This window comes from Haemaphysalis longicornis, unplaced genomic scaffold (assembly GCF_048455015.1).
Source record: "Haemaphysalis longicornis isolate Haplotype H1 unplaced genomic scaffold, Haemaphysalis longicornis Haplotype H1 scaffold_6, whole genome shotgun sequence".
NCBI lineage: Eukaryota > Metazoa > Arthropoda > Arachnida > Ixodida > Ixodidae > Haemaphysalis > Haemaphysalis longicornis.
Window position 1 is genome coordinate 171,319,448 of NW_027526407.1, and position 72,089 is coordinate 171,391,536.

The 72,089-nt window shown below is 48.0% G+C and overlaps 1 protein-coding gene across 1 annotated transcript; it reads left to right on the forward strand.

Annotated features, from left to right (window-relative positions):
- Positions 1 to 10,521: 10,521 nt before the first annotated feature.
- LOC144141263 (uncharacterized) lies at positions 10,522 to 35,134 on the forward strand. The gene is made up of 4 exons (XM_077672829.1): positions 10,522 to 10,777; positions 13,536 to 13,670; positions 14,493 to 14,558; positions 28,819 to 35,134. The coding sequence occupies exons 2-4, from the start codon at positions 13,547 to 13,549 to the stop codon at positions 29,820 to 29,822; spliced, it is 1,194 nt and encodes a 397-aa protein (XP_077528955.1). The 5' UTR covers positions 10,522 to 10,777; positions 13,536 to 13,546; the 3' UTR covers positions 29,823 to 35,134.
- The last annotated feature ends 36,955 nt before the right edge of the window (positions 35,135 to 72,089 follow it).

The window sequence follows — 72,089 nt, forward strand, 5'->3', positions numbered from 1 at the left end:
GTGCGTTTTTGGGGTGATTTGCGCCTTGATCCCGAAAGTTTCGGCTTCGATATATGTGGTGGAAGTGCTGGGAACAAACGCGGAATGGCACCGGGCGCGAGCTCCCACTTTCCGCGTGCTATCAAAATTTCTTGTCCGGCAACAACATGATGATAGTGCTTTACAATGTCGTCATCTTCAAAATGAATGTCACAGACTTTGCATTTCGCAGTTAGCTTTTTATCTTTGCGATGTAAAGCTTAATCCCACCTTTTGAATTCCGTAGGGTCCTTTGGTGGCCCGAAGAAGCGGCGTAAAGTGGAGTAGCCGTTGCGGTAGCTGCTCTTGCATCCCGGCGCAAAGCAAGTCGGCATGCCGAACCGTGGATAAATCTCTTGCTCCTCCTACGCTTTGTACATGACGTACGTGTCTTCGTGCAAGCTCCTTCGCGTGGCCGAAAACAGTTCCGAAAATGACTGACGAGCAAAGCGTACACACTCGCTGCCAACGTTACTAGTAATGTTGGTCGCTGCACGCAATGAAAACCTTCTGGAGTGAAGGACGCCGACGCTCGCCAGGCAAAACAACACGTGTTTTGCTTGGCTTCAGGCAAAACATGCGAGGGTGGTCGTTCCGGCCCGCATGGCAGTACGACATTTTTTGTGAACCTCATCAGTGGCTGGTCCCGTTAACCAGCTTCCGGTGTAGAGTTCCTGTGCTGAATTTTTATGTGCGCCGGGCTGGTCTCACCTTCTACGGCCTTTCAATTAATTCCGGGTAAATAAAAATCATACACCCCTTTGTTGCTTCCACCGAGTACCTGACTTTTGGAATGTTTCAAGCGAATACGCATTACGCCCGCGAACGGCTGAATGCGTATTCGATCATATTCAATCGCGTACGGCTAATAAGGAATTGCTTAAACAACTGCCTTAAACAAACAAAGGTAGTAGGGTTGTTGTTTTTTGACACCCCTTTCCTTTTACGAAACCAAAAAATGCTTTCAGGTGGTTATGAGACATCTTGTGCGTGAGCAAATTCTGCAGCTTCCCTGTTTCCACAAGCCTGTCAAAAGTTGCCATGACACTGTTCATACGTATGGGGAGTCCTAAAAATACGGTTTGCTTGAGGCCCTCAATAGCTGTTTTTCCTTGTACATCCTGGAGTCCTGTTATGTACAATTCAGCCTTTAAAAAAGTCCTAATTGAATCCTCATTCGCCTTTCGCAGAGGGATTTCTTGAGTTCAAAACATCAAAAAGGCGGTCAAAGATCCTTATGAACTTAGGCGTAGAATCCGCGCCTTTAAATTGTGGATTAAACCTTTAACGTGATTTCGCAAAAGTCGAGTGCATCTGCGAGAGATGAACTAAGCGTCAGAACTGTAGGCGAACTTTCATCTTCGGTGATCTAATGTCTCGTATGCAGCACAAACAGCGCTGAGGCCAGAGGAGGTGAGGCGAGCCCGGCGCATATACAATTTGAGAATAAGAACTCTACATCGGAAGCTGGTTAACGGCACCTCGCACTGACGAGATTCACAAAAACTGCCGTGTTGCTGCACAGGCATAAAGGCGCGGCTTTTACAAACGTGTTGGGTCATTTTTCGTCGAGATAAGACAGCTCAGTACTTATCGAAACTACGCTGAAAATGCTCAGTCGCTAAGAAACTCCCGTATATGGAAGTTAAACGCAATCTACACAGCTCAAATATAGGCCCACCGTCGATTCTCAGCCACCAAATGAGCAACGCATGCAAGTCAATGCGCATACAGACGATCGTATGTATATCTACTCAAACAGTGCACAAATGGGATGCGGTAACGTCGACTGGAAGGATGAAGATGTTTAAGCTTGTCGACCGGGAAGATGATATATGTTTAAGTTTAGCAATAGCAGTACTAGAAAGCCGCCGCGGTACGTCGGGGCGGCGGTCCGCCGCGGACGGCTGCTGCGGCGGCCCGCCGCAGTAGCAGACGACGCGCCGAGAGTAGCGCAAGACTCGACTACAGCGCCACTAGTTCTCGCGCCCGCCACGCGGCCCGCCTCTCCGGCGGAGCCCAACGTTACTAGATAGGTTCAGTTGTAAAACTCTCCCCATGCGCCGTGCATCGCCGGCGTCTCCGTTTCTCGGCGTGCCGCGAGAGGGCGGGACCGCCGCATTTTGCTCTACCCGGCCGCTGCTCGTCGCGTGCAACGGCGCCTCTCCCAACACCTCTTCGGCCTTCTCATGACGTTAGCGCGCGATAATATTAAAGACTACCAGCTACCCGCCAAGTTGTCCGCGTCCAGACTACATCTAGGCCAGAGTACTTTCCAGTAGCTGCTCAGGATCGTTAATGTGGGGCGTAAAAGCCGTTCGTTACGCGTCTCATTGCTTTGATTTCTTCAACAGGTCAGCCGAAGCGCATCGTAGTTTACGCGCGCTTGCGTCGGCTGCTCGCTGGCAGTCAACCACGAGCGTGAACGGACTGCAGCGAGCTGGTAGCATAGAATAATCCTCCGTTGAAGCTTAGTTTGATTGACTCTTCCGAATTCTATAAAAAATCATGAAACCGCTCATTTTGTTTCCAGCCAAAGAAGCAAGGTCAGCATTGGAGCTACGTCACTTAGTGGCTCTAGTAATTCAGGCCACTCGAAGACGAAACTTCCTAATTTTCTCGACGTCCTTTTTAGAATAGTATCTTTTCCATGTTTTGCCCTGACAACAGTTAGCTATACCAAACGTCACTAAGAAGCGACATTTCTGCAAAAGGCGAAATATCTCTAACTGAAAGAATGATTTAGTCAATTAACTGACGAAGTTAAACCAGCTTACATGTCAATAAGCATAAAGTTCTTTTCAGCAATTCATTGGTTTTCACAGTACACACTTTACGGCAGACACAAAGAAGAAAAATATATCCAACGTTTTTTTTTATTTACAATCAACTCCACATCTTTTTTGCTTAAGGTGAACATGGCGACAATACACCAAAGCACGTTAAGAGAAACAAAGTGAGTAATGAATAGAAACATGCAAGCATTTTTATTTAGATATCAAATCCACATCTTTTTTTGCTTACGGTGAATATGGCTACAAAATACCAAAGCATGTCAACAGAAAAAAGTAATGAATATACATGTATGCAAGGTTTTTTTTTTTTTTTTTCATTTACAACAAACTCCAACTTTGCCAGCGTGCTTACAGTAGCTTAGCGCGTTTGCGCGCCGACTTAACCTGCACATTCAAGGGACGTTCTCACTGAAGGAATCTGGAACAGAAATGCATGCGCGTCACCAAATACGATTTGATGACACGCGCAGAGAATTCCTCAGAGTGAACGTCATTTTGTGTACGTACCATTTGTCGATGTCCTGTACGTGAAAATGGCAGTCGCACACTTTGGACTTTGTCGAAAGCTCCTTATCCGCACGCGGGATGGCCTTATGCCATAGCGAGCGAAGCGTCGCATCTTTGGGAGCCGAGAAGAAGTGCCTGTCCATGTTGCTCTTAATTGTTGCTGCTGGTACACCCGGGAACGAAGCAGGTCGGCATTGTCTGCCTCAGCCTCACATGGAGAGGCCCACATCAATGGAATACAGTCGCTGGCAAATCACTAAACGTGCCACTCGAACGGCATCGCGCATTCAACACTACGGAGAACGACCGCGCGAACAAGAAACGCCGGAGACCGGGACACTGAATGCGCCGGCTACTGCGAGTACTGCTCTTCGGCAAAAAAAGGACCCGGAAGAACCACACAAGGGGCGAAAAAAATGTCATTGTGTCTGCTGTTTATTGTAGCTATTTGCTTCCGAGAATGTAAATAATTACCAGATGTGTGCGCCCACCCACGCGCCCGCGCACGCACGAGAAAAGTATGCGCCGAGCGCTGAACTAGGAACGCGAAGGGAGAAGCATAAGCGAAACCGCCTGCGAGCGCCCCGTCTACCGAGCCGGTTGCGACTGCAGCGCCACAGAGAGAAGGATCGGTGGCGGTTCCGGGCAGCGCCGCCCAGTTTTACAACTGAAAATAATCTACCGGGAAGATGATATATGTTTAAGTTTAGCAATAGCAGTACTAGAAAGCCGCCGCGGTACGTCGGGGCGGCGGTCCGCCGCGGACGGCTGCTGCGGCGGCCCGCCGCAGTAGCAGACGACGCGCCGAGAGTAGCGCAAGACTCGACTACAGCGCCACTAGTTCTCGCGCCCGCCACGCGGCCCGCCTCTCCGGCGGAGCCAACGTTTTTAGATTAGGTCAGTTTGCAAACTGCGCCTCGAGAGGCGGTACCATTTTGTCGCCATTCCGACAGGTGGCGCTGGCGTTGCGTTGAGATCTAGTTTGAGGAGCGAGGCTCGCCCCGGCCATGTGTTTTCGCTGTGCTGTTGGCGCTCGCCTGCTCGTCACGTCTGTATTAACGTATTAGCTCTGTGCTGTCATCGTGCATACATATTTTAGTGGATCTCTGAAGTGTCGGTGCGGTTTGTTGACGTCCTGCGCGCCAGGCTGCCGTTCGGGGTATGCTTCGGAAGCGGCCAAGTCCGTGCAGCGGCATTTCTTCAAAGCGCCCAAGGGTCCTGACGGATTGAAGGCGTGGGAAATCGCGATTCCGCGGAAAAACTTCAAGGTTACGCCATAAACATACGTTTGTGACATTCATTGTGAGCCTTCAGACGTCGTCAACTGTTACGAACACGTCGTGAACGGTCAAACTGTAAGGATACCGTAAGGCAGGTGGACTCTGAGAGACCGCGCGGCGCCCCGTATTTTCCCTGACATACCTGAGCATCTTTCGCCACCAAAGACGTCAAAGTCATGCCGAAAACCATCCAAATGGATGACAGTGGTTCCCACCTATGTTGCGTCCTGCCAAAATGATGGGCTTTTGCGCGAGGAAACTGGCGTAAGTGGCGCGAGTGGTGTAGAAAGCGCCGATGTCAGCACGTACGTTGGGAACTGCATGAGTTGTGGTTCGCAGTTATGCAGGAATTCAGCAAATGTCCGACATTTCAATCGTAGAATGTGAAGGCTTCGTCTAGCCTGGTTATCTTCTACAAGCTCGAACATTCTGGGTGCAATTGTGCTGATTGAGAAGGGTGCAGTAGTCGGGCAAAACTTGTCGGATGAAGTTAATTCAAGAGGTTTACTTGTACCGCCGTGTAGCTACAGCGATAAAAATGGGAATATTCACCCTCAGCTGTCAAGGCAGGAGAATGTAGCAACATTTATTCGCTACATTGTTGCCTTAAAGATCAGCCCTTGGAACAAATGTTACCTGTTTCCAGACGTTTCATCCGCAACAACTGCCGTGAAAGGGCATGCAGTGTGTGTGGCACAACATATTCACGGTGCTGTCAGATCAGATCCCTACCCGGCGCGGTGGCTAAGGCGCCGTGCTGCTGGGCGCAAGGACTCGGGTTCGATTCCCGGCCACGGCGGCCGCTATTCTGATAGAGGCGGAAAGCGAGAACACCCGTGCGTTCGAGATTTCAGCGCATGTTAAAGATCCCCTACGTGGTCAAAATTAATCCGGAGCCTTCCACTACGGCACGCCTCATCACCTGTGAAGCGTCGGCGCGTTAAACCTCTTATAAATAAATTAATCTGACTAGTAAAAACTGAGAAGTGTTGCCTATCTGTAGATTGCAAAAAGAAACGAGCAGGAAAAATCAACGCAGAAGACAGCATAAGCGATGGCTCAGCGGAAAAACTACCAGGCTAAACGCTTTAAAAAATCGGCATAAGCAGGGCCACAAGAAGATAAGTGAAGGCTAACGCTTTAAAATATCGGCATATCAGGACTACAAGAAGATAAATGAAAGTGTCTGTGACCCTAACAGATAGTCCATCAGATTTACGAACCATCAAAAAAGAATAGCAGTACGACAAACATTATCATCCGAGGAAAAACGTTTATTTCTTTTAAGAAACCACATTTATACCTGTCAGGGAAATAAAAAAAAACATTGGTTTAATAATTGGTTCAATATTCTTTGTTAACAGCGAAGCTGTTTAACAAATCGTAATTTTTCGTGTCCGCAGTTAAAATACCAAGAATTTGCTCGAGCGCGTGCACGTGAGCGCGCACGTCAGCACTTGGTTTCCAATCGGCTCACTTGATCAGTTTTGTTGGGGTTGTAAATATGTTCTTGTGAAAACGTACCTACTGCATTTGCTTCCGCAGCTTAAATAAAAATGTCGAGGCGCCTTTTCATGGCTGACTATTGTAGGCTTTCCCGCAGTTTCAGAAGTGTAAGACGTGTTCGGGTATGCTTTAAACATTATTGAGCTATAAGGGATCCCGTACTGGGGAAAAATAAATGAAAAAATAAATAAATGGAACGGGAAGCAACCGAAGACAAGCGGACTGTGCAGTGTTTGCCTTGTCTTTTTTTTTTCTTAAGTACAGCTTGTTTCTCGTTATAATGTCGGTAAAATTGTAAACCCTCAGTCACTTAAGCATTAGAGTAGAGCGAATTTTTATTTCGCATGTCAAAGAAGAACATTAACGGTGTGCGGTGGTCGTTCACCGGCGCCTTTCCAAGCAAGGAGTAGCAGACGACGCGCCGAGACCGATCTCAACGCTACCGCAGCGCCACCGCCTGGTCGGCGACAGCACCGGCCCGCGCCGCGGTGCTTGGAAGGCCGCGCTCTTTGCCAACTGACCTAATCTAAAAACGTTGGGCGGAGCTTTCAAACTGAGTTTATTCTAGTAACGTTGTTCCGTAAGGGGAATTCTTCTGATGATGCCTTTGACTGCGTCGTACGGGGCCCTGCGGTGAGCGGCGACCTCGTGAATTTTGTAGAATACTTGTATTGCTTGTATTTTGGAGTTCTTCGCTGCGTTGGCTTCGCTGGGGTTGCTGATAACTATTACGTTCTGCAGACTGTTCGGGCAGATGGAGTCGTCTGCGCTTTCTTCCTGCGTGATGCCCGCGGCGCGCAATATGGCGTCCGCCATTTTGGTGGTGCCTTCAACCCTCCCCGGGGTCTTACGTCGACATCTCAGAAGAACATGGAAGGAAGAGAAAATGTGGCGCTGCAAAAAAAACGTAAACAACAAACACTGGCCCTCGATGATGCCGTTAAAACAGCAACACCCGACCCCGCCGCCATTGTTACGATTTCGACTTTATTCGCCAGACTGTTATCTATCTCCCTGGTGACAGGCATGGGAGCGACAGAAAATGACAGCGTTGGGGCAAACCTATAGATTTAATATATACGGTTGCGAAGTTTGAAATAATGCGTAATGGTTTTCTAACTTTGATGCTTGGTCGAGTTGGTGTTAGATATTCCTGAATTCACAGCGCACAAAAAAATAACAAGTACGTGAAGGAAAGCGGCACAAACAGGCGCTGTTAGGTTCAACGCCTGTGTGTCTGTGTCTCCCTTGTGTGCCTCGCTCTCCCGTTTGTAGTTGTTCTTTTTTATTTTTTGCGCTGTGAATTCAAGGATGCTTTTTTATTCCTAAACGTAAGCGGCCTTAAGTGTCTGTCTCAACAACCCGCAAACAATGTTTTAAAATAGTTACCAGTTGTTCTTGTATTCTGTTTTCTTTTGGGGTGAGGCTGCTTCTTCTCTTTCAGCGACTGTTTATCATATTTGATCAGTTATTTGAGCATTTATGAGTAGAGATGTTCTGAGTCCAACTGAGCAGAGAGTCATGATAAGAATCACACTCTGCATGCTCACCATAAGCATGGACAAGTTGCATTAAATGAACGAAGATAGCCCGGAAGATAGCACGATAGCATCTCATGTGGCAGAGAAATAATAGCAGTTGCCCTGCTATTTGGGGAACATACCACATTTCAAACTGAACGCCGATCAGGGTGTCGGAACTCTAGTCGGAACCGAACGAGAACCGGAACCGAAAAACGAAAAAAAAAACGATATTTTTGGCCGAAAATAAAACCTAACCGAAACATTGTTTACTACTTAGTTCAAGAATTAAACCGAAAAAAATCGCCTCGTTTTTCGGTTCGAGTAAAAAGTTCAGGTATTTTAGCATTCATTGCAACTTTTACGCCGCCATGTGGGAGATTCCCGCCGGTTCGCTTGCATATAAAATCGCCTTTCGCTTCTCTAGTGTCATCTTTCCTTCTGCAGACTTTCTGCTTGCTTTCCTAATCTTTATGCCTGTTACCGTGTCCCAGAACTCTCTCTAGAACACTGTACGCCTGTCTCGATGGTCAGTGCTTAGCTCTCCGCGTGATTGTCGCCCGCAATCGTCTGTGAAGGAGACGTCGTGGCCATGTTAATATTTATTTATTTATTTATTTATTTATTTATTTATTTATTTATTTATTTACATCCTCCAAAGGTATCGTTGTAAGGGGGCACTTTACTCAAATAAACATAAAAATTCAGAGACGCAATATAATAATAAAGGAGTAAAGGAAAATGCAATGTTTCGCGTGATTACAGCAGCATACACACATTACAGCGGCACACTAAATGAAAGCACCTACAAGTCATGCTGCGCTTGTAAGCAAGTGCCGCCAGGGCGCAACGGAAACTCAATTCTCATTTTTTCTTGCGGGCTACCACGACCCGTTACGTACCGTTCGAACCAGTATATTTTTAGTTCCGGAGCTGAACCGGAACACAACTTTTGTTTGTGTAACGAAACAGAAACCGGAACGAAAAAAATTTCGTTCCGACACCCTGAATTGCATATGCTCATTCATATATTTTTATTTCTGCTTACGCATGGCCCTTTTCCCGTAATTTCTAGTTTATAAATGTAACGTTGAATGCTTGAATGCAGTAGCTCTGATAAACTAGAAAATTACAAGAATGAGAAGATCGGCATTGCTTTCACGAATTGTAAAAATTCCTGACGTTCAATTACCGAGGTGAGCCTCTGGAGCTTGGTAAGAAACTGTTTCAATGCACAAAGCAAACCGTGATGGACAAACAAGGTTGCATCAGCTGCATATAGCCCGTGACATTATGGCGATGCGAAAATGCAAGATAAACAATCTACATATCGTCCTGCTTCCTTTACCTATGTCTACATATTGAATGTGCCTTTATTAAACAAAAAAAAAAAGGCGGGGAGGGGTGCAAAATGTTTAAAAATCGTATTGCAAGAAAATGTGCCTTACGCCCATTTAGCGTTTCTTAAACATGAGCGGCTTTACATAAGAGACGTTTCTTCGAGCATGTTTAGCCCTGTACGGCTTTCTTGCACAACTTAACCGTCATGCGGAAAAGCCAACTTCCTCTAACAGCCTTTACAAGCACGTATGTGTTGAGAGCGCAGGTGCGCCTTCTCCCGTTTGCACTCAAGAGCTGCCGTAGAGCATGCGTTTGTTCCCCGTTCATTGCTGCATAATCTGTTGTAAAACTTCGGTTTTGTGCGCCGCCGACGCCACTTCGCGATATGAGGCACGGGGCAGCGTAGTAGACATGTCACTTGAAGTAGTGTTAACGGAAACATAGGGTACACAAAGTAGTTTTTCTGCCTTTATGATAAATTCAACGCAGCCTCGGCTGCCGGGAATCGAACTCGAGACATTTTACGTCCCTGCAGCCATGAAAGACCATGCGAGACCTGAACAATCTGGCGTCTGAGAAATCTTATTAAGGCGACAAAGCCATCGTGGAATATTATTTAGAGCACTGGCGACACCCAGGGATACACAGCATGGGGGAGCTATATACATACTCGCCTACACAAAACTGAAAAGTTAAATAACAAGGAATGACGCGGGCGGCCTGGGCACGATATACGCGTGTTGATCAAAACCGTATATTGTGCCCCGGCCGCCCGCGTCATTAGTGTTCCTGGCTCAATTGGAAGCTCAAAAGCTTCCTCAAAAGCTCAAAAGCTCAAAAGCTGTAAATGGCCCTGTGGACAGCCTTAACCACGACCGGCTTTATCAATAGGTATTTACAAACCCGGTCGGGGCCATAACCTATTTCACGTCCAAGACTACAGCGCAAACTTTGCCCTGACGGAGACCCAGTACGCTGCCGTTCATGCGAAGGTCACGTGAACCGGCCACCAAGCTTGTGGCCACTGGCGTGAGACAATAACAACAACAACAAAAAAAAAATTCTGACAGCGCCTCCGTAGTACAGATAGCATCGTCCTTTCAGGAATTATTTTCAGTCCTTAAAGGCGTGCGGCCAACCAGCTGAGGAATGTGCATTAAATACCTCTAACAAATATATGAAAGCATCAAAATACCATTCCGTTGCCCATCGGTCTGAGAAGCGCATTCCACCTATTTAAACTGCCCGCGCTCAGAACCGAAACGAGAAGTTTGGGGCTTATATTTACCAGACAACTTGGTGCACGGCAGTCGGTTTGGATGAAGAGTGTCCTCTTTTTCCCTCTGCAGACAACGAGCCTACTTAATTTGTCATTTTGCTCTTCGAAGAACTGTTCCGAGCAGCGCCTTTGAGATTGCCATAGAGATGACATGAGATTGCCTTTTTTACCTGTCCGCGAACAACCAAGGACAGTTCCGGAGTAAAGTATCGAACAAATCAGTGCAGTGCAATGACGTCACGGTGTCACTTGTTTGGCTATTGGCTTGCGGTCAGCTCGAGACGCTTGCTTTTGTTCCTTCGGTAAATGGTTTGTGCGAGTCGTGGTGTCTTCTGTGTTGTGGTTGTGGTTCGTCGCGTCTTTATCCATTATTTTCGCTCAGAGGATCGAGAGTGGGCGATTTGAAGCTGTGCTCACGAAAGTGGTTGCTTCCAGGCTTCACGAAACCGTGAGTGAACCCGAAGTGTGGGATTATCAAGACGTTACAGCCGGAGCACTACATTTGTCGCTCTCACCGCTGCTTTGGAAAAGGTAACGCTGTGCACACATTTCTTCGACTTTTGCAAGGGGGCTGAGTTGTTGTCTGTCCGTGTCTTTTGGTGGATAATTACGGCGCGACAGACGGGAGTCAGCGGAGGGAGCAACACCAGCGCGAATAACGCTGAATTGACGAGTTGCCGGCCATCATCCGCGCGGTCGGTTGTGCCCAATTTTAACACCTTGCTAACGTTAACAGTGTAAGCACAAGTTTATCGAAGCTCTCCGCGGCTTGGCGCTGGCACGAAAACATAAAAGGATCCACAAAGCCCGACTCCGGCGGCTTTACCGCCGTTTAGTAGTGCATCGTCTCTACTTAAAGCGGAACTCATCTTGAAAACAGGCGCGGAAAGACGTTGACTGCGAAAAGAAATGCACAGGACGACGCGCTTTCAAACTTTCCGTCCTGTTAAAAAGCGTCGTGCTGTGTATTTCTTTTCTCAGTCAACGTCTTTCCGCGCCTGTTTTCAAGATGAGTCAACACCAACTCGCCCAACTTTTCATCCTGTCAAAGTGGAACTGTTTGCGAAATAGTTTATAAAATTCGTTATCGAGCGTAGTATGGCTTTATCGCATGGACGACTCTGGGCCGCGGGAGTAGTTGTGATGTCCTGTCGTCACCGTCAAGGAAAACCATATACATACGTTTCCCAAAGCGTTGTTGAGTTCTGCCCGAAATACCGTCGCAGAAGCTTCTCACCGAGGCCGCGTCGTCGGATTGGGGTCTTAGGATGAGAGTCCGCGACCCCATGGTCTAGTTGGGACCGCCGGGCGTCCAGCAAGTGCTACGTCGGGGTACAAGATACAAGAGTACAGGAAACTAGAATTGAACTACAACCCGATTATAATTCAAAGGAATATGGGCAACGGATCCCATAGCCTTCTATGCATGTTCTGCTATCTGCCTGCAGTGTTTAGAAAGTACGCGCACGTGTCGTATCCTCAGGCAGTTTGAAGAGAAACGGCCTACTGTTAAGCCAATTGCCTGCTCAATGGACTGACGCTGCATGTTTATTTAGACACGCCTTTTATCACTGTTGCACTGAAAAATGCTTACATTCTGCAGCATGCATCGCGTTGAACAGACCTCTTTCATTTTTGCACGTTTCTTCTGTTGTAGTGGGAGCACAAAGTACCATCAGCGTCCTTCAATGCCGTTCTGGTCATGAAACTTCGCCATCACGCTATGGGAGAGCTTCGTACGCTGCTGCGGCGCGGCGCTGGTGTTGATCGGAGGGCAGCCGGCGGCGTGGTCAGAGCGCATTTTGCAGGGAACGGACCACGGAGTAAGATAAAACAGACGCTTGCTGCAGTGCGCTTTCGACGTGTTGTGGGCCGCTCAAGTGGCGAAAAAATTTGGTGCGAATGGACATGCTGCTACTGCATTCCTCCCTGCTGGTCTGGCTACAGAGCAGCGGCGGCCGCCCGATGCCCTCCAATCTGCGGTGGCGCCACTCGCGGTAGCCTTTGTCCCCGTATGAAACTTGGCCGGGAGTTTCATGACCAGAGAAGCATTGAAGGACTCTGGTACCATCCATGACCTGGCACTTACCTTCGTACCCCACTTTTGAATGAACCGGTATCAGCAAGCAGCATCGATGCACGGCTCTTATTGACAACATTCCGCACAGGGCACCTTGTGTATTCGAGCTGATGGTATGCAACACCACAGATCCCGAGTCACCAACCGCGGTGATATGTGGAGGGTGGAAGCCTCGAACGGTGGCCGTGGGAGCCCTGGTCAAGCTCCGGCCGGTGAGCTCACTGTCTGTAGACGAGGCAGGGAGCTCCGGGAGCTACCGTCAGGGTAAAGTTAGCGATGAAAGTGTCCCGGTTTCCTGCTTTTTTTTCTGTAATGTAGGTTTTTCTTTTTGTACATTCCCTATACCGAATGATCTGTCCCTGAAAAGGGGCTGTACTCAAGTAACCTTCCCTCCTTTGCTCGTAATAAGTACCTTTCCCAATTCCTGACAATTTTCCCCAGTCCCTTATCACAGAATCCGATGACAAGAGCAATACAGTAACAACAAAACCTGTAATCCTGCTTAGTTCATTGAAAGTGTTATAGGCAAGAACTACAACGCAAAAAAAAACTGATCTCAGGAGAAATCCTTGTCGCAGTTATTAAAAAAGCACAATCAAAACAGCTCCTTGAGGAATACCTGGTTGGTGATCTATGAATCAAACTCCTGACGGAACCTTAACCCTTTACAATCTGTTGTTGGCGAACCATGTTTAGAGTTCAGAGAATGATAGCGCATTATAGCTTCTACCTGCCGCGTTGGCACAGTGGCTAAGGCGTGCTCCCGAGCCCGAATACACAGCTTAATCCCAGCCACGGTGGCTGCTTTTGTGATGGAGGCAGAAACCGAAAACATCTGTGTCAAGATTTCGGTGCACATTCAAGGTACCCAGGTGGCCAAAAATTAGTCTGTAGCCTTCTACCGTGGCGCGCCTCGTAGCCCTGGTGTAGCTATGTAGCGTTGATCCCCACAATCAAGCATCAATTCAGACAAGCTTCTGCAATCTTGTCTCATACACAAAGGACTCAACTGTGCATGCAGGGCCCATGAGTTGTTCCAGATAGCAACAACGCCACATTGAGAATTTCTCTGGTTTCAGAAGGCATGGGTGGTGGGCCTAATTGTTTACATCGTGTTCCTTGCAGGAAGTAAGACTTATTGCCAGTTTTCGTGGCGTTCAGTGTGATTGTGTGGATTTTGGCTTGTGTTTTTTTTTATTATTATTCCAGGAGACACTACAATGATGATAGTAAGACTGCGCCATGCTGCAACATTGTCAGGGACGAATGGCTGTGTCGTGGAGGTGTCTATGAACGTGTCCTCCAGCCAAGCAACACAGGCGACTAATACTACTGCTGCCACAGGTACCATCCCAATGTGCCTTACTGCTAGTCTGTATGCATTGCTGGAAATTTTCTCAACTGCTGCTACCCCAGGTTGCACAACGCACATTTTAAATGGTGGGAAGCGACCAGGAGAGATCTGGCACATATGCACTGGGCCTGCCCCGGCCCGCAAGGTCTCAAGTGACGGCATGACAACCTAATTCCCTCCTCATTAGGAATGAGGATGGGACAGAGTAATATAACGATACAAGGAGCAGTAAAGTCTCTTTTTATTTGCTAAAAATAACTACCGTAAACTTCCGAGAGAACACCTTCCCCCGAAATATAGCCCACCCCCCTTTAGGGGTCAAATATTCAATTTACTGAAAGGCCCCAAAGGTCACCCACCCCCTAATATTGATGGCTTTAATTCCGATGAGTGAACAAAAGAAACACGAATCATCTATTCATGTGTAGATGTGGTCACTTATTTGTCCTTTCCGCACTTAACCAGAAAGTTAGCCTATCTTGTATTTTTTATTGAAATCTCCACAGTTTTGGTCGGTAGTGCGGCCACTTTTTTTTTTGCACTTGACCCAGAAGTTTGCCCATACCGTATTTTTCACTTGATATCTTTGTACTTTGGGTCGGCGTTCTTTCGGAACTTTGCGGTAGTCCAATAAGTTGGAGTTAGAAGACCCCACTGCACAGTACAGAACCCCATCCCCTGAAGTGAACCAGCTGGTTGAAGGTGCTGCTGGGTGGGGCCCACAGGGTCCTGCCGCCACCTGAGCACAAGAAGGAGTTAAATCCTTCCTTTGAAGTGGATCCCAAATTATGTTGTTCTCTCTTTCTCTTCAGGTTCACAGTGCTGCCTCGTGTCACGCACCACCAGCACGGGCTCTCAAACTGAACACAAATTTCCAGGTCAGAGTTTAAAATTTTTTCTCCTATGAGCATTTGAGTAGGAAAAAGTCTGCACAGTTGTACTGACAAATTGTTGTCACATGCATTATGAATTGTTAAATTTTTGTCATGTAAACGATAAATCATAACAATCCTTGAATTTTCATCATATATCCAGGGGTGAGACAGCTGCGCATATTGTGCAGTTTTGGTACAATTCCATTTTGCTGTGCCAGACTTCTCCAAAAAGCAGGAAAATCTCGAAAGTTGCACCAAGCTGCTCTAAAACAGCATGAAAATACAGAATTTGAGCGCTCACGGCAGTTTCAGCATAGACATACCGTAAAATTCCGAGCAAGCGCCCCCCCTCAGCAAGGCGGAATTTACCGGCAAAGTGAAGGGGGGGGCGCTATCCCGGAACGGCACCAAAATTTAAGATGGCGGCGACAATTGTTTTTACGAAAAAAAAAACGCATGCGCGTGGTTTTAAACTTTCATTAGGAAGATGAACTTTATTACGCAAAAGATGTTACTGTTAGTTACTTTGGAAACCATTGGAAAACTTAGCAGCAAAAAAAAAAAGTTCGCAGCACTCTGCTGCCTCAGTCTTCGGGTGCCACGGCTTGATCTTACTGCTGTTCGTCACTTTCGAAACCATCGAAAGGCTCCTCAGAGTCTGTAGCCAAAAACAGTTCAGCGCACTCGTCTTCCAGTCCGCCCCGGTCTCCGACATCTGCCAGCCCGCCGTGCAGGTCGCCGTCCTCGGAGCCATTGATTGTTTTTGCAATGCCGCACCCCTTGAAGCAGCGCGCCACAAGGACCTGCTGCCGCGACGGCTTCTCAAAGTTGCCTTTTGACGTCATTTTGCCATCGCAGGAAGTTCGCGGAAGTCCGGAAGGCGCTTAATGCCTCCGCAGATTCCTCGGGCGTCCTCTGGCTCTCGTTCATGGCGTGGCACATTGCAACGCCGAACCGCTGCTTCCAAACCTGCTTATGTAGTGGCTGGAAGCTACAAAGTCACCTAACTGCATGCTGTTTTGCTATTTTCACAGCCTCTTGAGACAGCAGCCGGTTGCTAACGGCGTGTCCCGCGCTTCTTTCGCGCTCTAAGAACTCGAACAGCGTATCGTCCACGTACTCGCTGAACACTGGGGCGCCGTTGCTTAGCTTCCGTCGAAGTTTAGCTTTTCCTAAGTTTTGCTGCAAGAGAGTGCCGAAATTTTTCTCCCATTCCTGTATGCGCTTTCGGTCGAGCTTGGAACTGTTGAGAGGTCTGGTGCACGTTTTTCCCGTGCTCTTGGTGCCATCGGATCACCTCGATTTTCTTTGCAACTGTGTAGGAATGCATGACCTACCACCGCCAAAACAAAGAAACAAATGGCGTGTAGCATTCGGTTGAAGCAGATTGGATTGGATTCTTAGACTGGCTCCAGCAAGCCAGTGTTGCCTGCACGTGGTGCGTGATAACTGCGTGGAGGGAGGGGTGGGGGCGCTTTCCCGGAATGGCACGGAAATTTGAAATTAGCACTGAAGTGGTGGGGGGGCGCTTGCACGGGTGGGGGCGCTTGCTCGGAATTTTACGGTAGGCCTTTGACAGCATCGTTTTCAAAGCAGCTCGTCGGTGGTGCTGTTTTTAGCGCAGATTACACCTTGGTATTGTTAGATCAGCTGAGCTCACTCTCATCTGCTTTCTGGTTCTCTCCCTTGTAGTCACATGCTCAAAAACCCTCAAAAAACAAATAGACGTTTAAACTGAAATGAAGCAAACGATACCTTCTGAAGTGCGATTGGCTCTCCAGCTGGGCTCACTGAAACGACCTTACCGATTGGGCATCGTTATGGCAACAAAAAACATGGCTGCCGGCCAAAGCGGCTACTCTGTAGTTCAAGCGCTCGGGCACTTTGCCGATCTTTTCCGTGGTTTAGGTTACGTGGCCAGTTGAGTTCCCGTTTAGTCGTTTTATCTGTTGGGGTCCTGAACCAAGGTTACGTCTGTTCGGAACGGTGACGTTGACACGGGGACAATCCTTGAGAACATGTGCCAGATTATGGTCAGTTGCGCAGATCGAAAGAGTGAGTTCATTAAAAAAAAAAAACGGCCCCGGGACTTCGCTGTGGTTCGTCCCCGAGTATGAAACAAGTGGAATTTTCGACTCCATAAAATGCTGAGGTATTGCTGTGCTTGACAGAGAGCTCGCGAGCATAGAAACGCCAGAAGTAGCATCACGCGCAGCATTGCCGCATTTAGGCAGCGTTCGATAGGAGGCCTGGTTTACTGCGCGCGCGTAATAGTTATGTATCTGGAGAAAAATCATTATGAAATGAAGTGAACTGACTGGTTATCGTGTTCTCATAATAGTAATTGCGCATCTAAAGAGAAATTCAATAGCAACAGCAAAGTGGCTAGACATAGCAATGTTTCTCAAGGTAGAATAGGGGCGAACATGCACGTTCGGGCATTGACTCGAGAGGGGGTGGTGGGCTGTAATGACAGTCACTGCGCTCTGGCTTTACACGCGTTGGCACAATGGGCTATGGCATTATCAGTGATGCTACTGCTGCGTCAATTGCACCAAACTGTGCCCAAGTGCTGTTGCTGCTACATCTTGCTACATTTCCTCTAAATTTGGTGATTCTGTGCCCAGCCTGCGCCCAAGGGTGTACGCCGACTTTCAGAAATGAAACTAACTACTTGAGGTTCCCCATTGAAAGCAACATCGCGGTGCACCTGTTTACCGGACGCAATCCGAGCCAAGCCAAGACAAACTGACCCGTGTTGCGATAACGGCGATGGTGCGTTTTACGGCTGGCGCCTCGTAGGCGTTGTGAAATCTCCCCTCCTACCCGAGACTGTTGGCTGTTAATTCCGAGAAGTGAGCTTCGCACCTATTGGGCTCACGAGACCGGCTGCCTCCGTCGCGACCGTCCGCCTCGTGGCCTTCATGCCGCGATATGCGTCGTGATATGCGTGCCGTAGTCGTGAAGCTCGGCAAAAACGTCAGGCATCGTGACATTGCCGTACTCACTCGCCAACGCGCCCCAACAGCGTACGCGTCGACCGGGTGCTGGCGGACTTGTGCTGGAAGAAAAGTAGGCAAGAGATGAGGACGCAGGAATTGTAGTTACAGTGGAATCTGGGTGATACAAATGTCTGGATGATACGAATTTCTGATAAGTCCCGGCGAAATTGCATTGTTTGAAATGGGCAAAATTTCGGCTCTTACGAACGGACCTGCAGTGCCCGGCGGATGATACCAACGAGTCGGTGAGGCGCCCGGCTGCCGAGCGAGCAAGCTACGGCGACGTACGGGCTCTTGAACGGCCGGGCTGTTGTTTTCTGCTCGCGAAAACGCGCCGCGCATTTCACAGGCACGCTGACGCCGCCACGAAACCACCCGCACGCTGCGCGGTTGCGAAGTGGTGTGGGGCGCTCAATAGATCGCTTTAACCGCTCTTTAAAATGCCACTCAAAGCACACACAAAGTTTCTTGTGTGGTAAATTAGCTAATGTTACACAGTTCATGAGACAGCATTTGAAGAGTAACGTGATAAATCATCCAAACATGAGAAGTGCTGTGTGAGCACTTGCAACGGCCGTTGCAAGTGCCTATGTTACAAAAGCGATGGCTGATTTACCATTGATTATTGCTGCAGTGGCGGCGCACCAACATCACAGGCAATTTTTAATTCGGATTTTAATGGGCTACCTGGCATTAAGGAGGCGTTTTGGTTGCTTGCGGCAAACGTATCATGAAGGGGGAAGATTCAGCTTGGTGCTGCATGGTGGTTGGCAGAAATGGCTGCCCGTTGCCTTTGTAAACAATAGCGCTGCTATCGGTGGCTTGTCGTTTTAGACCCTTACGGTGGCAGTGCTCACGCTGATAAATAGTGATGCATGTGCAACACGGGGAGGAGCGTGGTGTTCAATTATGCAGTCATAGCCGTGGCGCTACTGATGTTATTGGTCAGCACTTCCACAATAGCCTTCCAATAGCGCTTGATGTTACATAGCATGTTCGTTGTGACGAGCAATTTTTAGCTTGTTTATAGTAAATCTGCTATTGTGTAAAAATGAAAAATGAGAGCTTGTTTTTTTTAGTTTTTGTTGTGCAGGCCGCTGCACAAAATTCAATGCAGACATTCTTCAGGAGACTGATGAATATGGGGACAAAATATCCATGTTCTGGGTTCCTTTAATTTTTTATTATTGTTGAAAGGCGTGCTTTTAGCAATTATCTATTAAGAATGCAATACGTTTCTTAAAATTGCTTGTATCAACACGTGCTCCGAAAGATGGATTTGCTGCTCCAAAACGCATTTTTGCCTGCTCCAAAAGCTGCTCCAAAGCGGCTAAGCCAGTAGCGCCACTGCATTATGAAAATTATTTTATGTAAACAAAACACCCGATTTCAAAGGAAAAAAACACCGTATGATTGCAGCATTTCTCAATTTAATATTTTTAACAGCACTATGCATACAGTGTCAACAATTTTTGAAACTTGCCAGAAGATAGTGCAGTTTGTACGTATGATACTCTGTTAAAGAATCTTTCTCGAAAGGCTGTTTCAGCGCTGTGTGCATTCCAAACGGATTTTGAGCACTGCGGCTGCGAGAATTGCGGTTAGCGTGACCGAACTGAGCTGGCCAAGGACGGTTAGCGGGGTGACCGCAGTTTCGTTTGTTGTGTAACGCAGCAAACTGCAGTTTCGTCTAACCGCGGTTTGCTTAACCGTGGTTAACTGGGTACAGTTAACCACGGTTAAGCAAACCGCGGTTAGACGAAACCACAGTTTGCTGCATTACACGACAGACGAAACTGCGGTTACCCCGCTAACCATGGTTAACGCAAACTGAGCTTGGCCAACTCAGTTCGGTCACGCTAACCGCAGTTCTCGCAGCCGCAGGGCTCAAAATCGCACAAGTCAGTTCGGACGCAAGTGGCGGCGCATCAGCGGAGGAAAAAAAAATCACCTGGCGTTCCTAGGAGACGAAGGTTCTTAAATAGCGGCGCCCCAAAGCTACCCCCGAGAGGCGCTTGGATTCTTTGCCTCGCTCTCGCAGTCAGCGCGACTGCCCGTCAGCAACGGCTCGTTTCCCGATCCACCCGATCAACTACGACAAAAGCCGTGCTAAATTTGTAAACTTCGCGCGTCGTTCGCCAAAAAAATTGTTAAAGTAGGCAATCATGAAACGTTTTCAGCACTCGAAAACGATCGGCGCACGCGTCGGCCGTGCCTGCAAACATGCCGGCGCGCCTGCCCGCACGGCACTGCAAGCGGCTTGAACCGGCCCAGACCACGGCAGCAACAGCTTATCGCCGCTCTTCGAAAGCAATCTGATCGCGGAAAAGAACTTGCACATACGAGAAAGTGGATGGTAATGTGGTGAAAAATTGTGCTATGGATTGTAATTTGCAGTTGTAGAGATAGCGGCGGTCAAATATCCACCACGATGCTGAGCCTAAAGTTCCCAACAACGAGCAGACCCAAGAAAACCAAGCCGGTTGCGAGCTGTTGGGGGAAGCCCCTCTCTTAAATCTCGCCGCGCGCGAGTGCGTTGCGTTTGGCTCTGAAGCGACTGTTTAAAGGATATTTCCTTTTGTCTACACTGCTTCTCTTGTTTTTTATCGTGAAGTTAAAAGTGTGTTCATTTATTTTTGTTACGCTCACAAACAAGTGACCGCGGTCACCACACTTAAAATTTCGCGTGTAACAGCCAAAACCGCAGTTTTTGATAACCGTGGTGAAGGTTTAGTAACAACGGTAAGACTTAACTGCGGTTACTTCCGCCGAGTCTCCATACAAACTCTAACTCCGTCAAACGGAACTCCAAGCCGCTACCTCGAGTTGACCACGCCCGCTTCACAACAAGTAGCGAGAGCAGTCTTTCTTGATATTTACCCAGCCGAATGAACCGCTTCCGCTCATTGACTAGCCAGAATAACCGTTAATTAGTGATCACCATTACGAACTACAGATGATCGGAGCTCTGGCGGTGGACACGTCGGCCTTGGCTCTAGTTAACGGTAGCGGAGCGGCTGGTTGAGAGCAAAATCAAGACCGACTGCTCTCACCGCGTCAATTGTAAAGTGGGCGCGAAGTTAGCTGTTACTAAACGCTGGCACAACCACGCAAAAAAAAACATGTCCCGGGGGAATCGAACGTGGTACAATAGCGCAATTATCTGAGGCGCAACCTCTACACCAAATCTTAGTCCCGTCCCTGCGCTGTTCAACTTCATACCAAATCTGAAGAGTGATCATGGCGTCTAATCAGCCGGTTTTGCTTTCGTCTGGGCAGAACTGTACAAATTTCACGGTGGCTCCGTCTGGACGGAACGCTAAGCTCTCAATTGTATTCCGTCTGGACGGAAGGATAACCTGCAGAGCTCCGTTCCGTCTGGACGGAACGCTAGACACAGCCATTTTTAATTTGTTATGCCCCACACGTTATGGCCAGTACAACAGCTCTGCTCCTAAAACGCTTTCCTTCCATCTCGCATTCTTGCACGGGCAAGCCATATTGCTCACGAATATAAGCTGCATGGCACACAGGTTGTCTGTATCTCTTCCTTTTTGGGGGCGCTGGCCGCTTTTCTGATGGAGGCGAAAAGCAAAAACGCCCGTTTGTACGAGATTTCGGCGCACGTTAAAGATCCCCAGGTGGTCAAAATTAATCCGGAGCCCTCCACTACGGCACGCCTCATCGCCTGCGTTGCGTCGGTGCGTTAAACCCTACAATCAATCAATGAATCAATTCCTTTTGGGAAGCGCTCGGCATTTTCTTGCTCTTTTTAATATATTACGTGTCACAGCATACACATTACGGCTGACTACGACAACTCCGCTTTTAATAATGCCGAGTACGAAGTTGCGGTGAGCCAGGGATGCAGAAGATAGTCTTGTATGTCTCTGTGTATCCACGGGATGGCTTTAACGTGGTGATTAAGCACGCTGCAGTCTGGCTAGCAGCGCCAGTGACTGGTGGCCCCCAAATGCACCTAAAGAGTGATGTCTGACGAAACGAAGAGTTAAAATTGAAACTACGTCTGACAGAACTTTAGCTTTCTTTGCATCTGAGGTAACGTCAGATGGAAATTTCAGTTCTGTCCAAGGAAGCCCAAAGTAAAATTGTGATGTTATGTCTGACGGAACTTTAACCCAATATTTTGAGTTCCATCTGACGTAACCCAAAGTGAAAAATATAAATTGCATCGAACTTAATTTTATCCGAATGCTCGGACTTACGTCCCACACAACCCGTAATCGAAACTGAAGTTATGGCGGATGTACTGCACAGTAAGAAATAAGAGTCAAATGAAACTTGCCATTAGAGGGAACTAGTTCACTACCGAAATGGAAAGTTATGCACAACTAACGTTAAGAAAAAAAGTTACATCTGACGTATAAAATTTTTTTAGATGTTTCTCTTAAGGAGAAACAAAAAGAGTTCCAAGGCATCCCTCTTACGACCCGTAATCAATTATTTATTGTATTTGTTAAAGGATTCCTGGCTTTGAGCCATGTCAACGTCATTGTGGACGAGCTGTGTGCACTACAAACTGGCATATTCACCCACAACGATGGGCTCTGCTGTGCTAATTGCTGTTTTTTTTTGTGTGTGTGTGTGTGATGTATATCGGAAGTGCATGTGCAGTTGTATAAAAAAATGGCAGCGTATCTCCTCAACTTGCTACAAATGTTGATAGAAGAGTCTTTTGCCGGCTCTGGCGCATAAGTGCCTTTATTTTTTCCCTCCCATCCTGCTCCTTCCACAATAATCATGGTGGAGGTTTGCTCAAACTAATTCAGCTTTGCTACATTCCACTGCTCATACACCATCTACTGGAAGTATTCGTTACTGTTGGACTTCTTGGAATGCTGCCATGAGGTCCAGGATGGGGTGCAACATCTTTCTATTTTTGGGCGAAAACATTGTTTTTAATGCAAGTTTATTTGCCATCACAAAGTTCAAGCAGCCAAGTATATTTTGAGCGCACTGCAAATACAACCTATGTCTTGATGTTTTGCCTCAAATATGCCAAATGTTTTCTTTTTGTTGAACAATGGTGATAAGTATGAAGTGTATTTCAAGAATTAGAGGTTTGTAAAGGATTTGCCTGTATAGACCTGTCATTCAGGTTATTCTTTCAATTTTTGGCTGGAAGGGTAAATCGAGAGACAGTCGTCTCTACAGTTTCAATAATTCGGTCTTAAAAAGAAAGCTATGCACCCAACAGGATTCGAACCCACAGTGGTGCAGCAGCCCTCTTGCGACACTCGATACTGCTCGACCAACACAACAGCAGGCACCGGTTTGAACTACTGTATTTTTTATGGAACCCCGTTCGTATGTTTTTCACCGAACCGGATAAAACGGAAGAACCAAGAAAACGCAGCAGTGAGGAAACCTTCGAAAATGAACGAAAACGGTGTAGCCTTACTTGCAAGCATGTATTTCTGCAACTTTGGCTTTCGAACTATAAAAAACTCGAGAAGGTAGGATTACCGTTTTTTGCAATTGCTGGAAAACACCCCGTGTGGCATTGTAAGGTCCCTAGCGATGTCTACTCTCTTCCGCTCTGGCTGCTTGTGTACTGCATCTACTACGTCAAGCTTTTCTTGAAAAGAAAGTGCCTCCCGTTTTTACGATGCCATCAAGGCACGACAAAGTTCACGGTTGCAAGTTTAACGGTGTTATTACAGCTTTAAGTGCACGATGGTGACTAGAGCGCTATTCACGCTCTTCCGGCATTTGGAAATGAAACTTCTGTTGTAAACGCAGTGATGATGGAGATAGCATTGAGTAACATAAGGCCATCTAGTGGTGACATATCGCACCCGGATGCGGCTTCATGCAGTCAGTTCCGTAGCCAAGCCTGGCCAAGGCTTGTCAAACTTTAAAATGGCGGTCTGCACATGTTGCCTGGGCAGGTTTAGAATGGCAGAGTGCGATGAATGAACCGGGAAGGTACTCTGAGCCACGACGTAACAGCGAGGATTTTAATACATGGGACTCTATGTGAGCTGCGCAGGGACTCAACAAAAACAACGTAGCAGCCGGGGAAACGCAGCACTGAGTAACGTAAGAGCGGGGTTCTACTGTATATGGCGTGATTTTCTCAATTTTTGGCGTGTGCGTCTGGTAGAATGGTGGGACTTGTATATAGAATAATCAAAAACTCAAGTAGTAAAAACTCAGAAAATTTTTTTTTAATTTCAACGTGAAGCTATTGTAACTTTAGAACCACACAAAGCAGTCGGGAGCCATGGCCACCCGTAATGGGGATAACTGAAATAGCACGGATATTTTTATGACGGTAGGGGTAATGACTCGCACATACCCTTCGGAAGATTTAACATCCCGCGCCCGCAACGTTTGTATCTGGCTTAATGTACAAGCACTGTACTGCACACCAAACAATAAATCCATAAATCTAACAATTTGTTTTCCGGTCCGTCAGGTCAATCCTGGAAAAGCTTTTGGGAAATGCCATCCTCTTTTGTCTCCAGCAATGCATGCAACATCATAGGTCTCCAGCAATGCATGCAACATCATCATACAGATTTTAGAACAGCCTGGCTTCACTAAGGTAAAGCTGCCGACAACCAAATGTTTGGTCCAGCTCGCAGAATTGCTTCAGTGGAGTAGGTTCAAAGAAATTGCACTCGACGCGGTGTCGGGCAACTTTCATATCTGTGGTGTTGCAGTAGCGCTGGTGCAGCGTGACGAGTGGTGTTCCCGAACCAGCCTTGCGCCTTCCTTGGGTTTGCTTTCCTGTAGTTTTCCATTATGACGAGCACATTTTCTTAATAGTTGTCAGTTCACAATTCGGTTATGCTTTTTGACCAGGCCTCGCTGTTTCCTTGCAATGACGAGAAGTGGTCTGCAAGGGTTGTTCAGGCTTTTTATAGCTTCAGGTAGATGGAAGGACTCTTATTTACATTTGGGTGCAACATCCCGGAGTGCTAAAATTGCTGGAAAGTGTGTCCTAGTTGGATAGTTTCTCGGCTTGCCCCACCGTACTTGTTAGTTGCGGTGAATGGCACGTTACATCAATTTTCATAGATTTATGCGCTGCTTCCGCCATAGTGCAGGGTACTCATCTTGGTGTTCAAACTGTTCTCAACACAGGGATGAAGAAATAGAGTAGACCAAGATGAACAGCTACCAACTAGCCCAGTGATCCGTTATACTGTAGGGTGCTCTGTGCGAGGGTGCAGTAAAAATAGGCCCAATCACTCCTTAGGGTACAGGTGGACTCCATTAGAAATTTCGCTTAAATTTCATTTACGAAGTAATGGTGCTGGCATTTGCTGGCATGGTGCTGGCCGGCTTTCAGAAAGGTCCGGTAACAGTTCACCCTTCATGAACTCAAGAACAAAGGTGTACTGAACCCATACGGTAAAGGCGCTACCTTTTCTTTCACATCTTTGACTTCATGTTTACCGTCGTCTGCTGAGATTGCTGGCACTGGCTAATCCTTGATTGTAACAGGCGTAACCTCGTGTTCATCACAGTTGTTGTTCATTCGGATGTCTCACACTACCTCATTGCTGGCTCCCACCTGCGTGTCTGTGCTCATCCTTGTCTTCAGCACTCTCATATTTCTTTAATTCTTTATTCCCATTTACCCTCAAGGCCAGAGGAATTAAAGAGGGGAGTGGATACTAGGATACAAAGCAAATGCAAATTCTATTAGATGAGTACAGGGCTTGTTAGGTTCCTGGGTATGCAATATTAGCTGGTGCGGTACAAAAACATTGGGGGTCGACAATAGTGGCTGTCGATCCAGTAAGGTGGTTCTATTCCTTTCAAGTGCATGTAATGAAGTACTGAAGGCAAGGGCTTGTTCTGCAGTGCTGAATGAAGAAGCCTGGGCCGTAATGATGGCTTGTTCCTTTCCAGAGACTTGAGAAACGTTGCCAGACGAATTGGTTTCCATCATCTTCTCTTTTCGGGGTAGGACCACGAGCACTTTCCCATGTTGCGCCTAGTGTTAAACGGAAAGGGTCCTTGCACCACTCTCCTGGGACAGTTCATCGAATAAGCTCCTGACCTTACATTATTCCCAGTCGAGGCTGCTGATGTGGTGCTGTGCGGAAAATGGTTCAATGCGTTCACGCTTTGTTTTGTTTACGTGATGGACATGAACTTCGAAGCCTCTGGCTGCTCTACGTCTAACAACTCTGTGGTCGCGGGTTGTCACCTCGAAATGGCTCCAAAGCCTCTGAAATTATTGGCTTATTGGCTTATTAAGCCAATGGCTTATTGTTAAATGTGCGAATCTGTAGCGTTGGTAGGATGACATGAGATGTCAATGTACGTGATTGGACATGAGAGAGGTTCCCTCGATGGATTTCCAAGTGAATGCCATTGGACATGGTGGTCAATGGTCGAAAGCAATTTAGCTTAACTGGCGACAAAATTGTGTGTGAGGCATGCAGCCTGCGTGGACACCTTATCATGGCCATGTTGTAAATAACGTGTATAAATCATCTTGTCTTGTAGATAGATCGCTTCATCATCAACCATTATGAGCCATCATCTGCTCTACCGCCTTGTTGTGACCGCTTTGCAAGGCACAGTGAGCAGGCTACAGCAGTGTTTGTTTTGCCACTCTGGAACGCACTCTGCCGAAGACTGTAATGCCGAACAACTGAGCCTTTCGTCCAAAAAGGAGATTTTCGCCAAAACAGGACGATGCTTCCGTTGCCTCAAGAAGGGCCACATGGCTAAACAGTGCAGAAGCCTGTCTAAATGTAACAAGTGCTTGAGGAGGCATGCAAAATCCGTGTGCGCCTCAGACAGTACTAAGAACGACGACGGCAACGTTACCTCGACCCCTGTCAACTTGGTCTCGAAACAAGCGGGCTCAGTCGTGCTGCTGCAGACTCTCACAGCCAAAATAGGAGGCACGAAAACGTCAGGGCGCTACCGAGTTTTGTTCGATGGGGGAAGCCAGCGGAGCTTCATTACTGCCAGTGCTTCTGAAAAACTCGGTTGCAAACTGCTGGGCGAGGAAACGTTAACCGTAGGCGTGTTCGGAGGTCACAATACGCGGAAAACGATGAAGAAGGTACGAGTCATCCTTTTCGCTGCAGACAACAAACGTCCAATCAGCATCGAAGCCCTGGAAGTGGACTTGATTTGCAGCGAAAACATCCCTGTACCAGAAGAAAGAGTTCTAAGGGAGATGAATAATATGCACATCGATACGAAGGCTATTTCGGTACGAGGAGTGGAGGGTAAACAGATTGCGGTCCTTATCGGGTCAGATTATTATTGGGAGCTAGTGACCGATACCGTCAGACCTGTGCAGGGAAAGCTGAATGCGGTGAAGACTAAATTAGGATGGACTGTACAAGGACCTTTGCCTGTTTTTTCCGACTTCGTCCAGTGTTCCAGTGCTGTTGTGCTTCGATCGTCCGTTGAAGGCCAAGTGGTCTCGAAACTTGTGACTCCTTTAAGGGATCATGAGAGCATCGGAGTCAAGGCTGAAGACAAACGAGCGACGGGCAGCGACTTGGCGCTGGATAAGTCAGTGCTCAACAAGTGGACATCTCCACAACCAGACCATCCACTACCCTACTTAGGCTCGTGGAAAATGACTAGGACGCCTTTTGGAGCTACTTCTAGTCCTGTCCTCTTGACGGCTACCTTGAAGCGCCACTTTCAACTCGCCGAAACTCACTACCCACTGGCACACCGACCACCGCAATACTTGATGGGTACGAACGATTCGCTCATAGGAGTCAACATTAATCAAGAAACGATGGAGAACAAGGAAACAGAGATCGTCCAAGAAGCTTCCACGAACTTTTGTGAATCGGCCAGTAATGACCCTGTTGTAGACGCCCCCCTAGAACAAGGAATGTCTCCGCCGGAAAAACCCCTCTGCTCGCATCCCGGAACCCTAAAAGTGCTGAGGCCTCGGTGCAACAAGCAGCTGGACACCTCTTCGTTCAAGAAACGGGACATCGGTCACGTCATCGTGGAGCACCAATGCACCATCGAGGCGTCAAAGCCTACTGTAAATCTGCGTGAACGAGTTTCTCCAACCTCATCCCAGTGGAGAAAACGTGCAGAAAAAAAGGTGAAAGCTCGAGGCAGAAGGTTTTATACTGAGCCGAAAGTGAAACGTCGAGTACAAATTTACGGGTGGCAGACAATGAACACAGAAGAAGAAACTAAAATGCCGGGACGTTTAGTGAGGAAAAGAAAAGAATGCAAAAACTTCCCTCCACCGAAGGATGGAGACTTGCAAACAAAGTTCACCCTGCTCAGCAGGTTCCCATGCCTCAGAAACCGTTACGACTCCTACCTTCATCGAGCGAGTGACTTCAAGGATCGAGTGGTTAGGCAGTGGAAACACCGATGGCGAAGAAAACGTTGTTTGGACGTTACGGAACTGTTGCCAGCTGCTGCACATCCGACCAAACTTAGGGAACAAGACAACACAGTGCTATTCGTTGGAAGACAGCACCCGACATAGCTCTGTCGTTGAGCAAAAACTCATCGGTGGATGCAATGTGCATCGTTAGGTTGTACTCAACTTTTGCCCAGCGACACCACAGTGAAGAGATCCATACAGCTACTCCACCCTTTGGAAGCCACCTAGCGTCATCTGTCGGCGGGGGAGACTGTTGTGACTTCCTCGTCTTCACCCCTTCCAGCAGACGACGCTGATCATCATCATTTTCATCATGCTCTTCACGAGCTGCCGCATGCTCTCGTGGCTGCGTCGGCTCGCTCCTCTTCTTCTTCTAGTTTTCCATTAAAGCCTCATCGGATCACGACGTGTCGCTCCCCTTCCTGAGCATCGCGACGCAGCTGGAGGACCCAGAGGTCCAACACGCCTTGTAATAATATACTCGACCGCCGCATAACAATAACTTTAGCTATATATTTAACAGCTTATATTTTTTTAAGGTTTTTTGTATTTTTTTGGCAAGGGCTTAACTAGTGTCTACTTTTTATGATAAAAAGGAGTAACACGACTTGCAGCATTATCAATGCGTGTACTGCCTACTGGACTGCATTTCATTTTAAATTTTTTGGTGATTTATAAAAATATTCAAATCACATATAAATCCTTAGGGAAAGTTAAAAATGCTCTAACCAAATATAAAAAGCCTTTATTCTTTTCTGCATGACAACTTCGGAAATGTCATCAACACTATAAAACAAGCAGTTGGCAGTTAGCTTGGTTTTTCTTCAATTTCTGTGAGTATTTGATTCTTTCTTGTATTTAAGTTTTGTATTTAATTCTTCCCACTTAGGTGTTTTCCCGAAGACAAGGGAATGCAGTTTGGAGGAGAGCTGTATTCCTGCTTTTGCTGTCAACAATGCAACCACCAGAACACGTGTGAAAGTGTGCACCAGCAAGCCCTACGTCTGCATGGTTTGCAAAGAAACCTTCCGTGAAAAATGCACCCTGGACGAGCATACAAGAATGCACAAGGAGAGACCCTTCATATGTACCATCTGTCACAAGGGCTTTGTTCAACAGGCGGGCTTGGTTAATCATAAAAGATTGCACTCTGGCGAGAGGCCCTATGTGTGCAACGTCTGCCAGAAGAGCTTTACTACAAGAGGTCAACTAATTGGTCATGAAAGAGTGCACTCTGGCGAGAGACCCTACGTGTGTAGCGTCTGCCAGAAGAGCTTTAGTCACAGAACCAGCCTGGTTAATCATGAAAGATTGCACTCTGGCGAGAGGCCTCATGTGTGTAGCACCTGTCAACGAAGCTTCATTCAAAGAACCAACCTTGTTGCTCATGAGAGAATGCATTCTGGCAAGAAGCCCTACGTGTGTAGCATTTGTGAGAAGAGGTTTGCTTACAGATCCAACCTGGTTACTCACGAAAAATTGCACTCTGGCGAAAGACTTTATGTGTGCAATGTTTGTCAAAAGGGCTTTCGTTGGAAGCAAGAGTTGGTATATCATGAGAGAGTGCACTCTGGCGAAAAGCCCTTCACTTGCAATGTCTGTGAGAAAACCTTTACATTAAAACAGTCACTTGTGAAACACGAGAGGGTGCACAGCGACGACAGGCCCTACATTTGTGGTGTGTGTCAGAAAGGCTATAAGCAGAAAACTTCCTTGGTGATTCACGAGAGAGTACACTCGGGCAAAAGGCCCTTTGCTTGCAACGTCTGTAAGAAAGCCTTTGCTCAAAAATGTACACTGGTCAGGCACAAGAGATTGCACGACAATGATAGGACTTCCATTTGTGTTGTGTCAGAAGGGCTTTACACAGAAAGCACTGTTGGTTTATCGTAGAGAGTGCCATCTGGCGAAACACCCCATGTGTGCAGTCTTTGTCAAAAAAGCTTCATTTTAAAAGCGCAGCCTACTAACAGTGAAACATCGCACTAATGAATGGTAGTATGCTTGTAGTGTCCGTCAGAAGTGGTTCTCTAAGAAAATGTCTGTTCTCAAGCACGAGAGTACGCACACTGGCAAAATGTCTGCTTTCTAATGTGCCAGAGGATCATTGTGCAGAGGAATTGCATGCTGACAAAATACAGTGGAATCTCGATGATACGATTCTTGGTGATACGAATTTCGGGATGATACGAATTTCTGAAAAGTCCCGGCGAAATTGCATTGTTAGCAATGGGAAAAATTTCGGCTGTTCCGAGCGGACCTGCACGGGCCGGCGGATGATACGAACGAGCCGGCGAGGCGCCCCACTGCCGAACGAGCAAGTGACGGCTCCCTCTCCCCTCTTTGTCTCTCATTCTCTAGAAACGGCTGGGCTGTCGTTTTGTGCTCGCGAAAACTAAAGCCCCTAGCGAAAACGCGCCGCGCACGCCATGCGCTGACACAGCCACGAAACCCCGCACGCTTCTCGCAGCGCGGGCGGCGGCGGCAACATGGCGTTGGCTGCGGCCGCGAAGTGGCGCGGCCGCTCGAGCGACCGCTCCTAACCGCTCTTTAAAATGCTGCTCAAGGCAGACGCTAAGTTGCTTGTGCGGTAAAGGAGCTGATTATGAATGCGAAAACGATACTATAAAACATCATCCACGGCGCTAGTGAAAGCGCCCATGAAATATCTGCCAGGGTGCTAAGCCTAACCATCTCCTTGTGGAGCCAAGCCGGCTGTCTTGAGCGCTTCGCAAGTCGTCAGGCTCCTCCATCCTGCCGCGCGCGTCGTGTGTCATTTTCTGGTTGAGGTAGGAGCTACCATGGGCGCGAAATCATCGATACGGGCGTGAAAATACAGTGCGCGCAAAGCCGAGGTGCGCGAATCGTGTGCAAAAACGCACCATGCGGTTCACGCTTGAATTGCGGCGTGTAGCGAGCTTGGGCACCGCGAGTGAGGTGACGAGCGCGAAGCGTTACGCGCTTCAGAAAGGACTGCTTTGCGACATGGGGGTAAAAAAATGCAGAAGAAAATCACGAATTTCTTCACACGAAAGTAAAAAAAATACACGAACACTTTTTTCAGCGCTACATTTTTTGGTCTATATTGGTTGATACGAATTTCGGATGATACGAATATTTTTCGCGGTCCCGCGAGATTCGTATCATTGAGATTTTACCGTTCGTCTGCAACATTTTTCAACTGAGTCTCAAAAAGGCGTACAGTTAAACCTGGATATAATGAAGTTGACAAAATCTCGCAATTATTTGTTTTTTGTTACATTCAGGCTTTCGTTACATGCAGGTTTTGCGTTGCAGGTTTTGGCCACGGTGGCATTTGCTTGATTGTGTTGAAATGAGAAAAGGTTTTGTTTTCTGGTAGCAGAAGTCATCACAGACAAACACTGCAGGTAGCAGTGGAGACGCACCACTACATGCCAACAGGCAGGCCTAGCACCTCAAAACTTGTGTCGAACTGACAGCACACTCAAGCGTAGAAATGCACGGTCGTTTGAGGTGCGGGCGAAGAAAGTCTAGTGTAGCAATTCTTCTTGCGACGTGGTGTCACGCTACACAAGTGAAACCTCAAGTGGGTGCTACGCTAGCTATCGGATGGCACTATGCGCTCTGTGTATCATCATCGTCATAGCGAATTTTGTTTTCAGCAATTCTAGGCATTTTTGTAGCTACTGGCTCCCTAAAGTAGTGCCAGTATTCGGTACATTACTGAGTTGCACAAGCCGATTTTAGGTGCGGAGTACCTTAGGACCGCACAATGTCCGTCCACGTCCGTGTGCTTACCATTTACAATCGCAAAAAATGGCACAGGCGCCGGCAGTACTCGAGCCTGTGTCTTGTAGGCCAGACAGAGTTGGTGACAGTCGTCTTACCTATTAGGCTACGACCGTGAGTCAGTACCCGAGAGTCAAACTTTTTACTCCCTCGCCTGTGACGGTGCGGAGTACCTTAGGACCTCCCAATGTCCGTCCGCGTCCATCCGTGCGCACACCACCATCAAGTGAAAATCGAGCGAAATTAGATTTCAGCCATGAGTTGCAGTTTCATTTAGGGAATAATCAAGATGCATCTCACGGCTCAAATCGAACGACGGTCGGGGCGCAACTTGGATGTCATTTCGAGTCCCCGTACTCTGTACTCTACACCCTCGCCATCATCCACGGAGTGGAGGTGCTGCCATTTTTCAGTAAAAGTTCAAACACAATGACTGATCAGCTTAGCGATTCATCTTCACAGTGCAAAAACAATGCCACAAAGGGGGGGAAAATCTGTACCAAATTGCCCGATTTTCTATGGTACTTGAGCTTGGCAAGTTTGTTATAAGCATCGCAATGCCTTCGTTACGTAGAGGTCATAAACACATGGGCTTCAATGGGGGTGGAAATGGGAAATTGAAAAACTTCGTTAAATCCAGGAGTTCGTTGCATAGAGGTTCGTTACATCCAGGTTTAACTGTAGCTCAAAAGAGTGCACATTAGCAAGAAGTTTTGCCTGCAATATATCTCGGAAGGGCTTCAACTTGAAACTTCACCTTAGTAGCCACATTTATAAAATGCCTGTTTTAAATGTTTCAGGAGATTGTTGTGCAAAAAGCAGCCTTGGTAAGCCCAAAAAAAATGCATGCTAACAGAACACTTCACATTGACAGCATTTGTCAAATCTTCACCATAAAATGAGTGCCTATCACAAAAAAATTTTACTGGCCTCAAGCCAACCTGTCAAAAGATTCACTCAAAGGTTTCACACTGGCAAGATCTTTTGTCCTTAGTATATCTCGGAAGGGCTTTAACTTAAAACTGCACCTGGTCAGGCACGAGATGCTGGCAACCAATATGTGTGTGGTATCATTGTTTGCATGTGTGCTATCGGTTGCTATCAGTATGTGTGTGCCTTATGTGTGTGCTATCAGTTGCAGAGGCATTGCAACTAAAGCTGTGGCTGATCTCAAACAACTGCCAACGCATAGTTTTCCTTTGCTCTGCAAAAGAAGTTAATAAAGTGTCAGTATAAAAGGTGGACATAGTTGTCTATAGCTGTGTGTACCCCATGTTACTACCCTAGAATAGGAATAGCTGCAGATTTATTTGACTTTTTTCTGACTTCAGATTAGAATGAGGATGGGATTAGGTGCTTTTTGCCTGTAATGGAATAAGAATGGTCCTAATTTTTATACTACGTGTATCAATCAAGTTGAAAACTACAGCCAAGCCAGCTCTTGGACCAGCATCAGTGCAGCACAAGCAGCCATTCGCTGTTTTAGTTCATTGGTGGCTCTTGTGAACTCAGATAAACGTGGCGGCTCCCAGTGAATTTGCCAAAAGAGAAGCTCTAGACAGGTAAAGTAATTCTGGCACGTAAGGTCTGCCAAAGGGACTGCTTGGCATGACTACCGTCTTGCTACGCAGCCTTACAATTGCCAGAACCTAGAGTAGCAATCACGGCCACTTTTCCCTGCCTTAGAGTTTCCAACCTCTGCTGCCATGGATCTCATTGTACTTGCTGGCATAAAGCAGCATTTTTGAATGGCAGTTCTCAGTTTCGGATAAATTGTAATGTGCCGAGCCAAAATACATTTTATCGAAATGGGAGCAATTATGACATGGTCACACTCAAATTCAAGTGCGGTCACATCATTCCACAACATTAACAAAACTGTGCCGTGGTGGTATTTGCCACCCCTTAACGCCCCAACATTGCAGTTTAGGCATTTGTTTTTAATTTTACGCTTACAAGTTTCACTTCGTGTACAGAACATGTACTATCATGTACTATCAGGTGTGTTACACGGACTGTTGGCAAGCAGTAGAGTTATAAGGGTGGCACACATGGACGCCTTTTTAGGGGTAAGCCTCGCTCAAGCATTATGTGGCCCAAATGGCAAAACCCACGCTGTTTCCAAGTAGCTTTGGTGCGGGTAGGCATAAGCTCCGAAAGCATGTATGGGTTGGCCTGCGTGTATGCATTGGTCTGACGTCTCCACTGGCTGGTATGCTAGATGTGGATGAACAAAAAAGGGTGGTATATTATAAATCTTTATTGGGCAAGGGGTGGCTACTGTATTAAGGGAAGATGTAAAAATGTCGAAATGTAGCCAACCGAATGGCTGTCGAAGAAGGGGGAGACGCGGGCATGCCATGGCACAGCATTAATCCTAACGTCACACTTTGAGGCTTAGCGCCTTCAACCAGTTCCTGCAGCTTCATGTACAAATTGGCATTACTTGGCACGTCGTTAAGCTGAACGATAACGTTGCCTAAAGTGAGGCCTGGTCGTAAGCATAGCAAAAACGATTGGAAAAGGCTCTTAGTCATACAAAAAGGGAAAAAATGTTAATGGTGAAAAGGGCGGAATATGGCCTTTTAGTGGAGTTGCATGTTTCGCAACACCATGCACTTACCAACATTAAACTCGGCATCGCAAAACTTAGCGATTGTAGAGTTAGCAACCTAACCCAGTAACATAACTCAACAAGCAGTGATGCTCACACATTCTCACACCACAAAGAAAGCGTAAGTGTCCTGATAGTTTTTTACATATGTTTTTCTGCACAAGATGTCATCAAGCTGCTGTGTTTCCTCGATTTTGGTGATGTGCCTGTGTATTTTTGCCAGTGTTATTTTGATTTGATAAGTGTCTCGATACAGCTAGCAAGAAGTAATTTCTATGTTGAAGAATTAGAGGAATGGAATTGAACTTCCTGGTCATTCCAGGAAGGGGGGACGGGAAAAATTCTGCACTACGTGGAATTGGAAGCAATGAAATTGTGAAAAGTTTTAATTCCTCAGAATTGAATTGGGATGGAATGTGGCTGCCCATTCCACCATACTGGTGGACAGTATCTGTCTTAAATGGGTAATGAAGAAGTCTGGTTAGGCATAAAATAGTCTGGTCTGGTTAGGTACCTAAATAGGCTGTTGATGATGATGACGATGGCTCACCCCCTTGTCCTCCTGACCATCCCTTTCTCCATGCTGATTTCTCTCCTGCTCATCTCGTGGTTCTCCGATCTGCTTTCTTTACTTCCCATGTTGCATCGCCCCACCAGTTGTTTCAGTACAACTGCTTGTCACTGTTCTGTACTATCAGTGCCTTCGGTAGTACTACATGTGCATATCATGCCACTTATATTGCCCTGTTCTTGCTTCTTTTCCGCTCTAGCCAGGTCGGCTTACACTGCTTTCTCAATAAATAAACTTGATTTAATTGAACATTTTTTGAGCAGAATTTTTCAACTGTAGAAGATGATATAGAGGCATGCTTACATTTGGCATAATACATCTTACATTTGTTTGACTGAACGTATGTGCAGGTACAGTCTTTAGGTCTTTGTATGTTTGTGGTTATCCTTATTTCTCTTCATTGTTCACAGCAGTGTGTGAACGTTTAGTTCTGCCGGTACTATTTTTATGTAAACCAGTTTTTTTTCCCCAATACCAAACAGGGATGTGCAGTCGTTACTATTCCCGTATAAGGTTTTTGAATCACTCATTGAAACAGGCAAAGTTGTTCAGACATGTACAGTAGTGTCATGTTTTGACACGGTATAGTGCCACCTACCAGACTTCAGAAAGTTTAGTGCCAAATTAAAATGATTTCTACCTGCTTATTTGGAAATTGCTTGCAGTTACTCCGCTATATGAAATGCTGTCTTTCATATGAGCTATAGGAAATCCACTCCACGAAAATCGGTTGTTTGTCCCTTTAATAGATCGTGAATGTAAATCAGTAATAAATGTAAGTGTGAATTAGTAAGTGTTGTGAAACTGTCAAAAAGTGTTGTCAAAGAATGCTACACTGCACATGTATGATGCACACTTGTGGAAAAGGCTGTGAAGGCCTAGATAGGACAGGGCCCAGGGTAGACTGCACAGTGGTCTGGCCAAACTCCGGTGCAAAGTATATCACTGTTGTATACATGTATCGAGCTCCCATTTACCAGCACCTTTGATGTACTGAATGCCTGCCGCAAATACCCTTGCAAGCGTGCTGCTAAGTGTGCTGCTGACTTGTGTGTGCTGCCACACATGGTGGAAGGGAGGCGCCATCATGTCGCTTGAGGGGCCTTTGACATTTGCTCACAGTGCTAGCATTATAGATAGCCGCATGGCAGTGAGAACCCAAAAAGGGATTAGGTTGGAAAGGACATAGAGGTTGTTACAATGTGAATGACATCAAGGCTGTCTGTGTCGTTTGGGCCTCCATTATGCTGCACGCTCACCTTAAAGGGGCACTGACACAAAAATTTTGCATCTTGTTTTTTTTTGTTGCGATAAGTAGCTAGTGACCTACTTATAACCTGTAGAAACCTCATTTGCTTCAGCGTGCGACGGTTGTTTAATTAGAGGCATTTTCAATGCGGCCAGTCGCAGTTTCGGTTTCAGCGAGTGCCGCGAAACGATGGATTTTGTGGATTTTGTGTGAACAAAGCTGACCATGTGACCGTCGGCGGTATATCACATAGCAGAGCCGCCGTAGCACTGTCGAATCCGCATCGACGGCAGTTTCTGCGAATGCCCCCACGTACTTATCTCCTGAGGCGCTTAATTAAAAAGCGACCGTGGATGTGACGCAGGCGCTGCGAGTGCAAATGCTACCGCGGCTAAAGAACGACGCGCGACGCTCGAGACGGTGGGTGGCAAGATGTGCGCTAGGAGCAGCCGGCCGATCTGCCTACAGGTCCGCCTTCAGATGTTTTCGGCTGAGCACTGCGGCGGATATTCGACTGCCGCTCTCGTAAGCAGTGCAGATGACAATTTTTAATGCAACCCGCCATCGCATCATTAACTCCTTTCTCATGTAAGCCACCATGGTCGGGACTTGGGGTCAATTTCGTGCAGCGGTAACAAGCTATCACTCGAGCTACCTGCGCCGGCCTGGGCCACTTCGCGGCCGTGGCCGCCGCCTGCACAGCGACCGTGCGGCTAGCTCAGTGGGCTTTTCGTGCCTCCGGCGCATTTTCGCATCCAATGGTAATACACAGTAATAGAAACAGAGTGCCTGGAATCGCTGTAGAACTTTCGTCGCGGCCAGCTGCCCGATTAGCTGACGAAATCACGGCGCCTCCGCCGCCAACGATCGGGTCGTTCGTTCTCGAGAGCAGAAGCTCCGCCCTCCGGCCCTCCGATTGGAGCGGCGAGCCGGGCGAGCCGGCGAAAAACGCCGGCCGTGCGGAAGCGGCAAACACAAACTCGTGACGTGTATGGACGTTGTTTATTTACTCAATAACCTCGGGATGTCGATTGCGCGTGGTCCTCTGCTTGCTGCTCGGTCGCGTTTCGCACACTTTAAAATTGATTTTAAATATGTTCTAGGCTGTATTCGCCGCTGATATTTTGCAGACGATGTATATGTGTTCCCACCAATCTATCTCCGAAGTTATCTCGCCTTCAAAATTTTGTGTCAGTGCCCCTTTAAAGGCCAGCTGCACTCGAAATTTCGACCTCTTGAAAACCCTATTTCCGTATAGTCTGCTTAAAAAGAAAGCAACATGCAAAATACAACAGTTGAAATACGCGCGTGAACGCCGCAAGCATTCAGCAAAAATCGACAGTTTTGAAACCAGAACCGAGGAGAGCGCGGCCATTGCAGTGACGTTGCAGCCGTCCAGTGAGTGGCCAGACGGTCAGCCGCTCAGGAGAAAGTCTGCCCACAAGCTCTACGCATGCACGGGGCAGCAAATGAGTGAAGCGTGCCCAGCAGAGCTCAACCGGTTCTCCAGGTGCGTGGCTGACCTGAGGAATAAGCCCCCGTCGGCTGGAACGTCCCGGCGCGTCATGGCTGTTTACGCGATCTGCCGGCAGGTGCAGCGTGGTTTGCGGCGGAGCGTTTTTAAACGCTTCTGACTGATTAACGAGGCGTTTCACGAGGCTACCACTTGTGTCCCAGCTGATTTAGGGGTACTTACTATGCATGAAAATTAAATTTGGTTGAGGTGAAATTTGAGTGCAGTTGAGGACAAAATGCAAGTTTGTTTTATTCGAGAGATTTTGTGTTTTATAGAGCCCCCAGCACTTGTCTGGCAGCAACTGATGCCATATTCACGGATAAATTTATCGATTTAGCTTAAGATTGTGATTCTTCTGCCAAATTGTGTGTTTTCGCGACGTCAGCAATGAAGTCATAAGCACGTGTTCAAACGAACTTTTAGTGCATCATTCGGCTCTGTGGCCTTGCCTGCTGTCAGTTCTCCCCGGTGACGCTAGCATACTCATCCACGGACCGTTATCCGCTATTGCTTTGTTTTTTTACTGTATTTGCACCTGGCTTGCTTTTGTTACTGTAGAAAGTAATCGTTTCATGAAACATGGGGTATCCTCGACAAACGGGGTCACGTAGGACAACGTCGCTTACACCAATTGGCCAGTGTGATGTAAGGGGCGGGCTGCGGCGCAGCTAAAACAAGCATAGTTCGCCCAGTACCAAGAACAGTGCACATCGGTACTTCTATGCTTATGTGTACTTTCGTAACTTTCATTGTTTGCCCCACCATTCTTAGTGCTAAAATGAATATGTATTACATTTAAGCGTAATAGCTCGTTCGGCAATGTAAGCCGTGCCTAATTTGTGTGTGCTTTTGCCAGACTCAGCCAATCGCACAGCTGGGTTAATGGCATCATAGGTTTTGGTGCGGGAAATGAGCTGGTAGGTCGCAGGGCCATTTGCTTTTTTCCGTATTATATAGCTTATTTGAGCGAAGTGTGCATTAAAAGTGGTGTCAATATGATTCTAACGAGGCAATATTTCAAACGAACCAAACTTGTGTTTTGTCTTTATGGCCCCTTTAATTTCGAAACTGGTGTTTCAGTGGTCGTAAATTCAAACAGTGGCACAAAAATGCCAAGGGTGTTTTATTATAACTGTAGAATATAAAACGTACTCTTCTAAAGCTAAGGAAAAGGGAAGTAAAGTATATTCCTTTTACCGTATTTACTCACCTAATGATCGCACTTTTTTTTCAAAAAAATTTGACGCAAATTTAGAGCTGCATTTATTACACGGGGTAAATTTTTCGCGAAAAACTTTTGAGCACAGAAAACGCAAGCAAGTTGCGGGTCAGTATTTTTACGATAGGTCTCATGAACATAATAAAATTAATAAAAACTCTGCACACCACCTCCGGCCACTTTGCGAAGTGACGCAAAATGCAGTGTTTTCATGTATTAAGGAATGCTTCGGAACGAGTTTGCTGCGAGGTGACAACAGGGCAACCAATAAGTGGCTGCCGCTGTCACTGCGTCACTGCGGGACATCAAAAAAGACATGGGGGCCGACGCAGCAAGCTGAGCACATTTTTTTCTTTGTCTCGTGAGTACATTATGTACATATGTGAGGGTTACTTCCTCATCAATATTGAACGCATGCCTTCCAATATCACTAATATCAGCAAGTCTGCAGCAATAACGTAGCCATGTCTGCTTTGAAAGAGAAGGAAAAAGAGGCAAGCACGATCATCATCAGTTAGACTTGGCACACATGACATACTGCTGCAGCAAGTTCAGGGTGTGTTCATTGCAGGAGAAATGAAAAAAAAAACAAATTTTGTCGAGAAACTTCAAGGGTGCGATCATTATGCGAGTGCGATCATTATGGAGTAAATACGGTAATCAGAGTCTGTCGGAATGGTTGTCTGCTTTATAGGCGCATCGCCTAACAATGCATAGTGAAAATTGATGCAGCTTGCACTATTGGTGCAAGGCTGGAGAAACAGCAGGGCTGGGCCTAGCTTCTCCCGCTCTGACAGCAGGTACCAGGAAAGAGGGAGCAGCCAGGCCCCAGCTGTGAAAAGCTGTTTTGAATGGCACTGTAAAGAAAAGACAAAGTATGTACAGTGTTTTATTCAGCAGCAATCATCGTCATTCCTTTCGTCGTGTTTCGATGACACAGCCGCGTAGGGCAAATCCTCTTGTACCCCGCACGGGGAACCTTGAGTAATCTTGGTGACGGTGAGTGGCGACACCGCGTACCCCGAGCCCCCCATACTTAAGCTGTTACCTACCGTGGCGAGAAGTTGAAAGGTGAAGGGTTAGAAGCCGTGAACGGTGGCCGTCGGAGCCCTGGTCAAGCTCCGGCCAATGGGCTCCCTGTCTGTCTATCAGGCTGGGAGCTCCGGGACCTCTTTGACCATCAGGGTAACGTCAAAGAAGAAAGTACCCCAGTTCCCTGCTTTATACTATGCCGCATGGTACTTTCGAAATCCTCTCTTCCAAATGATCGGGCCCCAAAAAGGGCCCGCACCGATGTAATTTTCAAACCTCTGCCCAACATGAAATTTAACACCCCGGACAACTTTCCTCGCTTCTTAGTGATACAATCTAAGAACAAGGAATCTCCAGTTACCTGCAAGTCGGTCTTCTTAATTGCCAAGTTCATTGAGAGTGTAGTTGGCGCGAACTACAAGGCAAAGAAGCTGACATCGGGGGACGTGCTTGTAGAACTATCTACTAAAAAACAATCTGATAGTCTCTTGAACCAGACCGACCTACTTTGCCTTGAAGTAGCTGTAACGCCACACCGGAGCCATAACAGCTCGCAGGGCGTCATATCTGAGATGGACCTGCTCAATGAAAGTGAGTCTGACCTCCTCGAGGGCATGCGTGACCAGGGCGTTACTGCGGTAAGAAGAATAATGATCAGACGCGATGGCAAAGAAGTAAAAACGAAACATGTGATCCTAACTTTTGACCGAAGTGTCCTACCGGAGTCTGTCACTGCAGGCTTCCTTCATTGCAACGTACGACCTTACATACCCAACCCACGCCGCTGCTTCAAGTGCCAGCGGTATGGGCACAGTACTACCACCTGCCGCGGAAAACTGACATGTGCCAAGTGCGCAGGACATCATGACCCTTCAGAGAACTGTGCTTCTAACGTATTGAAATGTGCCAACTGTGAACAACCCCACGCTGCATACTCTCGGTCATGTGCTAAATTCAAAGCCGAGAAAGAAATCATAAACATGAAGGTCACCCAGAACATTACCTATCAAGAAGCACGACAGAAACACTCAATGTTTTCGCAAAGGTATGCCGATGCAGCTCGCCGGGGGGCGGAGCGGCGTCTAGTCACGGCGGCCACCCAGTACTGCGAAGCAGACTTGGTGCCGTCCCAGCCCCCCCAGGTGCTGCCCAAGGCAGCCCAACCATCCGACACGACACCTGTGGCGCCCGCAAGTGTTGTGTTAGCTGCGAGTGTGAGGAGTGACGGCTCTGCCGTCAATCCTCCTCTTCCGGCTGCCAGACTGCAGGCGGCCATGGACGTAGATGTGGTCGGTCCCACGACCACTTCTGTGTCCAACAAACAGTCGGGGACGGCAGGGGCTCCTGCCTCCACTTCGAACATATCCCGAGGCGGAGCCCACAAGGACTCCATCTCGTCACTGTCACACCACTCAGATGATGACATGGAGGTAACACCGTCTCTGCCAGTGCCAAAGGCGGAAAGAGAACAGCGCACCATGGCGGGGCGAGGCAAAAAGCCACCAGCCACCCGTGTCACAGGCCCAAGTCAGAACTGATAGATAGTATACATCCAGCCCGAGTCCTCATCTACACCAGGTAAAATCTCCTCCCTAAACATTTATGGTAGCACAAATAATTACACAGTGGAACTGCCGGGGCCTTATTAAAAACCTAGATGATATATATGAAATCCTACACAAAACGCAATCAGCCATCCTATGTTTACAGGAGACACACTTGAAACCTAAGCACACCAATTTCCTGAACCAATACTCAGTATTTAGGAGAGACAGAGATAGCTGCACGCACTGCTCTGGTGGCGTAGCTATAGTTACGCAAAAATCTATCCCTTGCCAATCTCTTCAATTGCGTACCGCCCTAGAAGCGGTTGCAATCCGGGCGATTATTTTCAACAGATTAACAACAATTTGCTCACTATACATTCCCCCTGAATATCGTTTATCTAGCTCTGAATTTGAGTCTCTCATAGATGAGCTGCCGGAACCGTTCCTACTCGTAGGTGACCTGAATGCACACAGCCCACTATGGGGATCTGAACGCACAGATTCCCGGGGCCGCTTGATAGAAAAATTCCTCTTCTCATCCGGAGCTTGTCTCTTTAACAAAAAAGAGCCGACATACTACAACACTACACACAATACATACTCACACATAGACTTGGCGATCGGCTCTTCTGTCCTCTTTCCGGCTGTTGAATGGGAAGTGGACGACAACCCCTATGGGAGCGACCACTTCCCTGTCATCTTGAAAGGCATTGATAAAGCCCGTAACAGTTCCATCTGCCATAAAAAGTTTAATGAATCTGGTGCTGATTGGTTAAAATTTAAACAATTATCTCGGCTTTCATACACGTCCTTAAGCTATTTGGGCATTGAGGAAGCCTGTGAACTGGTGACTGCACACATTCTTCATGCTGCCGAGGGCTCAATTCCGCAAACATCTGGTGCCACACCTAACACTAGGAGGCCGTGGTGGAATGAAGAGTGTAGGCTTGCACGGCAGGCTCAAAATAAGGCGTGGGGTGTCCTTCGCAGGTACCCCACTACGCAAAACTTGATTTCCTTCAAACGTGCAAAAGCACAAGGAAGACGCATTCGCCAGCAAGCAAAAAGAGATAGCTGGCGCTCTTTCGTGACTTTATCAACTCGTACACAGATGCAGGCAAAGTATGGAACAGAATTAAAAAGTTTAATGGACGGAAAACACACACCCTACCTTTGGTCAACAGTACAGGCGATACCCTAGAGGACCAGGCAAACACACTTGCGAAATACTTCTCATATGTATCGAGTTCTGCTCATTACACGAATGCTTTCTTACGACACAAAACATCTATGGAGAAGAAACCGATTCGTGATAACAAAAGATCTGACGAACCATACAACACGGAATTTTCCATAACAGCTTTTGGTCGCCTTGGGAACATGTAAGGCTTCAGCGCCTGGGGCAGATACTGTATCATACACAATGATACAACATCTGCACCCAGAAACTCTCCGAACACTCTTGCACTTGTTCAACAAAATATGGGCGGCGGGATACTTTCCGAGAGCTTGGAGAGAAGCAGTTGTAGTTGCCGTATTAAAAGATGCCTCACTACCTGCCAGTTACCGACCAATAGCTCTGACAAGTTGCTTAGGAAAGGTTTTTGAAAAAATGGTAAATAAGAGGCTAATCCATTTTCTTGAATATAACGGCATCCTGGACAGTTGTCAGGCTGGTTTCCGATCAGGTCGAAGCACAACTGACCAGCTAGTTGCCTTTGAGTCGTATGACAAAGATGCTTTTATCCACAAACAGCACTGTCTTTCTGTTTTCTTTGACTTAGAAAAAGCATACGATACAACTTGGCGTTACGGCATACTGCTTGATCTCAAGGCATTCGGTGTGTCTGGACATATGCTAAACACTATTGAAAGTTATTTGTCGGAGCGGACATTTAGGGTAAGAGTAGGGACAGTGGTATCAAGAACATACATACAAGAAAAGGGGGTTCCCCAGGGTGGAGTATTAAGCTGTACTCTGTTTATAATTAAAATGAATTCACTTGGGAAATCGTTGCCACCCTCAATCTCCTCTCAATGTATGTTGACGACGTCCAAATAAGCTTTAGGTCATGCAATCAGTCCATATGTGAAAGGCAGATACAGTTAGGTGTGAACAGGCTTGCAAAATGGACGGAAAAAAATGGTTTTAAATTGAATCCTCACAAAAGTACATGTGTGTTATTGACAAGACAGCGTGGAATTCGTCGAGTGTGTTATTCACAAGACAGCGTGGAATTCGTCGAGAACCCGATGTCACACTGAACGGAGAACGGATTGCTGTCAAGAAAGAACACAAGTTTTTAGGTGTTGTACTTGACGGAAAACTAACGTACGTACAGCACTTAAAGAAACTCAAACAAAAATGCCTAAAAACCATTAACATTTTAAAAGTGTTGTCACATCAGTCTTATGGTGCTGATAAAGACTGCCTTCTACGTCTCTTTGTGAGTTTAGTTAGCTCACGTATAGACTATGGAAGTGTAACATACGGGTCCGCGTCTAAAACTGCCTTAAAAATGTTAGACCCAGTACTACATTTGTGCCTTCGCCTTGCCTCTGGAGCCTTCAGGACAAGTCCAATGCAGAGTCTTTATGTAGAATGCGACCACTGGTGCCTAGAGCACCAGCGTGCTTATACAGCACTCCTCTATGCTATTAGGACAATGTCTATGACGAATCACCCATGCAATTCTATTGTGAATGACATCTCATCCGCCCATTTGTATTTAGCGCGCCCGTCGATCCCTGCCCCTGTAGCCTTGCGTGTCAAAGGCCTTGCAGAGGAGATAGGGGTGTCTTTAGATGATGGCATAAAACCTGTATCGCCGATACAGTCCCACCTTGGGACATGTCAACTATTCATTGTGACACATCCTTTAAACAAATTGATAAGCGTCGTGCACCCCGCGAATTGATTTTACAGCATTTCTTAAGTTTACAACACAGATATCCATGCGCCTCTTTTTACACAGATGCTTCCAAGTCTTCTTCTTCTGTGTCCTGTGCTGCACATGGCCCGGACTTTGCCAGCACAAGGACATTGAACAGAAATTGTAGCATCTTTACAGCAGAAGCCTATGGTATTCTAATCATAGTGGAACACATTACACAGAACAAAATACAACAATCAGTCATCTACACAGACTCCCTAAGCGTAGTAACTGCATTGGATTCCTTTAAGCCCACAAAAAACGTTATTCTAAACCGCCTTTTTAAAGCTCTTATAACTGCCTATAAGTCAAAGCTAAAAATACTTGTTTGCTGGATCCCTGGACACAGTGGCATTCTGGGCAATGAAATTGCTGACCAGAACGCCACTTTGGCGGCCCTACGTAGTGGTGTTGATGTAGCGCAGGTCCCTCACCTCGATCTGAAACCAGTAATCCGGAGGGGAATCCGTAAATGCTGGCAGCACATGTGGGACACACACACAGACAACAAGCTCCACTCAGTAAAACCAAACCTAGGAAGATACACAACAGAAAAACAAAACAGATTCATTGAAGTATCCATCTGCAGACTGCGAATAGGCCACACTTACGCTACACATGCATATTTTTTGAATGGAACACTCCCACCTGTTTGTAACAAGTGTGGGGAACGACTCACCGTCCTCCATGTATTAATTGAGTGCACATTCTGCAATGAAGCCAGAAAATGGCATTTCCCGAAAATATATACCTACAACATTCCACTACATCCTTCACTGTTTATAGGAGATGAACCTATGTTTACAAACAAAAGTCTTTTAAGTTATCTTGCAGACATCAAGTTTTTAAAACTCATCTCGTACAGTGCGTGACCTCAGAGCCTACGAGCAGTGAGTGAGGCCCTCATGATCCCTTTGTCCGCACGGGAGGCCCACTCTCGTCGCATGCTCTTTGGCTCGAGGTGCATCACGTTGCACCCATAATCCATTTCAGCCACCATTATGAACATCTTCATGCTTTAGTGGACGGGCCCTCTACACCCATATATACAGTATTTTAAGATGTATCATACTCATTTCATACATATTTTAAGCACAAACATGACTATTGAAAGACCACATAACATAGTTCTGGCACTCTTTGGTCTTAGAAACCCTTGCGCCAATAAACCACAAACATACATACAAATCCTCTTGTAGCGCATCCTCGCCTCGGTAGACCTCCACTTCTTCATCAGCTGGTCCGGTGGCCGCCTCCACATCGAGATTGTGATGGGATGGCTTGACAGACTTGCCATCGCCTTCGGTGTGGTGGACCCGTGGCGTGCTGGTCTCTACACAACGATGAGGGCGGGAGCTCCTCATGGGGCATAAGCCCACGCGCAAGCCTGGACAACATAAGCTGGTCGCCGTGAGGCACACGGTCACGTGTGCTTTATATTCTTTTTTTTGTTGTTAAAGCCATCGCGCAAAAGTTGTGCCCGGCAGCCGGAGAAGCAGGGCGATTGCCGCGAGGCACGCGCTCTTGTTCTCAGGGTGTTCTGTCTGACAGTGGCGGGCAGTGGCGGCGGCGGTGGTGCACAATAGACTCTACGTCCTCGTACAGCCCCCAGCTTCGCTGGTCATTGTTGACAGCGTGGAATGTCGCTGATATTTTGAAAGAAAGAATGAGCATCTAGACATTCTCTAAGACAACTGTCAGAACTGTACCTACGCGAAGCTCTTTCTTGGTCATAATTCATTCCACGACTACAAATATTTTTGGTATTTTATATGTCATGCCCTCTATTATTCAATGTTTCGCACGTTCGCTGGACTTGATACTTTGTGTTTCAACTTTGTGTTTATTTCATTTGCTTTTCTACCCTATCCATACATTGTTCTCTGACTGTTATCTTTAAAATACGCGGCCTGCAAATGTCAACCTGCCCTGACAAAAGTATTTTCTTCCCCAAAAAACATATGACCTCTGTATTCATGGTATTCGCACTGCCGCTTTCATAGCGTGTACATCAATGCGCAAAGAGCCGTCAGGAATGATTTGCATCTTCTTTTGGAACTTTAAGACCTGTACAAATACGCGCTGCTTCGCATTTTGGGACAACTTCGAGTTAACGGGGCCATCTTCATAAAATATTCTCTCGTAAATAGGTGATACCTTCTGCCACTTCACGTTTTTATTATAGGTCTTTAGAGACAGTGCGATGATGTTTGAAATAAATTCCATCCAAAACATTATTTCGGAAGAAAATAAGTGTCTTGCTTAGCTGAAACGCGTAGTATAAGGATGCCTAAAGTTTTTTTTTTTTCAATATTCCAGCTTCTTTACACTATTTGGCGAAGTTTTTTATTAAGTTTCGGTTTTTCTTTTTCAAAATATTTCGCTTGAGTTCTTTGCTTTTCGACAATTAATGGCGTTACATCACAACTCGCCTTTTTTATCTGTCCTAAATATACCATAGTAGGAAATACCCTAACATCAGTCGTGGTAGAAAAAGTATGTCCACCATTCTTCCCGATTTTTGAGTCAACGACGACTGAACCCGGATTTCTACTTTCCAATTTTGCGGCTATTACATTTTGGAGCCACTCCAACATGGTTATTGTGGTGGTTATGTAATTTAGTGATGGTGCTTTACGAAAAACGGGCCGTTTTTCGAGCGTACGTAATGGAAAAAAGATAGCTGCAATGGACCATTCGTCGGCTTCGTGCGCATATACTAATGTGCGCGCACATGCTTGCGTGGACTGCGATCGTTTGGCATCACACGGACGAGCTTGTCAATGATTTATACCGCAGTCCTTCAATGCTTGGAAGCATCTGCTTAGAAAAGCTTAAGAGGACTGTGTTTATAGTCTTCCTTTAAGCAAATGGTAATCAAAAGAGGGCTAAGCAGTGCAATAATAAAAATAAAAGTTTGAGGAACATTGAGAGGAGAAAGGGCATCTTCGATATAGAGCAGAAAGGCCATCTTCAATCATGTCCTATCAAACTTTGCCGCATACCTGTTTGGTAGCAGCGGAAAATGTCTTAAATAATGACAAGATTAGTGAGAACGGCGCTTGTGAGAACAGCAGTCTTTTACAGGGGTGGTCGTACCAATATGCGAGTGCAGAGCCACTTCGTTCAGTCCTGACGGGAACTAAGTTGGGCTTCCGCTGCAGTGGCAGTATATTTTATAATTACGATCCATTTATCAAAACGATCAAAGGAGTCGAGAACTGGGCCAGTTGGTACAGGTTTATTGTGGTGAAACAGCCCGCTCTGAAAGGAGACGAGAGGCACTCTCGCGCACATCATAGGGGAGTGCACGAAGCTGGAGACCCTCCCTCCCCCATCTTCGCTTCCCCCCACCCCTATCCCCATCCCCCTCTAAGCGATGGGAGACCCTGCTGTCCAGCGCCGACTTCGCCACTCAGTACGCACTGGTGGCCAGGGGCCAAGAGCTGCTGGACACATATGGGTCCCGTGACTAGGGAACCACCCCATCTAGTGCCTGCGCGCACACACATTCTTTAAGGGCTCAGTAAAAGTTCATTCTCTCTGTGTGTGTCTTGTGTGCTGGTTTCGCGCGCTGTTTCACTTTCGTTCGACTTTCGCTCTGCGACTTTCGAACAAAACGACCTTCGTTCTGCGATGAGGAATACCTCATATGGGAAATGTGTCCCTGAGGGTAACAAGTTGTGCATAAAATCTACCCGCTTCAACATCTTCACGTTATACGAATACATTCTAAACCTGCTTCCCAACTTCCAAAGGTTATCCACTATAATATACCGAAACGCAAAATAAACAAAGGGTAGTTTGTATTCAGTAATGCGCCATATCTGTGGAAACCACATGCTGTTACAACAATGACGTCGCTTTGGAACTCAGAATCACCACTACGCTTAATTTTTCTGCTTTTAGTAAAACGACTAAGAACATAACGTCGAACTCTCAAAATTTGTCACACTGAGAAGTCATTCATTCGGTGATGAATAACAAACGATTGTCCACTGAATTGATTGAGAGTGATCAGGAACACGGCTTCTCACGCCATCCCATACATCCGCAATGCTGTCAACTCTAAGCTAAACAAACCAGAGACTTTCAGACCGTAATATGAGTGTTGCTGCCCTTAAAGAGTTTTTTTGTTTTTTTCTGGTGGCACTCGGGTAGTCTGTCTATAATATTTCTAGTGGATCGATTTAAAGGAACACTAAAAACAATTTCGTTTGTTTTATTGGGAAAATACTCTTTTCGTAGTTTTTTTTTCCTTTTGTTCAACACCCAGGGATCCCAGGCTTGCTGAGAAATAAAACATTCGAAGTGGAAATTTTCTTTACAATTTACACACTTTATTCGCGTCGTTAACGAGCCGGCCAAAAAATGACCAGCGTGAGCCGCAGGCCTCTTCTGGGCTCTACTGAATAGTGGCCATTTTTCGTCGCAAACATTGAAGCAAATAAGGAAGGATCATTTTCGCGACATTCTTGCCTGCCAGCCTCCAAACAAACTCAGCCGTCAAGCTCCGCGGCTTTATCCTGATCCGTCAAAATGCTCCACACTCAACTGCCCCAATGTAGCAGGGGTAAAACGCTAAGCGTAACCGGTCAAAAACAGAATTTGCAGCCGTCTTGTCCCGAGCCATGTTGGCTAATAATCTGTGACTTCCGTGCGGAACGGTTGTGGGATGGCTGGGTCCGAGGCAAGCTTTTCAAAAGCGGTGTCCAGCCGTGGTGACCCGTTTGCTACTGCGCCTTCGGGCTAGTGGTTTGTGCTACCGTCGATACCGTCGGAAGATTCGATGAGGGACAGCCTCATTTTACATTGCGACCTTAGCAGAGGAGCATACCGGATCTATTGGATTTTCGCACGCCTTTTCCTTCTGCTTCGTGTGCTGAAGGACATGGCCATTATCGGGCCATTTTAAATGAGTCATGTGTGGCTCATTGAGCTGAAGGAACCCGAGAATCGTCAGAGACTTCTAGAAACCGGAAAACTTCATGTGAAGGGGCAGTTCTGCACCGTTATCGACCCGATACATCAAGAAATCACTGTAAACGTTTGCTGGGTACCTTTCCATGTAGCTGACGCAGCTATGGCGAGACTTTTCGCCGACTTCGAGGACGTGGCAATCCTATGGAAGTCGAGGACGTGGAATATGGAAGCCCTCCACGAAATCATGAACGATGAAGAGGCTAAAGTTGTGGGGTCGCAAACCACCATACCGACGACGCCAGGAGCGAATGATGTTGAAGAGGTGGGTAGCAAACTCGCCTCCATTGACGCCCTACTTAACGTCATGGGCGTCACAGTCAACAAGGCAGAAGAGGTTAAAAAAAGCGAGCGATGGTGGTGATATTGGCACCAAGCCAGCACAAGTCAAGGACGCCTCCTAAATTCCGGTGGACCCCAACGATGACGACGACAAGGCTAGCACACGGTCCAGTTGTTTAACGGACGCAACAGAAAGACAGTTATCAAATGGGGGATGACACCATTTAGGGCTCGCAGCCGCAAAGCAACTGCGAGCCCTCCTTCGCTGAGCCCCGGTGATCCTCACCAGGACTCAGCGATGAACAGCGCCTAAATAAGCCTGACCGGGGCGGTGCAAGGGGACCAAGAAAAAGGGCAAGCTCCCGGCGCAGCAGACCCGTTCTCTTCATGCGTCGCGCACTTTTCGACCTTACATGCATTCCCGAGCATAAACTCCAATGAGCAGTGCTGGAAAGTGCACGGTTCAAATGAGGACCTCTAAACGTAAGAGGTCTTAATTCGACAAAGCAGTAGTTTTGTTGAAAAAGCTACTAGGGGCGAAACAAATTGATATCGTTGGCGTCCAACAGACGAAGTAGAAACTGAACAGCACGCAGATGGCATGCCGAAACCTTCTTTGAAGGATCTGTGAATTGCCGTACGTCACGCTGAAGGATTGGCGGGGGGATGCCATCTGTTTTTTAAATGCAGATCATTTCAGTAACTCACGATGTCACCCGCGTTGGCGTCCGTAGTCCGCACCGCACCCCTCCCTACTATATAAAACAAAAATACCACCCGGCGCCAGGTTTCGATCCCTCGACCCTGCGGGCGGAACGCAAGGCACGTGGTACTCTACCGACTGCGCCACAAAGCCGACACAGAATGCGACGCTACGGACGCGCCTTATATCGTTGACTCATTCAAACTACTGCTGACGAGCGCTTTCTTGTCAGCAGTTGCCACAAGTGCAACAACATTAACGTAACGCAAACTACTTAACGTCGTGCGCCCCCGGAAATGCACTGCATTTGATCGTGCCCCTCGCGAGGGGGATGTTTCTGTGTGTTTGGAGAGGCGCGAACGAGTTGGAAGCATTTCTGCCTCTAGGCGGCCGCGTGGCGCCATCTGCATGCTTCTCCGCGAGACTCGTAGGAGCGGCCTCAGGGCGGGAGATTCAAATTTTTTTAAAGGGACCCTGCAACACTTGCCATCGACTACTAGTACTGCATTTTGGGATAAAGTTTATTGTCCCAGAAATTTCCTCCCGCAAGAATTATGAAAATCCGTTCACAATTAACGAAATTACGCGCGATGAGAAATCGCGCATAATCGTTCCCTCTCAACTCGAGCGCGGACAAGGCGACGAAAGCTGCGCGCTCTCTCCCGGAGAGGGGGGCGGCTCGCGGCGTTCTCTTCGGCGGCCTTCGATGTATCACATGCCGGGTAGTTTTCTCCTTTTCTCCGCAACGCGGAGGGGCCTATTTCCGGTCTGGTGTCACAAAAAAGCAGGCATGGGTGCCTGCTCGCAAGTGCGCGCTCGGGCTGGTAGGGCGTTTTTGAAGCAATAAACGTTTGTAGTCGAGTGGTCCCGTTGAAAGGGAAGTATTGAGCTCATCACTCGAACTCCGCGCGCACTCAAAACACAAAATAAACGGCAAAACTGTGCCTACAGGTTCAGGCATCGAAGAGGTTCGTACACAGCGATGACGACGACGGAAATGGGAGAATCTAGCCGCGAAGTTGACCAGTGACAGCCGATCGGGCAGCCATGGCCTATGTGACGTCCCTTAGGCCATGCATAATGAGGACAACTGAAGAGAGAGCGGTTTGTTTTTCAGCGTCTTTCACATCGATTTGCGCGCTCACCGCTTCACGTGCACGTGTAATATTTGGCTCAGGTATTCCTGGCAGTTTAATCTAAACGTCGCGTAGGTTTACTTGTACTGCTCAGAGAGTGTTGCAGGGTCCCTTTAAGCGCTCTCCCCCGGCGCGGAGCGCGTTCCAAATAGTCTGAAGGGGTGTTTTGTATGGTTCAATTTTCAATACGGTGGAAACCCTTTCCGCGCAGTGTGTGTGTTACACACCAATAACAGCCAGGTAACTTCGTGTCTTTTAGCAGTGAAGCTGTTTAGGGGCTAGCAGTGTCAGTTGATGCTCGTCACGCTGAGCGAAGGTTCCCCTCTGGGCCCACAGATGGCGCCATGATGATGAAAAATGTTTGGAAAGCAGTGATTCCTGTCCACTGAGCTTTCTTTGGCGGCCTCACCACAAAGCTCTTCTTATAGTCGGAATCGACCCTCGGTCTCGCGTTATGAAGCCTACGTCAGTCCGATGGTGCCATTTGAACACAGACATTAAAGAAAAGCTTCCCTAGGCGCATTGATGCCGCCTGCGGCACTGAAATTCACTGTTGGAAGCCAACTCGTTGATAATATTAAAAATTCGGAAGGTTTGGGGGACATGATTCGTGTCCACTAAGCTGCCCTTTTAGGGCATCAAAAATCAAAGCCCATTATTTAAAGATGGCTAAACGCGAAGCTTTCTCCCATGCAAACTGAATCAGTCAGTCTAAAGCCGACCACCACACAACAAATCTCAGAAAAGAAGAAAGAAGCGGTGGCTTTACGCCATACCTAAAGGCGCAACAACAACGCCAGCGCGGAGCCGCAAATCCTGAAGTTCGGGGGAAAAAAGCGGAGATGCGAATTGGAGACAAGAGAAACCTGACCTTCAGAAGCAAGAAGCGGAGCGGAAACGCCAGCGTATAGCCCAGACGGAAGGCACCGTCGCTCTGTTCAAGCCGGACACACAGCTCTTGTGTTTCAGCAGGCTTTACAGGCGTAGAACTGGCTTTCATTTTTGAAGGAGCTGGTCAAATTATTCGAGTGTAAAAATAGCGAGAGAGAGAGAGAGATTACTTTATTTGATGCCCGAGATGCGTTCTTAAGGGTAGACGACTTGGACGAGCAAAATTGGTGCTAGATGGCAAGAGCACCAGCCCTGTGGGGGGCGTCCTTAGTCCGGGATGGCCTGATCCTGGCTGGCTGCCCGGGCTCTAGCGACGACTTCTTCTTGTGTCCCAACGTCCGAGCTGGTCAGCTGGTCCACCCAGTGCTCGTAAGGTGGGTTGGGGATTTGAGATAAAGACGGGGATTGCTGGCATTCCCATACCAGGTGGGATAGGGTGCCAGGAGATGGGCAGTAGGCACAGGTTGTGTGGAACAGGTCATGTTTTGAACAAGAGCCGCCTGCAGTGTCACACAATATGAAGGCACTAACCACGCACGTTTAGATTGAATCCGCGTATCGGCAGAAATACCACCTTCCTGTATAGACTACGCCGTAGACCCGGTGTTCTTCTCAGATCATTGCTCAATTTTTATTTTCCGTTTGCGTGCTTGGAAAAAGATCAACTACACCTCTGCCGAAAGGACAGCGAGGCGGAAACGCGGCGCTTGCTTACCGGGGTGGTTTCCAACACTGCGATTGTGCTCTTTGGTGCTTTGCTGACACATGCATTTCCACAGCATTCAACAATCGTCGTCGTTAGAAGGAACCGTGCATTTTGCAATTTCACACGTCAACACCCAGACAACACCAAACATCCTAAGGACATCCCAAAAAAGGACCAAAACCCCATGTCCAAACCGCACAGCCTATGGACATCCCGGGGACTTCCGCACGGGGAGAGTCCTAAAAATGTCCAAGAATGGCTGTGACTGGGATGCATGCGGAAACGCGTGCGTGCTTTCATGTTGATTCGGTCCGCACAATGTTTCATTTATGTGTATAGAAGAATAAAACGCATAGGCGCGCATAATGCGCGTGAAGGAGATACAGCTGTACAGCAAATGCCTGGCGCGTCAACCTATAAAATAAAGCACACCCGTAGGTAGCGCGTGATTGTTACACGAAGTTCTTCAAAGGAAAGCTATTAAACCAACTGAAACCGCTGCTTTTGAGCACGGCAACTTTTTCAGGGGCGGAAAGAACCGTCCCGCTTAGATGGCCTGCTGCTTGGTTCTGGGTCTGCTTTGTTGCCATTTGATTTCGTATTTCTGTAAAATATTTAAAACTATAAATTAAAAAAATAAAATTGTTATTTTATTTTTATTATGTTCAATACATTTCTAAAGCTTGATTGTTATTCTACACCATTAAAGAAGTCTGTGTACTTTTTACGAAACCGATTCAGCTAGAGTGTACTATCATCATCATCATCGCCAGCCTATCTACGCCCACCTCAGGGCAAAGGCCTCTCCCATTATTCTCCAATTACCTCGGTCCTGTGCCAACTGTGACCAATTTATTCCCGCAAACTTCTTGATCTCATCTGCCCATCTAACTTTCTGCCGCCCCCTGCAACGCTTGCCTTCTCTAGGGATCCACTCTGTTACCCTTAATGACCAGCGGTTATCTTGCCTTCGCATTACATGCCTGCCCACGTCCATTTCTTCTTCTTAATCTCTACTAATATGTCCTTAACACGTGTTTGTTCCCTGACCCACTCCGCTCTCTTCTTGTCCCTTAATGTTACACCTATCATTTTCCGCTCCATTGCCCGCTGAGTCATTCTCAATTTAAGTTGAACCCTCTTAGTGAGCCTCCAGGTTTCTGCCCCGTAGGTGAGTACCGGTAAGATGCAGCTGTCATACACTTTCTTCTTCAGCGACAATGGTAGTCTGCTATTCATTATCTGAGAATGTCTGCCATATGCACCCCACCCCATTCTGATCCTTCTAATTATCTCTGCCTCATGGTTGGGATCTGGGGTCACAACTTGGCCTAAGTAGAATAAGAGTGTACTATACAAGAGTGTACTAAGAGTGTACTGGCAAGGGTGTACAAGAGTGTACTGGCCTAAGAGTGTACTATACTCGATGACAACTTAAGAACGGCACCGGAAGTCGCCGCTGTGCCTTATCACCGTAGCCGGATGTTTCTCCGCGCGGCGCAAGTAGGGCGTTACTGGGAATATTTTGAACACGGCGTGAGCCGTTCCCGTAATTTTTTGGACCTAATATGCTTATAAATGACTCCAGTGACGACAAACAAACTGCGTGATACAAGGCAGACGATATCACGCATTCATAGCAAACCCCTTTCAAAACGCGCGCGCACTAACGTCACGGGTCCGGCGCTTTGGCGGAGTGATACACAACATGAGGTGGTGCCGTTCTTGAGTTGTAACCGAGTATAGAACTCTAATTCAGCCATCGCCTATTCTAGCCACTGTAGTTTTATATAAACATGGCCCCCGCGGATGGAGATATGGTGCCCTCCATGTGTAGCGCCGTGCTCCTGGAACTTCGTTTCACAAGGTAACTATTGCAATACGTTTATATAGACCCTTTGCAAAATGGCCAAATCGTTGGCGGAAAAGCAGCAAGCCACTCTGGCAACACTGTGCACCCGCTGCGCCGCCATTAGAAAGGAAGCGAAAAGGCTGCGAGCACAGAGTTTCTATGGGGTAGCTACCGTCCACGTAAGTGCATACGCGTCGTGGGGCAACAGACTCGTGAAGCTGTGGGCGAAAACGTGCAACCGCAACGGTGTTGCTACGACCTGCTTCCTTTCTAATGGCGCCGTCGCGTTCACCACCAGTGTTGTCCGCCTTTTAAAGCAAAGCTTTTTACCTCTACACCCCAAGGGTTCTTTCGCGACCGTTGGTGTCACCAGAAAACTCTAGCGAACAAATAAAAGAATTTACTGGCACCGCCGGGAATCGAACCTGGAACTAATAGACTAACAAGGTGAGAGCCCGTTGTCTTACCGATTTAACTACGAGCCCACGCGAAGACGAGGAAGACAGGTGGTGTACTCACCAAGCATATCTACGGGTTTACCCCCTGCGTTCTCGCTGAATGCCTAGTGAAAGTGTCACGCGACCACTCACTCCCGTCTAGCGGCCCTGTGCGCACCTTGCTCATGTGCTAAGAGGTACAAAAAAAATCGCGCCAATCCACCCCGTGAATGTGGTTGGAAAGCAAAGCTGTAAACGGCACCAATAACGATTACCCATGAGACGTCACTTAAATTCGCCCACATCGCTCTACAAATAGCGAAACCAGAGAGAAGTGAAATGCACTTAACCACACCATTTATTACTTCAAAGAGATATTCTTGCTAAGGTTAAATCAATGCATGATGCATGAACGGTGTTTGGTTCAGTTGTATTGGTGTAGCACAAGAGTGGAAACTTTTTTTATAAAATTAAAGTAAGCTCCAACCCGGTGTTAGACGATCTGACTTCTCCGTCTCTGCGCCGCGGACGGAGGCGACGATATTTGTGGCAGAGAAGGAGGAGGAAGAAATACTTCTGTTCAGATTTCTGAATGGCCCAGAGTGCAGCCCTCGGGAGTGATTCCTTCTTCTGTGGGGCCCATATGCAGTCCGCGCGGCCTGTGTTCTGTCCACCCGCTGAGGCTGGGTAGGTAAGAGGGCCTGGACAGCAGCATCTCCCATTGCTCTTGTTGGGTAGTTGACGGAAACAGAGGAGGGTGCTCAGGGCTAAAGGCGCACACCCCGATTACGGGGCGGAGTGTTCCTACTTCTGAGCAAAATATACATTCAGCGTCGTAGCGATTCGGATACATTAAGTGAAGACGCGTAGGCTGTGGGAAGGAGCCCGGATTGTATGAGCCATAGGGTAGTTTGTTGTTCTCTGGAAATGTAAGGGTAATGCGAAGGTAGGGTCTGTCTCAGAGGGCGATAATGCTGGGTTATCTTCCTGAATGTGACAAGCGGGTGACTGTCCTCGTGCAGCTCCATAGCACAGGAGGTAAATGCGCAGGCTTGTTGGGTGGGCGTATTTGTTGAACTCCATTGGAGCGTAAGGAGGTGTCTAGATGAGCTGAATGGAACCGTTTGGGGAGTGTTTTTTTAGCACACGCAGTGCAGGTCAGGACACCCAACCCGATTGGTAATTCCAGTAGGCTTGTTGGGAATCGGTGACTACCCACCGAACCCCTGGTCGAGTGAAAGCCAAGGTGATGGCTGCCTCTCCTGCTGCCGTCAATTCTTGGGTCATAAGCGAGGTACACGCAAGGAGGTTGGTTCTGGAGGTAGCCACGATGATGACCTATTTCTGCCGTCGATGTTTGGAGGCGTCTGTGTATATAACTCCATAATACCCACCGAGGGTGGTGTTTAGCGCTTGAGCCCGTGCTCTTCTGTGACCCTCGTCATGTGAGGGGTTCATATTTCTAAGCAAAGGGAGCATCTTTAGCTTTAGTCGCCAAGAGTCTGGGCGTACGTCAAGCGGAGTGACATTCTGGGCTCCCCTGTCAATCTGGTGAAGCATGCGGTTACCCACCGCAGTTCTGAGTCGGACCTTCTGGTTAGAATGGTGGCCTTCTATCATGTCTTCCACCGTGTTGTGGAGCCCCGTGCTAAGCAGCCTCTGTGTGGACGCACTCATGAGACGACCAATGGCCTGCTCGACCGCTTTTCTAATCATTATATACAGTATCTCTATGTCTTCCTTGTCGAGAAGACAGGGGTCTGACGTAAGTGACTCTTGAGAAGACAAAAGCTTCCATTAATCGAAAGGTACCGGATTCCGTTAGGCCTCGCTTCTTGGTGCAACTCGCCTGATCATGTGTATGATTTGCCTAATGCTGTTTTGAGGGGCTGCAAGGAGACGTCACTCTTGGTGTTAGCCTCGAGATGTAGGCCCAGGATCTTGATGCTGGGGCTTGGGGCCATGGCCTGGCCATCAAGGAGTATTTTAATGTACTCCTTGTTTTGGCATGAGGGCGGACGACAAGGAGCTGTGATTGTTTACGTGAACTCTGGAGGCTATTGACGAACTAGAAGTGAGATGCCATGCATTTGTGTGAGCTTCCTTTTTTTGTACCTCTTAGCACATGAGCAAGGTGCGCACAGGGCCGCTAGACGGGAGTGAGTGGTCGCGTGACACTTTCACTAGGCATTCAGCGAGAACGCAGGGGGTAAACCCGTAGATATGCTTGGTGAGTACACCACCTGTCTTCCTCGTCTTCGCGTGGGCTCGTAGTTAAATCGGTAAGACAACGGGCTCTCACCTTGTTAGTCTATTAGTTCCAGGTTCGATTCCCGGCGGTGCCTGTCAGGTTCATGAACAACAATAATAAACACAAGTATAAATTGTGAACGAGACTACGTTTATGTAGTACCCGAAACCCAAATAAACACACACCATGGACAGGGAGAATAAAGAACACTGGGGACAGAAGAATAGAGGGGGGGGGTGGCGATACCGCGGTATCGAAAACGCTAACAAGTTTAACAAACAACCAACCGTCAAAGTCCGCGAAAGGACGGCGGGACACAGTAGGGTTCACTGCGGGAATGGGGTTGTCATACCTCACGTCCCAGATTTGCCGTCGTGATGCTTCGGTGTTGAAAGGTCCAGGTGGCGTGTCAAGGCCAGGGTGGTAGCGCGCGCACCGAGCTCCCGTTGCACCGTTGTGGGGAACGCAGCTCTCTTTGGGCGTCGCGGTTTCCTACCGACGCACGGCGAGACGACTTTCTTGCGGTGGTGAAGTTCGGGGGGTTGCAGTTGAGGAGGACCTCTTGGGGCACGGCACGGGTCCAGTCGCCCGACCGCCGCGCATCCCGGTCTCGCTCCGCTCTGAAGCCTCCCTGTGCTCTCCCTGCCGCCGGCCGCTGTCGCTGGCCGCTTCCGATTGGCCGGCTCAAGATTGAGGGGTGAACAACCCCGAATGACACTGATGATGATGGTGACCTCGGGGTTTTTGAAACATACCCCGTAGATCGCGCCTTTGTGTCTTCGTCATCGTCGTTGTCTTCGTTTTCACTCATGACAACATCCCCCCACTTAAGCATTTTTCTCTGAAAAATGTTCACACATACCCCACGCACAGTTCTCTGCCACTTCACAAAAATGTTCGCTGTCCACCGGTAACAGAGCACACTCACACTTCATGAATCTAACAGTCAGGGAAATACACTTCAAGAACAGCATGAAGAGAGCTAGCATGTGGTTCATTAAGATCGGACACAACTCACTGCCAATATTTAGCAGAGCATGCTCTAACTGAAAAATCACGGACAGGTAACAATCGAAAAGCCAGGCTGGCACAGTATGTCCCGTTTTCTACAGTGACTACGGTGCCACCCTCTGCCTCTGCCATACACGCGACTGGCGTGGTGGTGATTGAGTTTTTTCCCGCTCTTACGAGCTGACAACTTATATATGCATTCAAGGAAAGTGTGTGAATGCGGTGCGGGTGACCTTCTGTTCCCGCTGGCCGACTCTTCGCGTGAACAACTGAGTTTTACCATAGTTCTTTTTCCTACCCGTCCGGTTTTTCTCTGGGTTCTCTTGTTCCGCGACTTACGCCGGCCGAAGCATCTCCTTCGGTGCTTATGCGGCGCGTGCTTTCTACTGGACCCAAAGACACTCGGGATTGAAATATGGGGCGATGGAAAGTCCCTGTCTATGATAAGGACTTCTCTTGGTACAGATCTCCGCTTTGGAGACGGCCTGTCCTGCAAGCACGGTTTCTGGTCAACATTAACCTCACCAAACCCAGAAAGAGTCAAGTGCAATGCCGCCACTTTCGGACTATGTGAAAGTGAAGTTTCTTTATCAGGTGATAGAAGGACCGCCTGATGTGTCACAGTTACATCAAGTTCCCTATGTTCATTGGCATCTCGTGCCACGTCAAGAGGGGGCGACCGTTGATCTGCACTAGAGCGCGGTGGTGAGAAGGCCTGTACTTTATCAAAGATTTCCCCACCATCCTTAAATTTGCGGGGTTCTGTTAGCGTAGCCTCAAGTTCCGCGAGCCGTAGCTTTAGCGGCAAAGTTTCTTTTTCTATTTTTTCACGCGCTCTCACTTGCTCATCGCGCTCGTTCTCTATTACCGCCCGCGCTTTCTCCATGTCGGCAATCTTTTTGAGCGATTCTAGCTCTAACTCTTTCTCTTCCCGCCAGTATCTCTGCTCCTCAAGCACCCACTGCTCAAGATCGTCGCCGCTTAATCCTAAGCGCGTCCCCAGTTCAAATAATTTCTCTGTGTCCATGCCGGGTTTTGAAGGCTACAAAAAACAAAGTAGTCTCATCCTGCCGTGGACGCCAATTATTGTCAGGTTCGGTGGGACAATAATAATTACAAGAACTCTGGAAACGAGACTAGGTTTTATAATACCCGGAACTCACATAAGGACAAACATCACAAACAGAGACCACTAAAGAATAAGAGGGAACAAAACAAAGCTAGAGAACAAGGTAGAAATTAGCGAGAATGCGGCATAGCAAACGAGAAAGAGTTCAAGAAGGGCGAAACAGTCAAGGTCCGGGAATGCAGGGCGAGCACACCGTAATGGTTCGCTGCGGGAACGGGATTCTCCTACCTCTCGTCCCGGTGGTGATGCTTCGGTGTTACAAGGTCGAGGTGGCGTGTGGTGGCCGGAGTGGTAGCGCGCGCACCGACCTCCCGTGGCACCGTTGTGGCGAACGCAGCTCTCTTGGGGGGTCGCTGTCCCCTACCCACGCACGGCGATACGACTTTCTCGCGATGGTGAAGTTCTGGAGGTTGCAGTTGAGGAGGACCTCTTGGGGCACGGCACGGGTCTGGTCGCCCGACCGCCGTGCATCCCGGTCTCGCTCCACACACCGGCTCCTTCCCCGTTCTTCACACCGCGATTGCCTCCTGCCGCCGGCCTCTGTCGCTGGCTTCTTGCGATTGGCCGGCTCATGAGTAGGGGGTCAATGACCCCGCGAGGCGCTGATGATGATGGTGGCCTTGGGGTGTTTAGCACGTACCCCACAGAACGCGTCCTCGTGTCTTCGTCATCGTCGTCAGCTGTGCACGTTTTTTCCCTGTCATGGTTGTCCTTTTTGTCGTGGCAATTTCTTGCCATGACATGCCAGTAAATTCTTTTATTTGTTCGCTAGAGTTTTCTGGTGACACCAACGGTCGTGAAAGAACCCTTGGGGGGTAGAGGTAAAAAGCTTTGCTTTAAAAAGGAAGCTCACACAAATGCATGGCATCTCACTTCTAGTTCGCCAATAGCCTCCAGAGTTCACGTAAACAATCACAGCTCCTTGTCGTCCGCCCTCATTCCAAAACAAGGAGTACATTAAAATACTCCTTGATGGCCAGGCCATGGCCCCAAGCCCCAGCATCAAGATCCTGGGCCTACATCTCGAGGCTAACACCAAGAGTGACGTCTCCTTGCAGCCCCTCAAAACAGCATTAGGCAAATCATACACATGATCAGGCTAGTTGCACCAAGAAGCGAGGCCTAACGGAATCCGGTACCTTTCGATTAATGGAAGCTTTTGTCTTCTCAAGAGTCACTTACGTCAGACCCCTGTCTTCTCGACAAGGAAGACATAGAGATACTGTATATAATGATTAGAAAAGCGGTCGAGCAGGCCATTGGTCGTCTCATGAGTGCGTCCACACAGAGGCTGCTTAGCACGGGGCTCCACAACACGGTGGAAGACATGATAGAAGGCCACCATTCTAACCAGAAGGTCCGACTCAGAACTGCGGTGGGTAACCGCATGCTTCACCAGATTGACTAGGGAGCCCAGAATGTCACCCCGCTTGACGTACGCCCAGACTCTTGGCGACTAAAGCTAAAGATGCTCCCTTTGCTTAGAAATATGAACCCCTCACATGACGAGGGTCACAGAAAAGCACGGGCTCAAGCGCTAAACACCACCCTCGGTGGGTATTATGGAGTTATCTACACAGACGCCTCCAAACATCGACGGCCGAAATAGGTCATCATCGTGGCTACCTCCAGAACCAACCTCCTTGCGTGTACCTCGCTTAGGACCCAAGAATTGACGGCAGCAGAAGAGGCAGCCATCACCTTGGCTTTCACTCGACCAGGGGTTCGGTGGGTAGTCACCGATTCCCAAAAAGCCTACTGGAATTACCAATCGGGTTGGGAGTCCTGACCTGCACTGCGCGTGCTAAAAAAACACTCCCCAAACGGTTCCATTCAGCTCATCTAGACACCTCCTTACGCGTCAATGGAGGGCAACAAATACGCCCACCCAACAAGCCTGCGCATTTACCTCCTGTGCTATGGAGCTGCACGAGGACAGTCACCCGCTTGTCACATTCAGGAAGATAACCCAGCATTATCGCCCTCTGAGACGGACCGTACTTCGCATTACCCTTACATTTCCAGAGAACAACAAACTACCCTATGGCTCATACAATCCGGGCTCCTTCCCACAGCCTACGCGTCTTCACCTAATGTATGCGAATCGCTACGACGCTGAATGTATATTTTGCTCAGAAGTAGGAACACTCCGCCCCGTAATCGGGGTGTGCGCCTTTAGCCCTGAGCACCCTCCTCTGTTTCCGTCAACTACCCAACAAGAGCAATGGGAGATGCTGCTGTCCAGGCCCTCTTTACCTACCCAGCCTCAGCGGGTGGACAGAACACAGGCCGCGCGGACTGCATATGGGCCCCACAGAAGAAGGAATCACTCCCGAGGGCTGCACTCTGGGCCATTCAGAAATCTGAACAGAAGTATTTCTTCCTCCTCCTTCTCTGCCACAAATATCGTCGCCTCCGTCCGCGGCGCAGAGACGGAGAAGTCAGATCGTCTAACACCGGGTTGGAGCTTACTTTAATTTTATAAAAAAAGTTTCCACTCTTGTGCTACACCAATACAACTGAACCAAACACCGTTCATGCATCATGCATTGATTTAACCTTAGCAAGAATATCTCTTTGAAGTAATAAATGGTGTGGTTAAGTGCATTTCACTTCTCTCTGGTTTTGCTATTTGTAGAGCGATGTGGGCGAATTTAAGTGACGTCGCATGGGTAATCGTTATTGGTGACGTTTACAGCTTTGCTTTCCAACCACATTCACGGGGTGGATTGGCGCGATTTTTTTTTTTTTGCAAAGGGTCTATATATCACTCAGTGTTTAAACCCTTCCGATGCCCTTATTGTGTATTATGCATGATTTCTCGCTCTGTGGTCGAAAGCGGGTGCTCAGTGCGGAAACGGTCGAAAAATTACGCCCACCTCACTTCGCGGGAACCCTGGTGTGATGCGACGCTGAGGGCGGTTCAAGCGCAAGCGGAGAGCAACCGTCGACCTAAAGGCCGCCGGAGAGCGGCACACCGGTTATATGCGCAGCGCGCCCGAAGGAGAGGAGACCGCGGAGAGAGAGTGTACTGCACATGCGCAGCACCGCGCGCAGGGCCGCCCACCGGCGGAGTGAGAGCGCGCTGGGCCGCACACCCGCAGAGATTGAGTGTGTTCGCTCTCACCTGGGCACGCGCCGGCGTCAGTGCGTCTGCCGCGGCTATGACGCAACACAATCCACTTTATTCCAATCCAATGCAAGCCAAGCCAATCGAATCCAATCCAATGCCCCTCGCGAGAGAATGTTCGCTATCGGAGAGGAGAGGGGGAGAGTGGAGGATAGACGCAGCCTTGCGGACAACAACAACGGATGCACGCAGGAAGGACAGGGCCGCCGACAAGAGATGCTCTCAGCGTCGCATCTAAAACCTTCTCCCGGGGTGGCGGGAAAAGTGCAACGTTTGCTGCACTGTTTTCCGTCGCTGAACTTGTTGTATACCTCTAGCTGTTGATTGTTCTACATGACTTTATAACTAGTGTAGTAGGGGCATCACCGCAGCAGAGCGAAAAAAAAACGCCGCAGATACCGGAAATCCGAGCAAGGACAACTCTAGACAAAGAGACATTATTGGGCCTCAATAGTGTCACTAACTAAACCATTTAGCGAAGCTTAGTTCTTGTTTCTAGGCATCAATTACCAGTCCCGCGCTACCCGGAACGAAATCACTCATTTCTCGCTTGTGTTTAGATGAAACCCTGTCTCAGGTTTTGTCAATACGTACGACAGTCCAGTGACAGCCCTCGGTACTGTTTTTTTCTCTCTTTTTTTTGAAATGGTAGAGCGGCATAGCGCAGGCATTATGCGTTATAATTTACGCGTTTAACATTTTTCACTGCGTAGCATCCCGGTATGTGATGTACTCAATTTACTCATCTCGCGTGATCTCCTGCCCTTGTATGTGCTAATGACTGTGCTCCAGCCTAAATGTGGCTTGCTGCCGCAACTTTGCGGCCGTTTGTGGATAGGCATGTCGGCGACTACACAACCTCCACAGCAAGGAGAGTTTCGGCAAACTATGCAACAAATGGCAACGCTATCTGGGCCGCTTTGAATAGTCTATTTTCCGCACTCGTTTCCCCTCACCTATTTGACGACCGTTTTGAAGAATTGGACACTGTGGGGGTATTTGTGCATTATGTTTAAATGGCTGAAAAGACTGGCTTCACAGTGCAGTTACTCTTAAGGAGCCTTGTCAATTTATCATGAGCAGTAAAGAAAACCTTTCACACATTTTGTTTGTAATTTTTCTCAAATTACGCGATATGCTCTGAATATAGGTATTGCAGTCAGTCTGTATCTGCCAAGCAGCCTTTTTTTTGCCGGTTTCTTGTAGTATCTTGTCGGCAAGCAGAGGCTCCGAAATGCAGTTATGTTTTTACAGGCAGCTTTACACCTGCTGGAAATGACCGGAGAACTGCGACTCACCCGCCGCGGTGGCTCAGTGGCTAAGGCGTTGCGCTGCTGAGCACGGGGTCGCGGGTTCGATTCCCGGCCGCGGCGGCCGCTTTTCTGATGGAGGCGAAAAGCAAAAACGCCCGTGTGTACGAGATTTCGGCGCACGATAAAAATCCCCACGTGGTCAAAATTAATCCGGAGCCCTCCACTACGACGCGCCTCATCGCCTGCGTTGCGTCGGCGCGTTAAACCCCACAATCAATCAATCAGAACTGCGACTCCCGTGTCTAATGTCATCCTTGTTATTGTTACTCTTATATTTCATTGTGCTTTCCACCATTGGATCCATGGTAAGACTAATGTAATTGCGCATTTGACAAACTTTTAATGGTAAATGGCTGCAGTAGCGTGCGGGTGTGATGCGTCATGCCAACAAGCGTGATTGTAAGTGCCAGTTCAAAATCTAAAACCTGCATTTTATTGACTGAAAATTATGTAGTATAACTGTTTCATTTCTATGTGGAGCAGGTGAAATGTTTGAGCAATAACCGAATGTTAAGGTCATGTCAATGAAACAACTAAAGTGATCATTCATAAATCCAAATAGCAAAATTTCCATCACACATCAAATTTCTGCGTAAAAGAACCTGCAAACTCCTCAAGGTTTCGGGTGGCAGCGGGCTGTCGGAGTGAGAGTTATGGCCGCAAGGTTTATTATGACAGTAGTGCAATCACGACAGCAGATATCAGGACGGGCATTGTGAGAGATCAGCTAAGCTCGGCATGTATAAAACTGACATGTACTCGTAGGCTTTCTGTTTTACCCATGGTCTGAAATCACCGCAGTAACATTGCGTTTGTTGTTACTGTGCCCGCTACATATTCTTAGTATTATGAAGTAAAGCCTCGTTAACCGTGCCTTGTTTAGTGGTACACTTCGGTAATGCTTGAGTTGTGTTTCCTTATTGGCAGTGTTCAAGCTAGCCCATGTCAGCACTGCAGGTCCTTCGAATTCATTACACATTGTTTTCTAAATTACGTGCAGGCAGCTTCACGGACCTTGTAAAGCCTCCCCAGCCACATGGAACTTTAAAGGATAAGAAGACAGCAACACGGTTCTGACGTGCTGCGAAAAGAGCTGCGGAACACTGGAAAACCTTTGGAGCTGCAATGCAGTTATTGCCTAGGAATGATATGAAAGTCGTTTAATCTCATTTTCTTGATTGTTCGTGTATATTTTCCTGACGCTGTTATAAACCATGTTTATTTTTGTGTGGTAAGCGACTACGTGACAAAAAAAATCGCGCCAATCCACCCCGTGAATGTGGTTGGAAAGCAAAGCTGTAAACGGCACCAATAACGATTACCCATGCGACGTCACTTAAATTCACCCACAACGCTCTACAAATAGCGAAACCAGAGAGAAGTGAAATGCACTTAACCACACCATTTATTACTTCAAAGAGATATTCTTGCTAAGGTTAAATCAATGCATGATGCATGAATGGTGTTTGGTTCAGTTGTATTGGTGTAGCACAAAAGTGGAAACTTTTTTTATAAAATTAAAGTAAGCTCCAACCCGGTGTTAGACGATCTGACTTCTCCGTCTCTGCGCCGCGGACGGAGGCGACGATATTTGTGGCAGAGAAAGAGGAGGAAGAAATACTTCTGTTCAGATTTCTGAATGGCCCAGAGTGCAGCCCTCGGGAGTGATTCCTTCTTCTGTGGGGCCCATATGCAGTCCGCGCGGCCTGTGTTCTGTCCACCCGCTGAGGCTGGGTAGGTAGAGAGGGCCTGGACAGCAGCATCTCCCATTGCTCTTGTTGGGTAGTTGACGGAAACAGAGGAGGGTGCTCAGGGCTAACGGCGCACACCCTGATTACGGGGCGGAGTGTTCCTACTTCTGAACAAAATATACATTCAGCGTCGTAGTGATTCGGATACATTAAGTGAAGACGCGTAGGCTGTGGGAAGGAGCCCGGATTGTATGAGCCATGGGGTAGTTTGTTGTTCTCTGGAAATGTAAGGGTAAGGCGAAGGTACGGTCTGTCTCAGAGGGCGATAATGCAGAGTTATATTCCTGAATGTGACAAGCGGGTGACTGTCCTCGTGCAGCTCCCTAGCACAGGAGGTAAATGCGCAGGCTTGTTGGGTGGGCGTATTTGTTGCCCTCCATTGACGCGTAAGGAGGTGTCTAGATGAGCTGAATGGAACCGTTTGGGGAGTGTTTTTTTAGCACGCGCAGTGCAGGTCAGGACACCCAACCCGATTGGTAATTCCAGTAGGCTTGTTGGGAATCGGTGACTACCCACCGAACCCCTGGTCGAGTGAAAGCCAAGGTGATGGCTGCCTCTTCTGCTGCCGTCAATTCTTGGGTCCTAAGCGAGGTACACGCAAGGAGGTTGGTTCTGGAGGTAGCCACGATGATGACGTATTTCTGCCGTCGATGTTTGGAGGCGTCTGTGTAGATAACTGCATGATACCCACCGAGGGTGGTGTTTAGCGCTTGAGCCCGTGCTTTTCGGTGACCCTCGTCATGTGAGAGGTTCATATTTCTAAGCAAAGGGAGCATCTTTAGCTTTAGTCGCCAAGAGTCTGGGCGTACGTCAAGCGGAGTGACATTCTGGGCTCCCCAGTCAATCTGGTGAAGCATGCGGTTACCCACCGCAGTTCTGAGTCGGACCTTCTGGTTAGAAAGGTGGCCTTCTATCAGCTCTTCCACCGTGTTGTGGAGCCCCGTGCTAAGCAGCCTCTGTGTGTACGCACTCATGAGACGACCAATGGCCTGCTCGACCGCTTTTCTAATCATTATATACAGTATCTCTATGTCTTCCTTGTCGAGAAGAAGACAGGGGGCTGACGTAAGTGACTCTCGAGAAGACAAAAGCTTCCATTAATCGAAAGGTACCGGATTCCGTTAGGCCTCGCTTCTTGGTGCAACTCGCCTGATCATGTGTATGATTTGCTTAATGCTGTTTTGAGGGGCTGCAAGGAGACGTCACTCTTGGTGTTAGCCTCGAGATGTAGGCCCAGGATCTTGATGCTGCGGCTTGGAGCCATGGCCTGGCCATCAAGGAGTATTTTAATGTACGCCTTGTTTTGGCGTGAGGGCGGAGGACAAGGAGCTGTGATTGTTTACGTGAACGCTGGAGGCTATTGGCGTACTAGAGGTGAGATGCCATGCATTGGTGTGAGCTTCCTTTTTAAATGCAGAGCATTTCAGTAACTCACGATGTCACCCGCGTTGGCGTCCGTAGTCCGCACCGTCGTTGTCCCTACTATATAAAAATAATTACGCTCCGTCGCCAGGTTTCGATCCCTCGACCCTGCGGGCGCGACGTAATGTACGCAACGCTCTACCCACTGCGCCACAAAGCCGACACAGAATGGAAGGCTACGGACACGCCTTATATCCTTGACTCATTCAAATTACTGCTGACGAGCGCTCTCTCGTCAGCAGTTGCCACAAGTGCAACAACATTAACGTCCCCGGAAATGCTCTGCATTTGATCGTGCCCCTCGCGAGGGGGATGTTGACGCTACCTCTTGCAAAGACCGAGTACAACCGCCGAGAACAAGGTCCCACGAGCGGCGCGCGCGCCATGGACTGGTTGCGCCATCTGTCAGATGCGACGCGAACTACTTTTTTATGTTGGCTTTTATCCTACGACAAAAGCCAACACGTGCCGCATTTGGCACGTGTCCTGTAAAAATGTAAATGAGTATCGGAGATCAAAGGAATATTTAGCCCCAAAGGCTCATTCCAGTCTTACATTAATAGGCAGCTATACCGGGATCATGATTTTTTTGTACCTCTTAGCACATGAACAAGGTGCGCACAGGGCCGCTAGACGGGAGTGAGTGGTCGCGTGACGCTATCACTTGGCATTCAGCGAGAACGCAGGGGGTAAACCCGTAGATATGCTTGGTGAGTACACCACCTGTCTTCCTCGTCTTCGTGTGGGCTCGTAGTTCCACCAGACAAGCCTGCAGAGGGACTAACACATGCGCTGTAATGTTCTAAAAAGGGTTCTAATGCAGCCGCCGTGTCCTCATCACTGCAGAGCTTTGTCTCCTGGATGGCCGTAATGTCCACGCCCATCCGTTTAAGGAGGCGTAAAAGCTGGTATTGCCTTCTCCTGTTTCTTAGACCTCTCACGTTAAGTGTGGCAGCGTGAAATGCTGTGACACTTGCCATTTTGTTGGAGCTTCTCAAGCGACCTTTTCACCTCCAGATGTGCCACCCTTGCGGGTGGTCTTGGATGACAGTGATTTTCCTGACTTTTTGGAGCCAGCCCGCGTCACAAGACCACTAGTAACCACAGCCATGTCGGAAGAATCTTGAGCATTGGACGCTTGCTTTTTGCCAGCGCTCGATGACTTGTCCTCGCCGTCGGCAGGAGCTGGCCTCTTCACCGATACGCTGTTACCACCCGGAACATCCTCTGGTAGAGCCACAGCATCCGCCCAGGATGCGGACGGCGAGGTAACGGAACTGTCATCTCCACCTTCTCCGCACAAGGCATCACTGCTGTCATCATCGCTGGCAGGTAAAGGTACCACAGCATGAACCTCCCCTGAAGCGTCATTCGAAGCTGTCGAATGCGTGTCCATTTCCTCTTCCCGGTTCTGCTTACTAGACTGGGAGTCATCCTGCCGCTCGCGATCAGGTGGCACAGGGTAGGGCTCCAGTTCCCTGCGATCCACCGCCGAAGAATCTTGAGGCCCAGCCTCCGGATTTTCCGATAGCACCGACTGGCCAACTTCACCTGATGCGTCAACGACCTCCGTCACATCCATGGCATGAGCGGAGACGTCATCTTCAGTAGTTGATTCCTGGCCATGACGAAGCTTGTCTGCGTATGTCATGACGCACCTTTCTGTGGTACGACCATATCGGCGACACTCGTTGCACCGGGGTGTTCGGCACTGCCGTCGCACGTGCCCAATCCTGCTGCACCGCAAACAAAGAGGTGGCCTTCCAGGAATCAGTACAAGACACTGGCTCCCATAAATGTTTATCATATGCGGCACATCAGAGACCGATACTCCATCCTTTAGTGTAAAGCCCCAACCACATGGAGCGATTTTGCGAGCGACTTGGGGCGCGACGCGACTAGCGACGAACTACTTTTCGCCGCGCACCAAGTCGCTCATCGAATCGCTCGGTTCTGGGTCGCCAGAAACAGTCGCTCGCCTCCCGGAAGTGGCCTCAGCGACTAGCCAATAGGAGAGCCCCTACGTAAGCACGCAACCTCCAGTTTAAAGAGAACGGGGGGAAGATCCACGCAGACAAGGTTTGCGGTGCAGCGGCAAAGAAAGCTTTGCGTGGCAAAGCTTGAGTACACGCTGAAGCAGAAGCAAGAAGGCTCCCGCTCACACTGGGTGAGACCCGTGTGGGAAAAACGACGTCAAGAAAGCGAATTCTTCACGGCGTTCATCTTGGAGCCTAGAAACGAGGCGCAGAAGGAAAAGCGTGCGCTATCGCTAACCCAAACCAGTTTTAGAGATGCAATGAAGTGCAAAAAGCAAGGTATAAAGTCGTAATACTGTTTAGTCATGCTTTTTATGACAAATGAACAAAAAAAGTTACAGCCGTTCCACTCTACGTGAAAACTGTTGGAAATGCAGAGCACTGATTCGCCATAATGGGCTGTAGCGCCGTTATCCGCTCACTGCTACCACCCGACGCATTTCAAATTTCCCGCCTTCGCAGTGCTCGCGCGCCCCCTGCCGGAAACTGCGCCAGCAGGAGTTCTGTTCTTTTTGTGCTTGTTTTCCCTCCCCCATCGCCGCCCGACGTTTACGAATGGCTGCGGCTTCTCGCTGGCGAAGTTCGGCGTCGGCGGCTCGCTTGCGGCGCTTGCGCTCAGCATCCGCAGCACGCCGCCGCGCCGCCTTCTCTTCCCGCGTAGACATTGTCGATGAAGTCGATGGTGAAACGTGCCGTGAACCCCCTGCCGCGGCTATGACGCAACGTGGAGCGGCTATGACGCAACGTGGCGCGGCTATGACGCAACACAATCCAACACAATCCACTTTAATCCAATACAATCCAAATCCAAACCAATCCAAGCCAAGCCAATCCAATCCAATCCAATGCCAGACCGACGGGGAGCGATGCGGACTACGGACGCCAACGCGGGTGACATCGTGAGTTACTTAAATGCTCTGCATTTAAAAATGTTTGCAAACATCCAGCGTACCAAGCGCGTTTCTATGCGCAGTGCGGAAACATTGAAATCGCCATCCTCAGTCGCATGCTCAGTCGCTCGAGCGGTCGCTGTCATGTGGTTGCCTCGGCGAGCGACTTCGGTTCGGCGACTGCGGATCCTAATCGCGTCGCTCGTCGCGTCGCTGGAAAAATCGCTCCATGTGGTTAGTGCTTAAGGGACACCTCGCGAGCTCCAGTCTCCATATGGTCCATTCCCGGACGCCGCCACATTTCTCTGGCAATGGATTGGGTGGTTCCAAATGGTGTATGTGTTAGTCCCTCTGCAGGCTTGTCTGGTGGAAGTTTTTTGGTTATTAGCAAGAAAGTTGAGTTTTCCAGTCTCTCCTGTAGTATAGATGATGCTGGGCGTTTTATTTGCTGTGACCTTGTTATGATAGGAGTTGAATGGCGTATCATATGCATTTATGCTCCAGTGAATTGTCGGGAACGTAACTCCTTTTTTATGTCACTAGGGAATTTTCTACGCACACAACGGAAAATCCTCCTCATGGGGGATTTTAATTGTGTATGCTGTGAGCAAGACCGATCTAGACCACGTTCACAATACGACCAAAGTGCAGCCACCCTGTCTGATTTATGGCATGATAATGGTCTTGTTGATGTTGGTCAGGTAAAAGTGAGTACCATGCACTTTACTCACTTTCAGAGCAATTCGAATGCCCGTCTTGACCGCATATACATTTCAGCAGAAGAAATGCCTAGCATTTCTGACTATATTGTACGCCCGATCTTCTTCACAGACCACTGCATGGTATATGTTTGCTTAGGACGATCAAGACCGCGTAGCGTGCTGCCTCAATGGGATCTGTGGAAGCTTAATACCTCTTTATTGGCCGATGGAATATTTTGTAAACGTATATCCGATTGCTTGACTTGTATTCTTGAAACACACAGTCTTTCTTTATATCAGAAATGGGATTTATTCAAACAGGAGGCAAGGGATTGCGCAATAGAAGAGTCCGCACGCCTTTCGTTTTTAAAACGTTTTTATGTACGGGAACTAACTCGTACATTGGTAGGGCTTCATGAACTCGAAGCGGTCAGTCTGGGATCGGGTGTAGAGGAAATTGGCATTGTTAAGGCACAACTTCAGCAATATGTTACCGAAAAATACCATGGCGCTCTAATTCGGTCGAGAACTGAAAAATTCTTTGATAGTTACCCCACTCGTCGTTCACTAAATGATGAGCGGGAGTCAGCACTTGCAAAGGAGGTAATCGAAATTCAACATCACGGTATTAAGTACACTGAAGCAGCTGAAATTGCTAGTGCTTTCCATGACCACTACAGCACGCTATTTGCGGGGTCAAGTCTATTAGCTCGGGGGCAAGAATTTAGTTCCCTCATTGATTTACTCCCAAAGCTGACAGACGATGAGTGCGCTCTGGTTTCTGGGCCTATTACACTCGAAGAAGTTAAGGCTGCCATCTCTGACCTCAAGACAAACAAGACCCCGGGGCCCGATGGTTTGAGCGGAGAGTTTTATCAAAAGTTCTCTGATATCCTTGCTCCCGTTCTGTTAGACATATTCACAGCAGCATACGACCATGATGTTTTGCCGCCAACCTTTTATTTAGAACACACAGTTTTAATTCCGAAAACGCAAGATGAACAAAAGCTGAAATCGGTTGACGGCTATCGGCCAATATCTCTCTGCAATGTAGATTATAAAATTTTCGCAAAAATTTTTATCTAGG

Excerpts from the sequence above, each read along its gene's own strand:
- LOC144141263 (XM_077672829.1), top strand. The coding sequence starts at position 13,547 with ATGATGATAGTAAGACTGCGCCATGCTGCAACATTGTCAGGGACGAAT. Across the intron at positions 13,671-14,492 it reads TAATACTACTGCTGCCACAG|GTTCACAGTGCTGCCTCGTG; the intron begins GTACCATCCCAA and ends CTTTCTCTTCAG. Across the intron at positions 14,559-28,818 it reads AACTGAACACAAATTTCCAG|GTGTTTTCCCGAAGACAAGG; the intron begins GTCAGAGTTTAA and ends CTTCCCACTTAG.